Source organism: Enhydra lutris, unplaced genomic scaffold (genome assembly GCF_002288905.1).
Source record: "Enhydra lutris kenyoni isolate GAN:26980312 unplaced genomic scaffold, ASM228890v2 scaffoldscaffold14, whole genome shotgun sequence".
Classification (NCBI taxonomy): Eukaryota; Metazoa; Chordata; class Mammalia; order Carnivora; family Mustelidae; genus Enhydra; species Enhydra lutris.
In genome coordinates, this window is record NW_019154098.1 from 34,915,530 (window position 1) to 34,987,618 (window position 72,089).

Here is a 72,089-nt window from a genome sequence, read left to right on the forward strand (position 1 = left end):
TCCTTCTCAACGTTATCTTGGGACTTTGAATTTCCAAGAGACTCCACCCAGCCCTGCCATACTGGGCAACTGTGCCAACTCCCCCCTTCCCTTTGGGTTGACTCTGCCCCATGAGTTAGCTTCGATATTCCTGGAAGTCATTCATTCACTCATTTAACATTTATGGGGCACCTGCTGTGAGTCAGGATCCAGTGCTAGACACTGGGAATAAAAATAAGAGAAAAGCACAGTTTCTGTCCTCAAGGAGAAGGAGCTCTGAGTCTGATGAGAAAGGCAGATTTCTAAAAACGAATTTCTAAACATACAAATGCAGAACAGGATGATGAATGCCATGGTAGGGGTGAGCACAGGTTGCCTGAGATGGGGGCAGGGAAGAGGAAGAGGCACTGCCATGGAAGGCTTCCTGGAGGAGGTGATGTCTGGACAGCCCACCCATAGCCCTGACAGCAGCTGAGCATACCTGCTGTGATGACACACAAGTATATTTTTCTCAGAAAAGAAAAGATGATGCCCACTGGTCCAGGTGAGAGGTGACAGGGCGCCAAACTTGCAAACTGATAGTGATTGATCAGTCCTGGGGGGTGGTGTGAGAGAGTGAGAAGCCCACGGTGAACTCCTCCCTTGCCAGATTTCTAGCTTGGGTGACAATTCACAGACTGGGATTCCACCAAGTGGAATGTCAGCGCAGCCAAAGAAACAGTGTTCAGGGAGCACAGAGGAAAGACCATGAAGCGCACAGCCAGAAGGAGGCCATCTGCAAGCCAAGGAGAGAAGCCTCAGGAGAAATGCAACCTGCTGACACCCTGATCTCAGACTTCCGTCCTTCAGGGGGGTGGGAAGATAAATGACTGTTGTTTAAGCCCCTCGGCCTCTGATATCTTGTTATGGTAACCCTAGCCAGCCAAGACAGGTCCATAACCCAGAACCAGAGCCACTACCTCTCAACACTTGCATTCAGAAGCCTTGGGCATGTGCTTCCACTCTGGGGAAACGGTGGCAGCGAGATGTATTAGAGCAGTGGCTCACAGGCTGCGGTGATCACGAGCATCGCCTGGAGCCCCACCTCCACATCTTCTGAGTCTGCAAGGTCTGGGGCGGGCCCCGAGACTCTGCATTTCTAACAAGCTCAGCAGTGGTGGTGGTGGGGGGGGGCGGGTGGCATGCATTAAAAATTGAAATAGAGGGGCGCCTGGGTGGCTCAGTCCTTAGCATTTGCCTTCAGCTCAGGTCATGATCCCCAGGTCCTGGAATCAGGCTTCCTGCTTGGCGGGAAGCCTGCTTCTCCCTCCTCCAGTCCCCCTGCTTGTGTTCCCTCTCTAGCTATGTCTCTCTCTGTCAAATAAATACATAAAATCTTTTTTAAAAAATGGAACTAGAAAGCTAAAAAATACTTTCAAAAATTCATTTTAAAATAACAATAGTTAGCTCCATTGTATGTTAGAATAAATAGTCTTTTAATGAAAAATAGCTGTATTTTCTAAAACAAAAAGTTAACAAGGGGAACAGCATTATTTTGAATGTTTTGCAACTCCCTCTGCAGCCGGATTCCCCTCTTTACATCTGCATTCGATCTGTGGCCATATCACACATCACGTGGTCTCTGGAAAACTCCGCTGTGCACACGTGACAGAATGAGAGTGGAAAAGACAAATAATATCTTATTATTATGAACATAGTTTCGATGTCACGTTTTCCCTGAAAATGTCTCAAGCGCCCCCAAGGGTCTCTGGACCCCGCTTTGAGAAGAGATGATTTGTGGGTTGGGCAGAAGAGAGCCCCCAAAGAAGAGGTCATAGAAATAGGAGCAAATCCAAGAGAGGCTCGGCAGCGGGAGCAGAACCGTGGTGTGCACTGTGACGGGAGCCCAGCCAGCTGGGCCGGAACCGGTCCTGCTCTGACCACATGCTCACTGCTGAGCACATGTGTGCCTGTGCTGTGGGGAAATTAAAATCATGGCAGAGCGCTGACATCCCTGGTATAAGATTAGCAGTTTCATCCCATTCAAGCACGTGTTGGGCTTCCAGATTCTCTGACTTTAGGTTCTGCTCTTCAGCCCACGACCCTGGCACTGTATCCTCGTCTGACTCTTTGCGGACCTCCTGGGCTTTGGAGTTTGCAGATTTTCTTGGAACCCCGGCGCTGTTCTTCTCCTTCCTATCTCCTTGCTGTTAGCCTTTGTCCACAGCGTGCATTTCCTTCTCCCCGACCTCTCCACCAAGCTGGGCCTTCAGAACTGCTTAGCCGGAAAACCAGCCCTTAGTTCTTCTGGGCCATTTATTTCCTTACATTTACACTCTATTTTTTTAAGTACAGGACTTTATTGTAATATACCTTTGAAACTCACCTATAATCTTATTTTATTTATTTTCCTGAAACTCACCTATAATTTTAAAACCACCCCTTTCCAGTTCAAGAACAGGTAGACTTTAGATTTCAAGACACAGGCTGGGCCATAAATATTTATGAAATGAATAAAGGAATAAATATATATTAGCATTCTTCCAGAGGCAGAAACATGAAATGACCCTGTGATGTGTCCCTTTTCAGGGGTGAGAAAATTCTTTCCAGAGTCCTTCTGGCACATTCCCTTCCTGACTTACTGGCCAGGATTGGTGCACATGCCTGTTGCCTAAAACAAATCACTTGGCAAGAGACATTCGCCTCACGGGGCTAGAAAAAGACTATGCCTTCCCCGAAAGACGTGGCTGCTTGGAGGACCGTGAACAACATTTGGGTTCTATTAGCAGGGAAGAAGGGCAAGTGGCCGGCGCAGTGACTCACTATCGGGTAGACAACTGAGAGTATCTGCCAGCGGATGGTCTTCCTCATAGTGATAATCTTACTATTTCCTCACTCCTGTCATCAACAGGAAAGCCCTTTCTTTGTTTATGCAACCTACTGCCAGCTCTGGGTACCTTTTGGAAATAGGAGACCTCTGGGAAACAGGCTTAGGATAAAACGTCAGGAAAAGTAAGCCTCCAAGTCCGAAGGACATGTCACCCAGTTCCATTTATGGATATTAACGACTCTCTTCTTGCACCGTAGTTTTTCTAGTATGCAAAGGCTAATCAGAGAACTCAGGTCTGTTTTTTAGGGAGGTAGTGGAATGTTCCTCAAAGGAACCATTTTCATGACTGTTTTATGCAAAGACCTGGGAGTTTCCACAAATTTCTGGCTGACTCAGTGTCTTGCCTATAACATTTGCTTACTGCTTCCCCAGGGATCTAATCTCCATGGAATGTGCTTCCCCCCTCCCCCCCACCCCCTGCCTCCTGGGGTGAGCATTCCTGGGGCCCCACTTACTGAAGAGTCTTGTGTAAGCCTGGGAGCTCTCGCTGAGAAGCCAGTTTTTCAGGTTGGTCGTTTTACCACAGGCCTTTTGTTATCTCTTGATTAATTCCTCGAATGAAATTGAGGCTCTCTCATAATGCCTGCATTATTTCCTAGACTCATTACAGTCTTTGGGTTCCTGAAGGATCGGTCCATTGGCAGAAACTGAGCTGTCAGGCATTTGTTTTCAAATTGCTGCTAATGATCGCCACAGTATCCCTGTTAGGATGCTTGTTGCTATACTTGAGCTCATTGGTTGGTTTCCACACTGGTCATTATTTCCATGGGTGTGGTCTTTCTACGCTAAAGAAAACAGTATGAATCCTTGTGATAAATTTCTTCCTTTACAGAGTTCTCCCGTAAATTGATTTATTTAAAAGAAGTGTATGGGTGTGCCTAGGTGGCTCAGTGGGTTACAGCCTCTGCCTTTGGCTCAGGTCATGATCCCAGGGTCCTGGGATTGAGCCCCGCATCGGGTCTCTGCTCAGTGGGAAGACTGCTTCCCCCTCTCTCTCTGCCTGCCTCTCTGCCTACTTGTGATCTCTCTCTCTCTTTCTGTCAAATAAATAAATAAAATCTTAAAAAAAAATTCCCTATGCTTTAAAAAAAAAATAAGTGTATGACGATTGTTCCATTCCCTCTTCTATTCTGCCTCCTGTTCTTCAGTGCACCAGTAGAAATAAAATGTATATGTGGCTTATAAGTTTACAGATTAATGGTTCTCAGTAAAATACCTGCCCAATTGATTGTCCCCTTTCGTAAAATAACTTTTAAATATATGTATTTAGAAAATTTGAGTTTTAATTAGATGAAAGAGTTTCATCTTTTGAAACTTCGTTTCATGGGAGGGGATACCACTCATTTAGCCATTAATTTGTTTCCATCGCCATATTTTTGGTTTCCCCGAAGATTGGCAAGGTGGCAAGAAATTTGACATTTCTTTGTATCTTCCGCAATACCTAAAACAATGTGCTGCGCACAGAACATAACGATGTTAAGTAATGCATATTGCATTGAACTGAGATTCTAGGCTTGCCTTCCTATGAGTTTCAGAGAACAGATGGATAGAATCCGGTTGGGAAAAGGATCAATCCCTTTTAAAATCTGTCAACAAAATGAAGTTAAAAATTTGGCTTGACAGAAAACAAACAATCTGACTTAAAAAATGGGCCAGAGACCAGAAGATACACAGATAGCAAATAAGCAAATGAAAAGGTGCTCCACATCTTTTGTCATTAAGGAATTATAAATTAAAACAACACGAAATGCTGAGGCTTACCTATTAGAATGGCCAAAATCCAGAATACTGACAACACCAAATGCTGATTAGGATGTGGAGCAACAGGAACTCTCAGTCATTTTTGGTGGGAATGCCAATGCCATAGCTGCTTGGGAAGAAAGTTGACCATTTCTTACAAAACTAAACATACTCGGGTGCCTGGGTGGCTCAGTTGGTTGAGCCACTGCCTTTGGCTCAGGTCATGATCCCAGACCTCCAGGATCGAGTCCGGCATTGGGCTCCCAGCTCCTTGGGGAGTCTGCTTCTCCCTCTGACCTTCTCCTCTCTCATGCTCTCTCCCACTCATTCTCTGTCAAATAAATAAAAAAAATCTTTAAAAAAAAAAAAACTAAACATACTCTTACTATTTGACTCTGCTATTACACTTTTTAGTATTTGCATGAGTTGAAATGAGTTGAAAATTTATGTCTACACAAAAACCTGTTTATAGCAGCTTTACTTATAATTGACAAAACTTAGAACTAACCAACATGTCCTTTAGTTGGTGGATGGATAAAAAAAACTGGGCTACATCAAGGCGATGGGATATTATTCATTGCTAAAAAGAAATGAGCTATCAACCTATGGAAAGACACAGAAGGAAATTAAATGCATGTTAGTAAGTGAAAGAAGCCAGTTGAAAAGGCCACATATTATAGTATGATTCCAACTACATGACATTCTGGAAAAGGCAAAACTATGGAGACAGTAAAAAGATTACTGGTTGCCAGGGGCTGTGGGGGAGGGATGAATCAGCAAAACGCAGAGAGTTTTCAGGGCGGTGAAACTATTCTGTATGAAACTATAATGGTGGATACATGTCATTACACATTTGTCATCCCAGAGAATGTGCAACAGCAAGAGTAAATTACAGTATAAATTATAGACTTTGGGTGATAATGAAGGGTCAATGTAGTTCATCAACTGTAACCAGTGTATCACCCCAGTGAGTGATGGTGATCTTGGGGGAGGCTATGCATGTGTAGGATAGGAGGTACATGGAAAAGCTCTGTACCTTCCATTTGGTTTTGCTGTGAACTTAAAACTGCTCCCAAAATAAAGTCTGTTTAAAATGATGAGTATGATTGGGTGGAACAGTACAGTGTTGATGAAGGTCCCCATTAAGTCATGGCTCTGCATCATTGTTTGAACAAAGTCTTCCTAGAACTGCCATCATTGCCATTATAAAACTCGCTTTGGCTATGGCAATATACAAAGCAAATCTGCAGGTGACATTTCTCGAAGTACAAAAGAGTACAGAAACTCAGGGCATAACCAAAAACTTTAAACCTTTTGTTCTAGAGGCTCAGTATCTAATTCATTTTCCTTTACCAGAATTCGGATTGGGAAAAGCTTTCAGCTTATCATTACCCTGTGCTGCCATCATTCCTCTATGTTTATAGCAGAATTTTCAAGGATTTCATATTGAAGGCTGAAGTCCCTGTAGGCATAAATCACATTTTTCCAGTCAGATGGTTACTGCTGTGTTCCCCACTAACTCTTGACCAATAGTGAGTTCCAGATGTGCTCACTCCACATACATTCTCCAATGTCCTCCTACTTTGCTACTCATTTTGCAGTATAAAGAAGCTCAAATTTAGTCTTGTCTGGGTGGAATAATGCAACTCTAGTTGAGGTCATCGAAGGGTCTGAGATACACATTCCTATGATATTTCAACAAACGTTTATTGAGCATCTTTTATGTGACAGACACGGTACTGACAGCTATGTGTCACCCTCAAGGAGTGGACTATTGTATCAGTTAAGATGCTTTCAGCAGAAAGTAACGGAAAATTCAACTTATTGGGGCTTAAATAAGGACATTTATCTAACATGAAATTCAGAGGGAGGGCTGCTCCACAGTTGGTTAATTCTTTGACTCAACCATATCATCAAGGATTCAGATGTTTTCAACTTTTATGTTCTGCCACTCTTAGGATTTGGGTTTTCTCCCCATGTCATCATCCCCATTGGGGTGACAATTTTCCCAGGTGTCCCTGCTAAATGCAGCAATGTCTAGAAGAGAAGAGGTCCAGTTCTTGAAGTATCTCCTGGTTGAGAGGAAGAGCCTCTATCCCAGTAGCCCCCACCCTTGCACATCTCATTGGCCAGAAGGGGGTCACCTACCCAACCCTAAAATACTTCTCAACCAGGAGAAGGAGATGACCATAATAGCAAATTAAGCAAATGAAGAAGAAACTCCATGTAGAAGGAGGGGGCTCAGACTCTAGTAGGATTCTCCTGGGGGCTCCTGAGGATTCCCTAAGAAGGCAAGGAAGTGCTGATTTCCCTCACCTTATAACTCGTTACCAGGACTCCTGTTGCTCTTCTTGGACTTTGCATCAGAAGCAAGAATTCAAGTTATACTATGGGCAGCTACAAAGATATTTTCCCCCTTCTGCCTGACAGAGTCTTGGAAAACAGAAGGCAGAGGGAGACGGGGAGGTTCCCCTCCTGTCTGAGCCCATCAGGGTGCATTATTAGCAAACTCTTGGCTTTGAAGTTAGGAGTCAAGTCCAGTATATCTAATTCAATTCCAATTTTCTGTTGGAGTTATGGTAATCCTAGACCTCAGCTCATCCAGAACTATGAGCTAAACATTTAATTCCTCAGTATATTTAACTCATGTGGTTATGAGTCATTGTTAATACGTTCAACAGATACGCTGGTTTCCAAGCTGCATATCCAAAGTCAGGGTTTTAATTGTTTTTCTTAGTGATTTGCTCATGTCTGCATACCAGCAGTCAGGCTTGGCTGACCAAAGCCATCTTGAAATATTTAACTTAGAATTCAGTACGGGACTAAACATGTTAAATATTTCCAAGGTCTCTATCCAGAGACACAGATCCTTCATCAAAGTTAAGGTCCAAACCAAGTTACAGTAGGAGGTAAAAACAACTATGTATTTTATAGATGAGTACCATCTATGGGATGAATGAAATTTTAAATGTCATGTAAACATTTTTTTTTTGCATGTAAGAATAAGCTTATTGTGTCTTTTACAAAATTGGGGGCAAAAGGAAAAACATCTGGTGAGCAATAATTTTGGAAAATTCTAGAATAATATTGATAATAACAAAATTCATAAAGCTGCTTATCTTCATATTGATGTATATCTTGAACTGCAATATGTCTTCATTTAGCTGCAGTATAAAAGAAAACAAGTAATAGGAGTTTGCAAAACAGGCTGTTATTTTTCTCACCACTTTGAGCATGCCCCATGGCACCCAATTTTGGAGGTGGGTGGCAGCATATACTCATTTTGAAATCAAACAATATAGAAGTGTATAAATCTGAAAGTGAAAGGTTTCCTTGTTATTAACCCTCACCATGATCTCACTCCTTGAAAAGAGCTATTGTACATAGCTTAGTACATTTCTAGTTGTTTTTTTTTTTAAGATTTTGTTTATTTATTTATTTGCCGAGAGAGAGAGAGAGAGAGGGAGAACACAAGCAGGCAGAGTGGCAGGCAGAGGCAGAGAGAGAAGCAGGCTCCCTGCTGAGCAAGGAGACCCATGTGGGACTCCATCCCAGGCCCCTGGGATCATGACCTGAGCCGAAGGCAGCGGCTTAACCAACTGAGCCACCCAGGCGTCCCATGTTTCTAGTTATTAAACATATATATGAGATAGTGTTTGAATATAAGTTAAATGGGATTATTGTATACATATGTGACATTGTGACATAAGAAGAAATATATATTTGATATTTGTTCCCATTTCTGGCACAGGGCTTCCAAAACCCTTGGAATTTCTGAAGTGATAAGGGTGTTAAATGTGTCTTGATATTCATAACATTCATAAATGTGTCTTTCAACTTCACCTGAGTTTATGTTAATGAACTTTGGACTTTTAGAAAATACCTAAGGACGGATACTGGTTGCTGGGGAACCAACCACGTGATTAGGGTATTGGCCCTTTCAGTCCTACCCTGTGACCTCCAAGGAGAGGAGAGGTACTGAGGGTGAATCAGTCACCAATGGCCAATGATTTAATCAATCCTTGTAACAAAGCCTCCATAAAAAAACCCCAAAAATGGGGTATGGAGAGCTTCCAGGCTGGTGAACTCGGGGACGTGCTGCAAGGTTGCTCAGAGACCATGGAAGCTTAATCCCCATTTACCCAAACCTTGCCCTATGGACCTCTTCATCTGACTGTTCATCTGTATCCTTTATACTATCCTTTACCCTAAACTAGTAAACATAAGGAAAGGTTTCTCTGACTTCTGTGAGCAGCTCTAGCAAATGAATTGAACCTGTGGAGGGAGTTGTGAGACTCTCCAACTGTAGCAATGGGTCAAAAGCAATGGGGACAGCCTGGACTTGCGTCTGAAGTTGGGGGCAGTCTTCTAGGACTGAACCCTTACAGTGGGATCTTCAAGCAGACAGTGTCAGAACTGAGTTAAGTTCTGGATGATGTTGAAAAAAAACGCACACAGGAAGAAATCCTACTATAACCTGCTTTTCTCACTAACAATACTTCCTGGACATCTCTCCCTGTGACCATCTATAGTTCCTCCTTTCCTTTATAACATTTCATAGCATTCAAATGAGTGGAATATGTTATATAACCAGTTGCATACTCAGAGATACTTAAGTTTCAGGTTCTTTTTTTTTTTTAAGATTTATTTATTTGAGAGAGAGAGAGAGAGAGAAGGGGGAAGGGCACAGGGAGAGGGGGAGAGAGAGAGAATCTCAAGCAGACTCCCCACTGAGTGCGGAGTCAGACATGGGTCTGGATCTCACAACCCTGAAATCATGACCGGAGTCGAAACCAAAAGTTGGAACTAACCGACTGTGTCACCCAGGCGCCCAAGTGTCAGTTTCAAATGATGCTTCAATTAATATCACCGAAAAATATTCTAGCATAATGCTAATCGCCATCTGAATTTATCTCGTTTGTCTATTTACTTACTTGCTCATTGTCTGACACCCCCTGGAGTATAAGCTCTGTGAATACAGGTGCTTGTCCCTTGTTCCCGATTATATCCTTAGCAGCTGGGACAGTACCTGACAGTATCAGCTGTTGTTATTACTGGGCGCACATAGGTATTTCTAGGTCTTTTCGATGATCCAAGGGCAACCTGGGGTGAGGTGGCTACTTCAGGCCCTCTCCCTAACTAGTCCTTGGCTTGGCGGGTTACAACTCCTTTCTGCCTAAGTAGTGCCTTTGAGCAGATTCTACGTCTCTAAAACCTTGAAATATTCACAGTTTGAAAATTAGGAACCAGTTTAGATCTCAGGAATTCCAGCCCCACCGTGGCTCCCTTCCTCTTGGCGACTTACCTAACTATATGTGGTAGGTGGGGAACCAGGACACATTCCCCGTCACTCACATCCTTTGACACTTTTGCTCTTGGTAAAATCCAGTGGCTCATTTACCATCCATCTGATTTCTTCTTTGGTGAGGTATCTGTTAAGGTCTTTTGCCCATTTTTCAGTTTGGGTTGTCTGTTTTCTTATTGTTGAATTTTAAGAGCTCTTTTTATATTTTGGAAAGCAGTCCTTTCTCAGATGCATCTTTGCAAAGATTTTCTATGGCTTGTTTTCTAATACACTTGACATTGTCCTTCACAGAACAGAAGTTTGTAATTTTGTCTTATATTTTTTTAAGATTTCATTTATTTATTTGAGAGATAGTGAAAAAGAGAGAGAGATCACAAGTAGGGGGGAGGGGTAGAGAGAGAAAGAGTTTTCCTGCTGAGCAAGGAGCCTGATGTGGGACTTGATCCCAGGACCCCAGTATCATGACCTGAGCCAAAGGCAAACACTCAACTGACTGAACCACCCACGCTTCCCAGAAGTTTGTAATTTTAATGAAATCTAGCTTATCAATTGTTTCTTTCATGGATCGTGGCTTTGGTATTGTATCTAAAAAGTCATCATCAAACCCAAGTTGTGTTTTATATTTAAGTGTATGATCCATTTTGAGTTAATTTTTTTGAAGGATGTAAGGTCTTGTGTAGACTCATTTTTTTTTTTTGCATGTAAATGTCCAGTTGTTCCAGCATCATTTGTTGCTGTATGAGAGTTTTCCAGTCTTTACTTTTACCCAACTAACTGCGATTAGCCACAGAGCGCTGAGAAGGAAGCACCACCTGTCTTTTCCACTTGAGTTATTAATAGATTTACCAAAAATCTCTATGGTTTGTCTGAGTAGTTCCTTGTTTAGTTTTACCTCCTCTGATTTTTCAGACTGTATGCTAGTTTTTGTGTATGAGGGTCCTGAATGAATGATACCTACATCTGAAAATGCTCAAGAAGTTGACCCGAGTCAGGCCCGTGAAGATAACAATCCCACTTTTGTTAATGTTAAGCCTGCTGCTGGAGAACGTGACTTGTGAGCCAAACGGGCTTTCCTCTGCTCCTTGCCTCCTAACCCTCCTGAGTTTAGACCTTAGAACACGCCACCTAAGGGAAAACAGCTTACACCCACTACCCTCCCAAACACACATGTTGAATAATTTACCCTCCCAAAAACACATATCTTGAATACTTATTGATTTTAAAACCTAGAATGCTAAATGTACCCTTCAGTTTGTTTTACTAAAAGGCCTTTATCACCAGGAAATGGCCTTGTTTCCAAATCCAAAGCACTTTGAAATAGGAATCTCAGTAAAATATAAAAATAGATTTAAGGTGGTATTGTTGTTGAGGGCCCTTGCTCTTTTTTTTTCTTTTTAAGATTTTATTTTATTTATTTGCCAGAGACACAGCGAGCGAGCACAAGCAGGGGGACCATGGCAGGCAGAGGGAGAAGCAGACTCCCCACTGAGCAGGGAGCCCCATGCAGGACTCCATCCCAAGACTCTGGGACCATGACCTGAGACGAAGGCAGACACTTAACTGAGCCACCCAGGAGCCCGGTGGACCTGTGTCTTTTATAGGAGATACATGATTTTAACTCTTTGGTATACCTGGCCTGCAGCTGGAAGTACAAACAGTTGGTCTTAACACCCCCATTCCAGGGAAATGACAAGGAGGGACGGCAGCATGTGCCCTCGCTCACAGGAGGAACACAATCCAATATGGACACCGGCCTCTCGTTCTGCAGACACCGTAAAACCAAAGTATACAGATGAAATACCTACTGGGAGTCCCTGAGTTCAGGATCTATTGCCAAGATATAACTCACGGGTTCTCCTTGGCCGTGTTCTAGAGGTGAGCGGTACATCCGGTAGCGAGAGAGGGATCCCTCGGAAAGCTCCAGTAGTTTCTAGAACACAGCAGGGCCTCATCTTTGGCCGATGTATACAGCATTTTATCCCCTTGATTAAAAATAACAAATCTCTGGCTCAGGTATCAGGTGGGTAGGAACGTTATTTTTGCTCTTGGCAAACTCCTAAAGAGGCAAAGTTGACTCACCTGCTCTGGAGGGAAGGGACGAGGGCATTTTCTGAAAGCAAGAGCTCAGCTTGTAGCAGTCCAGACAGCCGGCAGGGACAGACGAGAAACGTATGACCGTCCACGACCGTCACAGTTCTGCCGAGGTCTGGAACTACCCCGCCAGCTGGGAGCTGCTGCTCAAAACGGGGTGGTCCCCAAGAACACCTCACTGGGGCTCCTAGAACAGCCAGTTAGAAACGACCAACATCCCTCTCACTCGCCCCGTCGGAGCTCCGGAGCCCGGGCGACCGGCACTGCTCGCAGGGGTGGGCGATTGCACTGGGAAGGGAGGGGGAGGTCTCTAGAGAAGGACCGGGGTCTTCCTTCTGCCGAAAGCTGCCAACACCTTAGCCTCTCCCTGACCTTCAGCCCTCAGACTGCTGCCTTGACTTTTGAAGTTGGTGAGTATGAATTATCCGCTCCTGGGGACACTTAGACGGTGGTGGTCTGTTTGTGTTGGGGGGGATGGGAAGGGTGGCTGGAAAGAATTTGCCATCGTGGGTTTTCTGAGGACTTCAGCCTTCCCTTGTGTTCCCCTATATCTCATCCTGAGGGGTTGGTCCTCTGGCCTCCTGGGTCTCCCAGTGCTGGGATCGAGTAAGCTGGTCTAAGATTTATTCATGGATAGGAGTAGAGTCTTGGGTAGGGACACAAGAGGTTCTCAAAACACCTGTGGGAGGGTGCCTGGGTGGCTCAGTGGGTTAAAGCCTCTGCCTTCGGCTCAGGTCATGGTCTCGGGGTCCTGGGATCGAGCCCCGCATCTGGCTCTCTGCTCTGCTCAGCGGGGAGCCTGCTTCCTCCTCTCTCTCTGCCTGCCTCTCTGCCTAGTTGTGATCTCTGTTTGTCAAATAAATAAATAAAATCCTTAAAAATAAAAAACAAAAAAAACACCTGTGGGATTGCCAACAGAAGAAAAACTAGCTTCAGGGACAGAGAGAAGCACAGCATGGAGGAAGCAAAGGAACTTTGAACTAGAGGAACTGGGGGCCTTCAGGGTCTCAGTGGGGTCTGTTGCCCCTCCCTGCCCTGCGCTAGCGGCTCACAGCAGGGAGGCCTTGACTGCCCGCAGACTCCCCTCTCCCCACCACACAACATGGACAGGACCCACTGTGGCAGCATCAGCTAGATCCCGGCTCAATAATTGTTCTTTAAAAAAAAAAATTAATTTGTAATTACACTACCTGATATATGAGCAGATTCTCTTTATAAAAATTTAAACACTAGGGACCAGGTTCAAGTCATGCATTTACATTTATGTGTCTGTATAACATACCCAGGGTCATTGCGTGTGGTGAGGGGTTGCTTGCCAGCACGGTATCATCACCACTTAGACACGTGTCTATGTAACGAGAGAAAACACAGAACTGTTCTGTGGGGGAGAGTTTACATACATGGTATTACTCTGTAAATATAGTTTTGAGACTTGCTTTTTGGTGCCTAAAATGCATTGGAAGCCTTCCACGTCCGCGCATTAGGATTTCATTCCTCCTAACTGTGAATTCTTTAGGTGTTCTTCCCTCTCCCACACGTGTGTTCATTCTCCTCTGGCTTGGTGGGTAGAGAGGACAGGATTTTATATTGTTTAGATACAAATATTTTATATTGTTTCAATCTCTCCCGAGTGTCCCGACCTTGCCCTGCCCCTGGGGTCCGCGAGGCTGCCTGCGCCTGGTTTTGGAGGTGTCATTCACCCCTTTCCTGGTCTTTGCTTCATCAGGAAAGCGCTGGAACCTCTCCGTGTCTGCACGGCAGGCCTGGAAAGCCCTGGCCGGAGTCTGCGGACCGGGGACAAAGAGGCAGTGATGACTGTCAGTTGAGGAAACACAGTCCCCCTGTTTTGTTTTCCTGTACTTTTTACTTGCCCGCAGCCTGCCAACCAGGTCAGCTCTAGAAACACAGCGTGCCATTCTCCTCCCTTGGAGCCCGCACGGAGAGTGGTGGCAGCAAGTGCCAGCAAGGGTTTTGCCAGTGGTCAACTTTGTTTACCGGCTCTGGAGGTTTCTGTTTTATGAAGGTTTGCATGGGGGCCTCTGGACTGGCCGTTTGAAAGGATGAAAACCGCTTGGGAGCTTATACTTGTGAATTTTTTCAGATAAAGTTTAAAATCTCTGTATTCAGCCTTATATACTTTCTGATCGTAAAACGAATTAGATCCTAGAAGGGGCCCCCAAGAAAATAAACCCACAAACTTGCCAGTTTTACTGTAGTTAGTACCTTGGAAAATAAGATGGAGAAAATACTAAGATTTTTTTTTTCTTTGGGGGTTAGGAAAAACTTAATCTTTGCTGATTTGGGGGCTTCTTCTCTCAATATATTTAAAATGTAATAATATGTACATTTATAAACCTATGAATTAAGCATCAAGTTGAAAGACTCTTTGTACTTGAGTATGTCAAAACCCAGTATACATGCCAAATAAGTAGAAAATATTTGTAATAATGTAAATAAAGGTGAGCTATGGCATGAGCTTGGAGAAAATGGCTTATTTGAAAACTTTAAGATGTTTCTGTTGAAACTTAACTAGATTCTCTCTCTCTCTCCCCTCTCGTTTTGTGGCGGATATACTTAGAAGTCTTTTCTAGTTTTCTCCTTTTTCCTTCTAGGGATGGAAAATAAAAGCCTTGGATTTGGTTAGTAAAATTAATTCATCTTAGCAGTACTTTTTTCATGTATTTTCATTTCTAACTAGTGTTTACCACTTTTGGTCCTTCCTTCTTTTCCTCTTCCCTACTTTTTCCGTATGGCTCCCTTTGCTTCCCCTCCTAGAGGGGAAGTGTCCACAACAGACTTTCTGAGGCTGTTGACTCACTGAGCAGTGAGCAGTGAGAGTGTCTGCTCTCTCTGTTGATGCAAAGGAGTTAATGAAAGTTTGGTTCTTCCTCACGTACAAATCACAGTGGCCACTGTTAAAAACTTTCAGCATCTGGAATTTTCAGTCTTTGGTGCTGGGGGCAGTGAGATATTAAAGATGATGCTTTCCGTGCAGAAGAGTTATAGCAAGGTTTCTTGTGATTATTTAAAATTATATCTTTCCTTTCTTGAGAGTACCAGTGCCTGCCTTGGCAATATTAAAACTTTCCAGCAGTCATAACTGAAGAGCCCACCAGTGGCATATTTCTGAGAAATCAGGAAACACTAAAGTGGTGAGTTTGATGATGGGTGGTAATTACAAGCTGTTTTTGGTCTAGTTTTTCGAGGAAAGTCTAGGAAAGATTCCTTCACTACCATAAATAGCCTAGCAGATGGATCCTAATGGATGTGCTGTCTTTTTGAAAGATGGTATTCTGTAAAATTCTGTTGAGGATTTGTGGCTGATTTTCAAGGTGTAATGCTGCCTGATCATTTCTTCTCTCTGTGGAGTTGAGTGGCACGTTGTTCATGCCAATGTTGTTATTGTAAATGTACGTATGTAATTTAGGCCCACTTTCCTGGTCAAAAAATGCTCTGTAATTCTTATAAAAATTAATATCACCACTCCTGGAACAGTAGGCTCTTTTTGCGTCATAGACTCTGGGTTCATGAAAAAGAGAAACTGCTGTTTTCTTTTGAATTAGATAGTATTGAAGTTGGCTATTAGAAATAGAATATTTTTAAAAATTTAGGCTTACTGATTACAAAGGCTATGTTCCTGGTTGAGGAATCACTTAGAATACAAGTAGGTATGGATGGACATTTTTTTTTAAGATTTTATTTATTTATTTGACAGAAAGAGAGATCACAAGTAGGCAGAGAGGCAGGCAGAGAGAGAGGGGGAAGCAGGCTCCTTGCTGTGCAGAGAGCCCGATGTGGGCCTCGATCCCAGGACCCTGAGATCATGACCTGAGCCGAAGGCAGAGGCTTACCCACTGAGCCACCCAGGCGCCCTGGATGGACATTTTTATCTTAAATAAATTGCTAATGAATCAAATCCGGCACGATATTAGATGATATACCATGACCACTTGGGTTACTCAAAGAATGAAAGAATGGCATTGTATTAGAAAATGTAACTTACTACATTAGATTTGTAGATTGCAACATTGCTGGCCAATGACTAAGACGTTTCCTCCTCCTTCCCAGGCACAGAGCTAGACTGCATTTCCCAGCCTGCCCTGCAATTAGGTGTGATTCTGTGTCTGGCTTCTGGTAAATGGAATGTAGCTGGGAATGATGTGTGCCACTTCCCACTCTGACCCATGACATTTTTCTGTGCAATCATTTACTCTCTCTTCCTCCATCTGCTGGCTGGGTACAGAGAATCCTGCAGAGAATCTGCAGCTCTAAGGGATGGCTGTGGATGGCTGCATCAGAAGATGGAAGTGGTGAGTCCTTGAAGAATCAGTTGGAACCTCAGGAACATTTGTTCCTGTTCCATCAGCTGCTAAGATTTGAGGACTGTTTGTTACAGCAGTTAGCCTACCTCGACTAATACAACAAACAGGCATTCAGTAAAATTTAGCACCCACTGCTAATTTGAAAAAATTGTCAAAATAGGATTCATTACTAACTTATTAAAAAAGATCTATCTTCTATCAAATACCAGTGTTCTTAATGATGAAATACTAGAGACATTCTCATTAAAATAAACAAGACCAGGATGCCTTCCACTACCACTATTAGCAATGAGAGGTTCCCAATTTGAGCAAATAGATGAGAAATAAAATGACCATTACTTGAGATGAAAAGGTCATCTACATTGAAAGTTCAGGAAAAATCAACTATAAAATTATTAGTGACTAGGAGACTTTCATAAAGTCACCCATTACAAAATAAATATTAAAAATCCATGTTTTCTACATGATATTTAAAAAGCAACTTACGTTATCTGGAAATATGCCTAAAAGAATCATGAAACAGGAAGATACTATTTAAAATAACAGGAATAGGGGCACCTGGGTGGCTCAGTGGGTTAAAGCCTCTGCCTTCAGCTCAGGTCATGATCCCAGGGTCTTGGGATCGAGCCCCTCATTGGGCTCTCTGCTCAGCAGGGAGCCTGCTTTCCCCCGCCCCCGCCTGCCTCTCTGCCTACTTGTGATCTCTGTCAAATAAATAAAATATTTAAAAAAAAAAAAGAATAAAAATGCTCTGTGAAATTAAAAATATGAGAGCCCAAATGAAAATTCAGTAGAAATTTAGAAGATAAGTTTCAGAAATTTTCTTAGAGAACCAAAATTCAAAATTCAAGGAGATGGACAGAGAGGAAAGCTGAGAAAATTGGAAGATCCACCTAGGATGTCCAGAATAGGATTAAAAGGGATTCCAGTAGAAAAGGAAGCAGAAGGGAGGAAATTCTCTTTCTCTCTCTCTCTCTCTCTCTCTCTCACACACACACACACACAAAGGACATTTCATTGCATTGAATGTCTAAATTAAAGCCCATATTTTATTCAGATTTGCTTAGTTTTTATCTACCGTACTTCTTTTCTAGGATAGCACATTACATTTGGTCACCATGTTTCCCTAGGCATCTCTTGGCTGGGACAGTTTCTGACTTTACTTTTGGTGATCGTGATAGCTTTGAGTGCTGGTCAGGTATTTTGTAAAATGTCTATTGAGATTTGTCTGCTTTTTTCACAACTAGACTGAGGTTATGGATTCGGGGGAGGAAGATCGCTGAGGTCAAGGGCCATTCTCATCAGGTCATAGGAAGCGCACCTACTCTCGACATGCCCTCTACTGATGCTGACTCTGCCACCTGCCTCAGGTAGGGTTTTGTCAAGTTTCTCTAGCATGAAAGTTATTCTCCCCACCACCCCATTCCCTACCGTGTTCTTTGGAAGGAAGCCGCTGACTATGGGCTGACCATGGCCAGACTTGAGTGAGGAGTTCTACTGCACCTCAAGGGTGAAATATTTACATCAGTCAGCTCAGGAACTACTTCGGAGCATGACTGCTGGATCGCATGGGAAGACCAAGTCTGGCTGCGTTGAGAAACTGCCTGTTTTTGAGAGTGTCTATACCGTTTTGCATTTGCATTAGCCGTGGATGAGAGTTCCTGTTGCTCAGCATCCGTACCAGAAATTGATATTGTCAGTTGTTTTTTGGCTCGTAACCATTCTGATAGGCGTAGTGGTATCTCATTTTTCCTTTTGTGATATTTTTAAGTTACATGAGTTTAAGAAATCCGTGCCTCATCACTGAGGTGTACCTCTGGCTCTTTCCCCCATTAATGTTAGTGCTGATTCTTACTCATACACTGTTTTTGCATGCTTGTCTCTGTTTGACTATATGATGAACATCATATTTGAAAAAGTATTTGTAGAGTACAGAGAATGACATTTTCTTCCTCCAGACAAGATTTCCATTTGCTTCTGCCTATGACTAATCCAGAACTACCTTATTCTAATTCCAGAGTAAGAGATTTTTCTAGACCATGCAGATAACTTGAAGCAAGGCTGCTGTCCCTACACTTCACACTTCCTTCTGGGATACATCCTTTTGAGGTCACAACTCTAAGTGCAGTGTGGTGTGTGGACACTCTTTCCCTTGAACCCCAGCCCTTGGACGCTGGCAATAACTGTTCAACCGCTCAGCCACCTTTTCCCAATCACTAAATGCTCCCTGGGCTAAAGAAGCCCCAGTTGTTGGGTTGGCAGGGTGAATTTCTTTCTTCTCCCAGGTCTTAGCCGGCAATTCCTCACTATCCTATTTGTTTTTTAAAATGTTTTAATTTAGTATTGTTTTATTTCCCACTGCTTTACCTCATCCTTCAGGTCTCCCACTGGCTTTAAAAAGTATGATAAATGCGGCTGTATCATGTATACTCTGGGAAAAACTGTAACTGAAAAATTAGAGTCCCAACTTCTCCTTTTCCAGTTTAAAGCTTTTGGCTAATTAGTCATGGAGCCACTGATCTGAAAAATTCTACCACTTCCTGGGTCAGGAGCACTAAAAATAAACACAATACTCCACAATCTCTTACACAGAGAAAACTTTATTACTGGAAAGATCATATAATTTGTATGCAAAGTTAAAAAATGTGGAAAAGTTAATATTTACATTTTCCATACAGTACATGATAATCTTTTTATGCTTAATAGAATGCTAAATAGAGGAAAAAACCAAAAGCATCAGAAAATGTTGTTCAAGGCAGAACACTTACTTGGAAATAAAATTAAGAAAATTCTTCAATATTTTAAAGTATGTTATATAAAGTACATTTTATCAGGACTACATTTTTTCCCCCATTTGATTGACACTAATAGTGCTAACACATTTTTTTTTAAGCACACTTTTAAATGTTTAGCAAAATCCTATTTCAGTACAGGAATGAATTCTACATAATGTCTGATGAAGGTACTGTACAAGCTTTAGTATTCTAAACGTTAAAAAAAGTTAAAAGTACAAGCAACTAAAAAAAAGTACAAGCAAGTATAAATGGTCATAAAAATACAATCTTGAGTGGTCATAAAACTTTTTTTTTAAAAAGGAAATCAATTGCACTTGGCTTAATTTCTAAAAGAGTAATAACATTTCATCTAATCCTTCAAGACATATCATTTAAAAATGTAGAAGGATCAGAGAGCAGCATAATACAATCAACATTGGACATTAAGCACCTCATTTTAGTGGCATAATAGATGTATGAAATTTCTAAAACAATAAGACTATAAAATTCACACAGGGAAGATGATAAAGTGGAATAAGTGGGTTTTTAAAGGTGAATTCCCATTATAAAACCTTCTGGTGTGTCAAATATTTTTCATACTATAAATGTACTATTTTTCAATTTTCTTAGAAACTCAGTGTAAAAGCTACCAAAGTAGTGCTAAAATATCAGAATAACATGACAAAAATATTTGAATAGCTTTTCCAGGATTCCTAAAAAATAGTTCAAATACATAGAAACTTATTTTCAAATGTATAAAAAAAAGACACAAAGATAAGTTTTAAATACTTTAGCAAAGTAATATCTTGATTTTAGACCATAAAAGTGAAAAGAGCATATAGTACATTTTAAAATACTTTTAACAAGAGTAGAATCTTCATAAATAGAAAAGGAAGATTCCTCTCACTCCCTCCTCCCACACAACTTAAAAAAATATTATTAACCTGCACACTTCTGTTTCCTGGGTATACGGTCATCACGAACCTCTGTGCGAAATGAATCCTATTATACTCGGAATCTACTGTTTCCAGTGTAACAAGCGACGGTGTAGCTCTCAGTGCAGAAGAACGGGACAGTAATGTCGCGAAGATAGCACGCCGTCCCCGCCAGTGTAGCACAAACTCACACTCACGTCTCAGCAACGGGCAGGCAACCCCGCCCCTCACGTATCCGAGTGACTGCCGGGGCCCTGCGCTTTCCTGCCCCCGGAAGCCGAGTGAACGAGCAGGGACGCAGAGCCTCGTGGGCTGCCCGGCTCGGAGGAACCTGCGGCCTGTGGGCTGCTGTTCTGCACTGGGCCAGGCTCAGGGACGTCACTTTTTGGAGAGAGCCTAGGTAAAAAGACGAAAGGTGACATATTACAGACCAAAGCGCAGATGTGATGCCAAATGTCCTTACAGCTGCCATCCACTCTTCATGAGTTTTTTGCATAATTAACAAACTCTTTATATGAACCCTGACACCTCAAAGTACAAATACTTTTTCAAATACAGTTTTGCTAACTTCACAAATTGCATTAAGCACCACCCATGCGTGGGCTGAGCACACTGTAGCATGGGGAATACATTAATAAGACAGAATTCTGGCCCTTGCTTTAGCAAATATTTTATTCATTTCCCACCAAGGATGAGACATTTTAATTCCAACACAATGATGAATCAGACCTCAGCTCTGCCTTTGAGGGTTTACAAATCTAGTGGAGGGGTTTTTTTAAATTAATTTTTTAATTAACATATAATGTATTATTAGCCCCAGGGGTACAGGTCTGTGAATCGCCAGGTTTACACACTTCATAGCACTCAACATAGCACATACCCTCCCCAATGTCCATAACCCCACCACCCTCTCCCTACCCCCCTCCCCCCAGCAACCCTCAGTTTGTTCTGTGAGATTAAGAGTCTCTTATGGTTTGTCTCCTTCCCGATCCCATTTTAAAGGCACATATCTAATTAGAAACAGCAAAAGCTGTTACGGGAACACAAAAGAAGGTGCATCTGATTTAGTTTGGTACGAGGAAGATGAGACAACTTGAGACCTAAAAGTACTTAGCTATCAGCATTCTGGTTAATTCGATGTTTACCTGTGTCTGGATCACCTATGACCATTTAGAAAAATTCATTAAAGATAATGTCAGTATCCTTTCATGTTCAGAAAGTAAAAAACATAATCATCTTCATATAAAATGACAAATACCTTTTAGTACTATGATACAGTAGCAATTACAACTTAATAGCCTGTATCTCAAAAGGCTCCTAAACATTTACCAAATATACATGCAACACTTAACAACGGCACGGAAACGAACATCACACTCCTATGCGAACAACATTCATGAAGGCTCTTTTCCAAGCTAAGAACTGAACTACCAAATAGCATATTTACAGGCTGGACCCAAACTTCTTATACCCAAACTTCCTTGGATTAAATGTATGGACACATGTCATCTCCTAGCACATTTTCTTTCCAGATGTGCTATGCTTTAATAAAAAATGCATAATGCAGTATTCAAAGCAGTCCCGATTTAACAGAACAAAATCTGAGCTCACCTTCCTTCACTCCGCGTACTTTCAGATACGCTGATCCTATCTGTCCCGTTGCCTGCCCGGCCCTTCCTGTCGGCCTGTTCCCCACAGAGTTTGGAGCTGGATGCTGCTGGGGAGGCCGGCTCCCCACAGTCGTGTTCTCTGGATCCGGGGGTGCTCACTCCGTCTGCTCTCACCTCTCTCACTGATGTTTCTGGGGAGGTTGGTATTTCTGTCAAAGTTTCTTGTCCTAAGTAATCGTGGTTAGTGATTGCCACCGAGGAAGTGCCGTGATTGGCGGTAGCGCCTGTGCTGGTTCCCATGGATTTGGAAATGACCTTCAGCTTATGCGAACTGGGCTTGTAGTGCTTCTTTTTGTGTTTGACTTTAGAATTGTGCTTTAAGAAGAACTCACATGACTCCTGTAGAACTCTTCGACTTTCACTGATTGGACTGTAAGAGAAACCAAGGAGAGGGCTTACTAGGTAAATGTTAAGTGCTATCGAGAAGCCAAAAAGCAGGGGGGCAAAAAAGAAAGAAAAAAAAAAAAGAAGCCAAAAAGCATATCATATATTTTATACTTATACTAAAATCTTTAGTTGATCAGGTTAAAAGTTCTAAATGACTTATAGTTATGAAATCTGGGATTACAGATACTATGAGCTATAAGTAGATTGCCATGAAGTGAAATCTTTTTTGCATACACTGTTAGCTGCCTTTGTCAGCGTAAGTAGATTGGTAAGAAATTAGAGAGGCTAAACCAAAGGAGGAGGACAAGGAAACTCAAAGCAGCATACCGTAGGGGACAATCTGTTTATCCCATGTGAATACATCAAATATAAAAGTAAACCAGAAAAGAAAGGACGTAGAATGGTTGTTGTTAAATTTAATTGTTTGCTTTCTAACATTAAAGTTAGCAAATTATACTAAACCATGATGTATATAAATATGGAGTAGATATGTAATAATTGCAAAAAATTAAAGTCCAGTTAAATGCAATTCTTCAGTCAGGCTCCCTGCTCAGTGGGGAACCTGTGTCTCCCTCTGCCTCTCCCCCTGCTTGTGTGCTCTCTCCCTCTCTCTGTCAAATAAATAAGTAAAATCTTAAAAAAAAATGCAATTCTTCAGACTTCAAAAACTTAGAAAAGATCTATAGTTCTGAACTTTTACCACAAAAAAGTATTAATCAAACCAATGGGGAATAGTTTAAAAACCTATACTACACTGTTGGCTGTATAGAGAACAAAATGTATATAATTAACCAAAATGAACTATTTACTTGTAAATCTATATTGTTATAAAATACTACATAAGTTTAAAATTTTACCATCTTAAGGCAAATAAGTGACATTTTAAGCAGCACTATGCGTAATAAAACTTAAAGGTAGTAAACAATCATACAATATATTTGAATCATACTCTATAATTTTCCTTACATATATTTGATCCCATTTAATCTTTTATCACTGATAAAATAATTAAAATTTAAAATGCTGCACCCAAACTACTGAATACAGTGATAGCAGTAATAATATTAAATATAAGCTATGTAAAGAAAATGCACACTTGACAAATCTTTCTTTCATATTTCAATAGAATAGTATAGGTCAAAGACTGTCTAATGAATACCAAACAGAATAAAGTATATTTCTCCAGGAAAAAGATTTCCAAATTTGACATAACAGTTGACATAATGAAACTCTGGCACAATAATGACTTGGCTAGTTCCTTGGTATTTGTTCTATTTAATGTAAAACAACATCAGATAATTCAGTAGCTTCTTACTCTCTCTTACGATTTCGTTTAAAAAACCCAGCCCATTCCGTGCACGTCTTTTTGCTTCCAACCCAGAAGACAGCAGAGATGCCAACAATTAATGTCATCAGATATTTTATCATAAATAAAGCCAATTCTGGTCGAGTTTCTGTTTTTGCCTACAAAAAAAAAGTGAATAATAAAAATTTCAGTGATACATTTTAAGTGGAAAGAAGTCTATACCGTCAATGTAAAACTTGAACAGAAAGTATAAATCTTGAGTCTGTTGTATTATAAAATGTTTGACATAGCACAATATAATGAACAGTGCTGCTTTAAGTATATTCTTTACTAAAGTTCCGAAAGAAGAACTCATCTGTGTATCAAAATATAGAGCTAGAAAAGGAAAACACTTCAATATATTTAGGAAGAATATCCTAAATCTTGACTTGATTTCCCAGCATCTTTTCCCTGTAAGTATAGCAGCCTCTTATAATTGCCAAAATATCTGGCTTTGAGTATTCATCTATTTGCCTTCTACTAAAATCTACCAAAAAATTACATTTCAATTCATTGGAACAACATAGTATTTTAGAGTCTTTATGCATTGTTGTTTATGTTTTAAAAAATGTGGTTGGTCAGGGTGAAATAAGTATCAGTTCCATATAGTAAAATAAGTTCTGTTTTTAGAAGCATATATGAAACAAAAACATAAGATGACACGATCAAATTAAATAAACCCAAATAAGGTTCCCCCCCCACTAACTGAAGAATTCAAAACGACTCCCACTTCAGAAGTTGACAGACCTCTTCTTGTGTTTCTGTTCCTCATTATTATTTATTTGCCTTTGCAACCAAATTTAATTTTTATTAAAATAGCTAATAGAGGCACTTTAACTATTGTAACCAAAGTCTAAACTTGAGGCAAGAACTCTTGAGGCCTGACCTCAGCTTCAGCTGATGCCCAAGCAATCTTTCCCTCTACCTACTGGATTTTCTTATGGAAAATCTAATGTTATGTTTATGACTAACTCAAGTGTATGTCCAGGGAATGTACTCTATGTTAAAGTTAAATAATGAACTAATACAGGGTTCCCTGGGTGGCTCAGTTGGTTAAGCATTTGCCTTCAGCTCAGGTGATGATCTCAGGGTTCTGGGATTGAGCCCCGTGTCGAGTTCTCTGCTCAATCTGCTTCTCCCTCTCCATTTCCCCATCCCCACAGGCTCAGATACTTTCTCTCTCAAATAAATAAAATCTTTAAAAAGGATAGCAAACTAATACAAATGCTCTTTACCTGATAAGGACACGGGATGTGGTACTGACGACAGTGGTCGGAGACCCAAGTTATCTCCCAGGTGATCCTGTTCACTTGCTCATAGACGTAACACCCCAGAAGTGTCACGAGGGGCACAAGATACAGGCCACTAAAGACTCCAATTCGAATCATAAATTTCTTTAGTTTCTCCTGGTTCCGGCCATCATGTTGTATAACTTGCCGAACGTGATTTAAGGAAATAATGCCAGCTAGAAGAAGAGACAGCCCGACAAACACACAAAGGCACAGTGGCAGGAGCACGAAGTAGCGAGAAGCATCCAGGTCATAAAGGCCGACGAAGCAAACACCACTAATGTTGTCTCCTTCAACTTTGTTCATAGCAAGAAGCATAACAGTCAGAAAACCCGGTATCCCCCACGCCACGGCATGAAACCACACCGCTTTTTGTTCAATGGCTTCACAACTCCATTTTCGTCCTGCCGCTAGGAACCACGTAATGGTAAGAATCACCCACCACACCGTGCCGGCCATCGTGAAAAAATACAAAAACATAAACAGAACAGTGCAAGCCTTATTCTGAGAGCCCAGAACTACCGTGTCCCCGAGTTCTAGCTTCTCATCTGCCTTGTTGCAGGCTGTGCGGTCGCCTAACAAGAATCCGATGAAGTACATCAGGGACACGATGCTGTAGCAGACAGAGTAATATATAATTGGTCTTTCTGGGTATCTGAATCTTTTAACATCAATTAAGAAAGTAAGGAATGTGAACAGAGTTGCACAGAGACAAAATATTGAAACTATCCCGATAAAACTTTTTGCAAACTCTAGCTCATCACTTTTAAAATACATGTTAGGGCATGGAGGTGCGCACTGGTCAATTCCCAGAAACTTATAGCCTTGTCCCCCAGAAGTCTTCAGATGCCTGGGACACCAAAATCCAATGTCTCTTTGAACTTCCTCTGTTTTCTTCTGAGGACCAAGAAACTGTGTATGTGGATCAAAAGTTGCAGGAACGGTGTCATCACAGTACTGCAATCTGTAGAGATTATAAAAATTGAAGGCAAAATTTTTACTGATTCACTATTTTAATGCTATGCTTTCCAGCTATAAAGTACTACATTATGCATTCATAATTGATGGGAAGACATACAACCTGGATAGATTAAAGGTTAGAGCTTTGAAATTAACTGAACACTAGTAGTTGTTAGTGAGGCCCCAATATGCTAACATATATTTAATACAAGGCAAGTGAATATGAACATTTCCTTACTCAGAAAATGATCAATGAATAATTTTTATTTTGTAAATTTTTGAAGTAAACTTTATACCCTAGGTGGGGCTTGAACTCAGGATCATGCTCCACTGCCTGAGCCAGCCAGGTGCCCCAATTAATAATATTTAAATAATTTCTGCTTCCAAGACTAAATATTTAAGAAAGAATTTATCCTAAAAAAAAAAAGAAAGAAAAAGAATTTTTCTTAATTAGTAGTCTCCAGACAAAAAAGTGTTGGCTTGTCTGTTTACAGCATCAGAAATATAAGTCTTGGGGAAGTTCACTTGTATTCTAATGCCCACAAGCAAAGTAGCTCAACCATATGACAAGGTTTTGACAGTTAAAATTGGCTGAAATGACACCCTTCCCCTCCCTGGATTGAGTTCAGGTGATCTCTACATTCTTTTTTTTTTTTTTTTTTTTTTAAGATTTTATTTATTTATTTGACAGAGAGAAATCACAAGCAGGCAGAGAGGCAGGCAGAGAGAGAGGAGGAAGCAGGCTCCCCGCTGAGCAGAAAGCCCGATGTGGGGCTTGAACCCAGGACCTGGGATCATGACCTGAGCCGAAGGCAGCGGCTTAACCCACTGAGCCACCCAGGCGCCCCATGATCTCTACATTCTTAAAGGCAAGAAGATCACCAAGAAGTAGACTGGGGACCAGCTTAATTAATCACTATCCTGTTTCAGTTTGGCTGGGTCTTTTTAATTGAGGTAGAGTTGACATACAATATTATATGAGTTTTAGGTGCACAACATAGTGATTTGACATTTATATACATTGAGAAAAGGTCACCATAGTAAATCTAATCACCATCTGTCACAAAATTAATACAATGTTATTGGCTATATTCCCCATGCTGTACATTATATCCCAATGACACATTTATTTTGGAATAAATATTTGGAAGTCTGTACTCCTTGTCTCCCTTGTTTATGGTAGACTGGAGTGAGGTACACAGATACATTTTCTATTTTGTGAAAAATTTTATTACTCAGTTGAGTTTCTACACACCAGTGTTAATTTGGAGGATCTATATGGTTTAAAAATTAGTGGGAGTTTTGGGGCACCTGGGTGGCTCAGTTGGTTAAATGTTTGATTTTGGCTCAGGTCATGATCTTGGGGTCCTGGGACTGAGACCCACATTGGGCTCTCTGCTCATGTGGTAGTCTGCTTGTCCCTCTCCCTCTTCCTCTATCCCTCCCACTTGTACTCTCTCTCTCAAATAAAATCTTTAAAAAAGTAAAAATAAGGGGCGCCTGGGTGGCTCAGTGGGTTAAAGCCTCTGCCTTCGGCTCAAGTCATGATCTCAAGGTCCTGGGATTGAGCCCCACATCGGGCTCTCTGCTCAGCAGGGAGCCTGCTTCCACCTCTCTCTCTCTCTCTCTGCCTACTTGTGATCTCTGCCTGTCAAATAAATAATAAATAAAATCTTTAAAAAAAAAGTAAAAATAAATTAGTGGGAGTGTCTAAGAAGAAAACTACTTATTTATTTATAAGATTTTATTTTTAAGTAATCTCTACACATCCAGTGTGGGACCTGAACTTAAAACCCCAAGATCAAGAGTCTCATGATCTACTAACTGAGCCGGCCAAACACCAGCCAAACAACAAGAAACATTTAAAATATGCTTTAGATATAGATAAGAGTAGCAAATAATAAAATTTATGCCTATAAAAAGAACACTATGTATCTACCACTATTTTTAAAAACTTATGTCAGTTTTGCTTTATATCTTTTAAAATAAAACAATATAACAGTAGAGATCAGTTGGGACCCCTTTCTGGTCCTATTCTCTTTTCTCTCTCCCCCAAAATACTCATTACCACAAATTCAGTTTTTATTCTCCTTCTGCATTTGAAAAAATTTTTACTATGTGATTTTTCTAACCATAATGTTATATAATATTGTTTTATAGGTTTTGAATTTTATATAAATGACATCATACTATATATTATCCTGTAGCATCCTTTTTTTACATAACACTATAATTTTTAGATTTATCCATGTGTACAATGCGGATCAACTACATTAATTTTATCTACTGTATCACAGTATTCTACTGTATAAGTACATCACAATTTACTAGTCATTCTTCTACAATGGAGTTTCACATTTCCCCTTTTTTAAAAAAAATTTAGGAATAATGTGGCAATCAGTATTCTCATGTGTGATTCCTTATTTGTGTAAAAGCTCCTGTAGAAGGGTATCACCTAGAATGTAAGGTATGGGTATCCTCAGCTTTATTATATGTTATCAGTTGTTCCTGGAAACCATTATCCACTGGAAGTATTTGACTTCCACAAACCTTCTATACTCTAGTCTACAGATAAAGACACAAAAAGATAGATACAGCATCTTCCCAGCTTTATCATGTGAAGTCTCATTATATTAGTAGACTGTTTCAAATTACAATCCCCCAATGTCTAGAGCATAGGAGACAAAAGTAATGAGTCAAGGTCAATGTGCAAAAGGGCAGTGAATTGATAAGTTCATTTCCTCCCAGTTTGGGTCACAAAGGCACCCTGACATCTTCTCAGAGAACTTTGTACTTCTCCTTTGTTGTCTCTAGCATGGTTATAATTTTACATTTATTATTGTAATTATTTTATTACTATCTGTTCCTCCCACCCCACGGTAAATTCCTACTGTAAATCTGTTTTAGCTCACCATTGTGCCTAAAACACTGCACCACAGTGGCTGGCAAATGTTAAGTGTGCAATAAACATTTGTTGAATTAAATAATGAAAGCCTGTCACAAACATTCTGGAAAACTAATACCAACATTAAAAGATCACTGGTAGCTTTCAGTTGAAAACATAATTTACCTGTCACATTCAAGTTCCTCAGGCCATCGCATACCAAAAGTATCAATTAATTTTTTGCAATCAGAATATACTTTCTCACAAAAGTTACGACAAGGTGGAACCACATTAATTTGTTCCGTGCAGGCTGGTACAAAAGCTTTGCAAAGGAAAGTTTCGATGTTTGGTGAACATTCCAAATTTGCCAGAGGAAGAAAAGGCTATTAAGAAAAACAGCAAGATAAGGTTAGAAAACATTTTAATAACAAATGAATGGAACTTATTTACTATTTAAAGTATAAATAGTAATACTCTAAAAGAATATCTCGTCAATACAGTCAAAATTTTTTTCACTTTTATTAATTTATTATTTTTAAACTAATCTCTATGCACAACATGGAGTTTGAATTCATGACCCTGAGATCGAGTAATTTGCTCTATTGACTGAGCCAGCCAGGTGCCCCTCAATACAATCAAATTTTAAGGAGATAATTTCAGTTAGTCTGTTAGACTTATGAACCCTTCATATGTAATAGAATATTATTATTTTATTCAATTACACATTTTTAAAGAAGACATGCTAAATCAAATCAAAAGCATGAGTTGATTGCTAGGTAAAATAAATTATGCAAATATTCAATTTATAAGTATATAATGGAATACCCTAACATTGTACTGAGCATTCTAGAGAATGAAGGAATGTCTGAGGCAGAGGAACAGCATGAAAAAGGCATGAGGATCACTAAGACCTTATCCATGCAGGGCAAGCTTAGTGTGGCTTGAATATAAGGTCAAAGAGGTGGTGTTAAGGGCAGAGTAGAGAGAGCTGAGATTGGCGAGGTATGCTAGGCCTGATCCTGGAGAACAGGAATGGCATGCTAAGTTGTTTGGATTTTGGAAATCAAGGAATGGATACTACTGGAGAGTTTTAAAAGCAGGAAGTATCTCTAGAGTCTGACAGCTGAGCTGGAATGTTAGTCCCCAGCTTCCTGGCTGTGTAACTTTGTCAAGTTAACTTTTCTGTGCCATAGTTTCTTCATCTGTAAGACGGCAATGATAATAGTACCTGTTGCATAAAATTGTTATGAGTATGGAGTTAATAAATGTAAAGCTCTTCAAACAGAGTCTGGCATGTAGCAGGCACTCAATAAACATTATTGTGATGATTATACTTCAGAAAATGCCATGGGTTCCGGATAAACCTGGCACATTAACCACATATATTTACCCCCTTTCCTCTTATAATAAAGAAAAAAAGCCACTAACCAATTATAAGTGAACAGAAGAGACTACATTAGCATATATGACTTTTCCAATGATAAAAACAACAAAAAAGAAAGCCCCAGCCTTTTCAAGATGGAGAGCCATTAGAGGAGTGGAAAGTGACTTAATGGGACATGAGGTGTACTTTCAAGCAGGAGTGGAGGAATTCAGATGACAATGAGCTCATGTGCTCTAAATAATCCAAGAGTCTCAGTTCGTTGAGGTACTAAGTAGCACAAAAGTCTATCCTCACCCCTACTCCAGTCCAGATGACTACTGCATTCTACCATCATTGTTTCTGGGAGAAACGGTGCTGGAAATGTTCTGCACTTGGGGCATCAAGCACAGGGCAGAGATAATGCACAAACTGAAAAGAGGGGGGCTATAACAGTCTACCTACAGAAATATGAAGCCCTCATCTTCCTGTTCCTCTTCTGTTCAGGCATATACCTACCATCCCCATTCTTTGAAAAAACTCACCAGTCTTGAAGAGCTCTACACACTGACAGTGAAAAAGACAGTTGACCTTGAGCTAATCCTACTATGAAGCCCACCAGTAACAAGCCCCATTCTTGCACACAGAGCTTTTTAGTGCCCCACACAAATAAAAATGGGCAGCCAAGGATCATCAGACATCTGAAGAAAGCCTCCCACATCAAAGAGAGAAAAAATGTTTCATGATGAGGGCAGGATCCACTGTGTAAAATGTTATTAAGAATTTAGTAGGATGAGAGACCAAAACAAGCAAGCAGATAATTGAATATTTGGAGGAAACAGATTATGCAGGGAACAAAAGAAAATGAATCACAGAACAAATAAAAACCTTAATATCTTAAATTGCATTCATTTAAAAGGAATAGCTGCTATGGAAAATTGAAATAGTAAGATGGCTTAAATTAAAAAAAAAAAAAACACTCTATAGAAGGATTAGAAGATAAAGCTGAGGGAAGAGATGGACAGTTAGAGAGACAATCCTCCCAATCAGAAGATCAGTCCAAGTGTCCAACACATGACTAAAGGAGTTCCAGAAATTAGAGGGAAAATGGGGTATGGATGATAATCGAATAAAGAATATAAGAACATTTTTCAGAACAGAAAGGTACTAGTTTATAAACTGAAAACCTGGTATCACACTGCAATCTTATTACTAAAACATTTCTGGGCTTAAACTTTAGTCAATTTTCCTTTCTTTTCTAAGATTTATTTATTTATTCGAGAGAATGTGAGGAGGGGGAAAGGCAGAGGGACAGAGAGAGTCTGAAGCAGACTCCATGCTGAGCACGGAGCCAAATGTGGGGCTCAGTCTCATGGCTCTGGGATCATGACCTGAGCTGAAATCAAGAGTTGGATGCTTAACCAACTGTGCCACCTAGGTGCCTCCAGTCAATTTTATTTCACAGAGATCTCTCTCATATTCTCCTCTCTTCCAACCCCCCAGTTCCAAACCCTATGCTACAGTGATTATCCCATCAGACAAACTTGTTCTATTATCTCCCACCATAAACAAAACAAAACAAAACAAAACAATATCTTTCCTTGACTTTACATCCCAATCCCCATCCAGCCATTATTCCATTTTTCTGTTCCCCTTTAGAGAAAAACTCCTCAAAACAGTTGTCTTTACTTTCTTTAATTCTGCTCTGCCCACTCCCTCTTGAGCCTTCCTTCAATCGTCCTCATACTTCAGTAAAACTGCTTGTCAGAGCCACCAATAAACTCCACATTGTCAAATCCAGTAAGTCAGTTCTAAGTCCTCATCCTACTAAATTCTTTTTTTTTTTTTAAGATTTTATTTAACAGAGAGAGAGAGATCACAAGTAGGCAGAGAGGCAGGCAGAAAGAGAGGAGGAAGCAGGCTTCCCGCCGAACAGAAAGCCCGATGTGGGGCTCGATCCCAGGACCCCGAGATCATGACCTGAGCCGAAGGCAGAGGCTTAACCCACTGAGCCACCTAGGCGCCCCAACATCCTACTAAATTCTTAATAACATTTTACACAGTGGATCCTGCCCTCCTCATGAAACTTTTTTTTTTTTTCAATTGGCTTATAGAATATGAATTCTCCTGGATTTCTACCTATTTCATTGCTGTTCTTTTTTTGATTCTCTTCTACTTCCCAATTCTATATATTGGAGTACTCAAGAGTTCCATCCTCAGATTTCTACCTTATCTATACTCACTCCCAGGAGAAACTCATCCAGAACCATGGTATTAAATACCAACTGTACACAAAGATTCCTAAAGTTATCTCCAGCCCCATCTCTCCTGTGAACCCTCTACTTGATGACCACCTGCCCCTGGAGAATTCCAATAAGCTGTCAACATGCATCTCAAACCCAGTATGTTCAAAACACAACTCAATCCCACAGCATCCTATCTCCCAAACAATCTCTCAGTCTTCCCCATCTCAGGTGGTGCCACCATTCACCAAGTTGCTCTGACCAAGAATCCAAAGATTCATCTTTTACTCCTCTCTGTCTCTCATCCCATATGTGATCCAGCAGCAAATCCTATTGGTTCCCCTGTAAGATATATTTCAAATCTGACCATTTCTCACTATTACTAAGTTACTATGCCTAAGCCACTAAATCTTTCACCTAGACTACTGAAATAGCTTCCTAATGGTCTCACTACTTAACATTCTTGCAAATCTGACGGTCCATTTCCATTCAGTCCACCTTCCAACCAATGTGATTCTTTAAGAATGTAAGCTTGTCCTTGTTAAAAAGACTCCATTAGAATAAATTCTAGAGTTCTTATCAAGTCCTATGAGGCCTTAAATTTCCTGGCCCCTGGCCACTTTCCTACCTTTTCCTCATTTCCTACCATGCTTTCTCTTATTCACTCCAATGCCACTAAATTGGCATTTTGCTTCTCATAATTCCATGTGTATTTCTGCTTCAGAATCTTTGTATTTGCTGTTCCCTTTACCCAGAACATTCTTCCTCCACATAGTCACAGGGCTTGTGTCCTCATTCATTTGGGTCTCTGCATAACTGTCACTTCAGAGAAACATTCCCTGCCCACCCTATGTAAAAAATTGTCTTTCCATTCTCTGTTCCATTATTCTGCTTTGTGTTTCTTTCTAGTCCTTACCACCATGTATCTAGTCCAGAAAGCAATCAGGGCATATATACAAGGACAGATAGCTGAAGGAGGAATGTCTCAAGGGAATGGCAATGGGGGACTGGAACTGATAGATTATATGGTATTTTAAGCATCTGGAAAAATTGCTGTTAGATGTCTAAAAGTCTATTGGGACATAAAAAAAAAATTAGCTATAGGTACATAAAAAACAAGCAGATAAGGGAAAATGCAGTTATTGTATTAACCAAGAGGGAAGGTATTAAAGAAACACATTCAATCAAAGCAAACTACTCGACTCAGTAATGTATTTAATGTTCCTAGTAATGCTAGCACTGGTGATTGATTTAACCAAGAATTATGTTAGAACACTGGGAAGAGAAGTAAAAGTGGTAGAGTAAGACAAATCAATTATCAACTACCATAATAGGAGAGAATAAACAGAGAGACTGCCAGAAGTTCTAAATGGACGAATCAATAAGCAACAGACTAAGCGTATTAGAACATGGCCTGTGTATCGGAAGAGCCCTGAAGGAGTTCAAAGTGTCTGTCTTTGGGGAGGAGGATAGGGATGGGGATAGAGAAGAGTGGGCAGGAACTGCCGTTTTTCCGTTAAAAGCCTTTAATAGTGCGGGTTTTCTTCCAGCTTTATTTAGGTATAATTGGCATACAATAAATTGAACATGTATAAAGTGTAAACTTTGATGGGTTTTGAAACCATTACCAGAATCAATGAAATAAATATATCCATTACCACAAAAAGTATTCTCTTGCCTCTTTGTAATCCCTCCCTCCTATCTCCCCTCTCACTCCCTACCACAAGCCAAAAAACCTCCCCTGGCAATCACTGATACACTTTCTGTCATTACAGAGTGGTATTTTCTAGGTTTTACATAAATGGAATCATACAGCATATATTCTTTTTTGTCTGGCTTCTTTCACTTGGCATCATTATTTTGAAATTCATCCATGTTGTTCCATGCCTCAACAGTTCTTTCTTTTTAATTGCTAAGTAGTATTCCATTGTGTGGTTACACCATAATTAGTTTATCGATTCACCTGTTGATGGGCGGTTTGAAGTGCCCATAGGACATGTGAGTGTGGATATCTACTAGCAGACAGTTAAATAAATAGGGCTCTGCAAGTGAGAGACTTTAGGTAAAGGACATGGATTTGGAAGCCGTCATTATAAAAATGGTAACTGAAATATGTGAATCAAAATTCCCAATGAGAATATATAGAGTAAAAGAAGATGAAAATTCTGATTCAAGAGGAATGCACTGAACTTCATATTATCATCCTCTTCTTCTCCAAATGCCATTGAAATGGGAAAAAAGGCCTAAGGATAAAAAAGAAAATCTATAGCTCTACAAAAAACTAGGAAAAGATCTTATCAATGAACTATAAACATTGAGACATTTCTGAAAGATAAAAAGGAATTGAGGGGCACCTGGGTAGCTCAGTGGGTTAAAGCCTCTGCTTTCAGCTCAGGTCGTGGTCTCAGGGTCCTGGGATGGAGCCCCGCATCGGGCTCTCTGCTCAGTGGGGAGCCTGCTTCCTCCTCTCTCTGCCTGCCTCTCTGCCTACTTGTGATCTCTGTCTATCAAATAAATAAATAAAATCTTAAAAAAAAAAAAGGAATTGAGGTGGAGCATCTGGTAAGATGGCGGAAAGCTCACCTTGGCCCACAGATACAACTAGGTAATGTTCATATCAGTGTAAAAAAACACAGAACAACCCAAAGACTGGTGAAACCAACTCCACAACTAAAGGTAGAGAAGAGGCCACACTGAAGAGGTTAGGAAGGATAGACATGTGTTCAGAGCCAAATGAACCCTGGCAGTCCTTGGAAAGGAGGGAGCCATGGATGTGGAGAGGGGAGAGAAAGACAATCACACAGGAGAGGCTGAATGGGGAAGATGAAGTGCCGTAACATTTGGCTTTGAAAACTAGAGGGGCTGAATTTTGTGAGTTCTCACAATAATCAGTGGAACTTAAAGTCTCAGATTTTAAAAATCAGCAGGATGATTTCTGGAAGAGCCAACTGAATCCCCACCCTTAAAGACAGCACTACAAAAAATCTGTAGGGATACAGCATGGACATAGTAGCCTGGGCATACAGGGGATTTATTTACTAATTTCAGAGTGTGTCCCTAAGGGATAGAGATCCCTGGGAGACTCACCCAGGAACAAAGGAGCTGGCAGGCACCATTTTCCTTTCCCAACCGTAGCACAAACATATGGCCACCTTTCAGAACTAGCCCAGAGCTGACACTTACTACCTAACTTCTTCATACCACCACCTGCCCTCTTAGGGGATCTGCCCCGTCTAGCCAAGCTTGCTTCAGTCCCAGCACTGAGGGTTTCCTCCCCAGAACACTGGCATACCTTGCCAACACCTTGGCTCCCAACTCCTGGGCTTTGTGAAGCCTCAATCCTCCAGTGGTGGTTGGTCCCACTGAAGACCACCATGCCTTGTGAAAACTGCAGGCCCATACCAGTGGCTGCACCAGACACACCCTGCACTGGCAGCACAAACCTTGTGGACACTGTGGGCCCTGCCCCTTCCAACAGCTATTGGTTGGCGCCTATTCAAACCGGAGCCACAAGCCAGGTAGTGTGCAAGCAGCTATGACACGGGCCAGCACCACTCCAAAGGGACTCCTGCCCTTGGGTGAGGGAAGGCTAACCACACACTCCAGTCGGACAGTCCCAGCAGTGGGCTGCGGGCAGACAGCTTGGTCAGATTGCAGGCCCACCAACCAATAATAGTTTCTCAGGGGACAACACAGGGAAAGCACCCTTCAGTTTGGTGCTATAGCATCTCAGGCAAATGCCTGGTCTGACTAAACTCAAGCCCAAGGTGGCCCCAGACTGGCCCACTAACAACACGGGGACCAAGCACTGCCCACAACAGGCAAAGAAAGCCATTGCAGAAGACTGGACTAAAGGCAAAAGTGGCCAACACACAGCAGTAGGGCATGTGTGATACATATAGGCGACAACCCTGAAGCACCAGATTCTGGGGAACAGGGCACAATGCACTGCAGGGCACTACAGGACCTTTTATTCATAAGGCCATTACTTTCAAGAGCAGAGATGTAGCTGACTTTCGTAACACTTAGACAAAGAGAGTTAGCCAAAATGAGAAGATAGAGGATTATGTACCAAATAAAAGAGGAGGAGAAAACCACAAGAGACCTAAGCACAACAGAGATAAGTAATGTGTCTGATAGAAAAATTAAAGTAATGATCATAAAGATACTCACTGGACTTAAGTAAAGAGTGGTGGACATTAATGAGACTCTTTAAAAAAAAAGATCAAAAGAGCCAATGAAAGATGAAGAACACAATAAATGAAATTAAAAATACACTAGAGGGAGAGTTGCCTGAGTGACTCAGTCAGTTACCAACTTTTGATTTCAGCTGAGGTTTCCAGCTTGGGACCATGAGTTCAAATCACGCATTGGGCTTCTGGCTGGGCATGGAGCCCGATTAAAAATACAGTAGATAGAACAGATAGCAAGCTAAAGGAAGCAAAAAGATGAATTAGTGACCTGGAGGACAGAGTAATGGAAAGTAATCAAGTTGGGCAGGTGAGAGAAAAAAAAAAATTATGCAAAATGAAAACAGGAAACTCAGCAACTTCATCAAGCATAACATTCTCAGAGGAAGAAAAGGCAAAGTTTATTTGAATAAATAACAGTTGAAAACCTCCCTAATCTGCAGAAGGAAATAAATAACCATATCCAGGAGGCACAGAAATCCCCCAACAAGATCAACCCTAGGAAGCCAAACCAACACACACAGTAATCAAATTGGCAAAAAAACAGTAATAAGGAGAAAAAAATTTAAAGCATCAAGAAAAAAAGAAGACAGTTACATACAAAGGGAAGACCCAAGGGCACCTGGGTGGCTCAGTCGGTTAAGCGACTGCCTTCAGCTCAGGTCATGATCCCAGAGTCCCAGGATCGAGTCCCATGTTGGGCTCTTAGCTCCATGGGGAGTCTGCTTCTCCCTCTGACTTTCTCCCCTCTCATGCTTTCTCTCACTCTCTCTCTCTCAAATAAATAAAGAAAATCTTTAAAAATAAAACAAAACAAAAAACAAAGTGAAGACCCATAAGGTTGTCAGCAGACTTTTCAGCAGAAACTTTGCAGGCAGAAGAAAGGGGCATGACATATTCAAATTGCTGGAAGGAAAAAAAAAATCTGCAGCCAAGAATAATCTATCCATCAAGGTTATCATCCAGAATAGAAGAAGAGATAAAGAGTTTCCCAGACAACAAAAGTTAAGGGAGTTCATGACTACTATAACAACCCAACAACGAATGGTAAAGGGACTCTTCTGAATGGAAAGGAAAGACGATAAGTAAGAATAAGAGAAAGTAGGAAACACAAAAGCAGTAAAATTTAAGTATATCCATAAAAATCGGTCAAGGGACTCACAAATTAAAAGACTATAAAGTATGACTCCATATATGTAAAATACAGCAGGGGAGAGAGTAAAGAAGATGCAAACTTAGGTGACCATCAACTTAATATAGACTGATATATACAGAAGATGTTATATACAAACATGATGGTAACCACAACCAAAAAACAGCAATAGACATACAAAAAATAAAGAAAAGTAATCCAAGTATATTACTAAAGAAAGCCAATAAACCACGAGAGCAAAAGAAGAAAGGAACAGAGAACTATAAAAATAACCACAGAACAAGTAAAATCACAATAAATACGTAACTATCATTAATTACTTTGAATGTAGATGGACTAAACACTCCAATCAAAAGACATAGGGTGATGGAAAGGATAAACAACCAAGACCCATCTATATGCTACCTAGAAGAGACTCATTTCTGACCTAAAGAAACAGGCAGATTGAAACTGAAGGGATGGAAGAGCATATATCATGCAAATAGATGTGAAAAGAAAGCTGTGGCATAACATATTTGGCAAAAAAGACTTTAAAACAAAGACTGTAACAAGAGACAAAGAAGGACACTATATTATCATAAAGGGGGTAATCCAACAAGAAGATATATCAATTGTAATACTGTTACAATATTACAATATACTATGTTACCCAACATGGGAGCAATCAAATACATAAAACACTTAATAGCAAACATAAAGGAACTACAGATAGTAATACAATAACAGTAGCAGACTTTAACATGCTACTTACATCAATGGACAGATCACCCAAACAGAAAATCAACAAGGAAACAGTGACTTTGAATGACATGGATATAATCAGAACATTCCTTCCTAAGATAGCAGAATATATATTCAAGTGCAAATGAAACATTCTCCAGAACAGATCACATATTAGGCCACAAAACAAGTATCAACCAATTCAAAATAATCAAAGTCTTACTAAGCTTCTTTTCTGACCACAAAGCTATGAAACTAGAAATCAATCACAAGAAAAAATCTGGAAAGAACATATACACATTGAGGTTAAATAACATCCTACTAAACAATAAGTGGATCAACCAAGAAATCAAAGAAGAAATAAAAAATTACATGGACAGAAATGAAATGAAAACACAATGGTCCAAAATCTTTAAGATGCAGCAAAAGTGGTTCTAAGAGGGAATTTTATAGCAATACAGGCCTACCTCAAGAAGCAAGAAAAATCTCAAATAAACATCCTAACCTTACACCTAAAGGAACTAGAAAAGGAACAACAAATAAAACCCAAAACCAACAGAGAAAGAAAATAATAAAAATTAGAGCAGAAACAGATGACACAGAAATAGAATATATCAATGAAACCAGGAGCTGGTTCTTTGAAAAGATCAATGGAAAACAAACAAACAAAAAAGTGAGAGAGAGAGAGGACTCAAATAACCAAATCAGAAATGAAAGAGAAGAAATAACAACCAACATCATAGAACTACAAAGGATTGTATGAGAATATGAAAAATTACATGTTAAAAAATTGTACAACCTAGAAGAAATGGATAAATTTCTAGAAACACATAACCTCCCAATATTACATCAGGAAGAAACAGAAAATTTGAATAGACCAATCATTAGCAATGAAATTGAATGGGTAATCAAAAAACTCCCAACAAACAGAAGTCCAGGACCACACAGCTTCACAGATGAATTCTAACAACATTTAAAGAAGAGTTAATGCCTATTCTTCTCAAACTTTTCTAAAAGAATAGAAGATAAAGGAAAACTTCCAAATTCATTCTATGAGGTCAACATCCCTGATACTAAAGACAGCACCAAAAAAAAAAAAAAAAAAAAAGAAAGAAAGGAAAAAAGAACTACAGACCAATATTTTTGATGAACATAGACACAAAAATTCTCAACAAAATATTAGTAAATCGAATCCAACAATACATTAAAAAGATCATTCACCAATCAAGTAGGATTTATTCCTAGATGCAAGGGTGGTTCAATATTTACAAATCAACCAACATGATGTATCACATCAATAAGAGAAATGATAAAAATCATATGATCATTTCAATAGATGGAGAAAAAGCATTTGACAAAATACAACATCCATTCATGATACAAACCTTCAACAAAGTAGGTTTAGAGGGAACATACATCAACACAATAAAGATCTTATATCAAAAACTCATAGCTAATATCATTCTCAATGGGGAAAAACTGAGAACTTTTTTCCTAAGGTCACGAACAAGACAAGGATTTTCACTCTCAGCACTTTTATTAAACATAGTACCGGAAATCCTAGCCACAGTACTCAGACAACAAAAAGAAATTCAACCTGGGGCGCCTGGGTGGCTCAGTGGATTAGGCCGCTGCCTTTGGATCAGGTCATGATCTCAGTGTCCTGGGATCGAGCCCCGCGTTGGGCTCTTTGCTCAGCAGGGAGCCTGCTTCTCTCTCTCTCTCTGCCGGACTCTCTGCCTACTTGTGATCTCTCTCTCTCTGTCAAATAAATAAATAAAATCTTAAAAAAAAAAAAAAAAAAAAAGAAATTCAACCTGGTAAGGAAGAAGTAAAATTTTCACTATTTGTAGATGATATGACATTATGTATAAGAAACCCTAAACACTCCACCAAAAAACTACTAGAACTGATAAATGAATTTAGCAAGGTCTCATGACATAAAATCAGTGTAGAGAAATTCATTGAGCTTCTATACAATAATAATGAAGCAGCAGAAAGAGAAATTAAGAAAATAATCCCATTTGTAATTTCACCAAAAATAATAAAATATCTAGGAATAAACTTAGCTAAAGAGATGAAAGACCTGTACTCTGAAAACCGTAAAACACTGATGAAAGAAAATGAAGGGGCGCCTGGGTGGCTCAGTGGGTTAAAGCCTCTGCCTTCAGCTCAGGTCATGATCCCGGGGTCCTGGGATCGAGCCCCACATCAGGCTCTCTGCTCAGCAGGGAGCCTGCTTCCTCCTCTCTCTCTCTGCCTGCCTCTCAACCTACTTGTGATCTCTGTCAAATAAATAAACAAAATCTTAAAAAAAAAGAAGAACAAAAAAATAATTCTATTTGCAAGAATTTATTAAAAAAAAAAGAAAGAAATTGAAGATGACAGAGACAAATGGAAAGATATTCCATGTTTGTGGACTGGAAGAACAAATATTGTTAAAATGTCTATACTACCTAAAGCAATCTACACATTCAATGCAATCGCTATCAAACAATACTTTTCACATTCTTAAAACAAACAATTCTAAAATTTGTATGGAACCACAAAAGACCTTGAATAGCCAAAGTAATCTTGAAAAACAGAAACAAAACTGAAGGTATCAGAATTCCAGGCTTCAAGAGATATTACAAAGCTATAGTAATTAATCAAAGCAGTATGGTACTACATGCATACAAGTTTAAAATTGTAAAAAAAAAAAACAACAAAACAGTATGGTACTGGCACAAAAATAGACACACAGATCAATGGAACAGAAAAGGAAGTCCAGAAATAAACCCATAATTATATGCTCAACTAATCTTTACCAAGGAGGCAAGAATACACAATGGGGAAAAGACAGTCTCTTCAACAAATGGTATTAGCAAAACTGGACAGCTACATGCAAAAGAATGAAATTGAACAACTTTTTTATACCAAACACAAAAATAAAGTTAAAATGGATGAAAAACTAAATGTGAGAATTGAAACCATAAAAATCCTAGCAGAGAGCACAGGCAGTAATTTCTCTGACATCAGCCATAACAGCATCTTTCTAGATATGTCTCCCAAGGCAAAAGAAATAAAAGCAAAGAAACTATTGGGACTACATCAAAATAAAAAGCTTCTACACAGTAAAGGAAATAATCAACAAAACTAAAAGATAACCTACTGAGTGGGAGAATGTATTTACAAATGATGTATCCAATAAAGGGTTAATATCCAAAATATATAAAGAGCAGATACAACTCAACACCAAAAAAACAAATAATCCAAGTAAGAAATGGGCAGAAGACATGAACAGACATTTCTCCAAAGAAGACACACAGATGGCCAACAGACACATGAAAAGATGCTCAACATCACTCATCATCAGGGAAATGCAAGTCAAAGCCACAATGACATATCAATTTATACCTGTCAGAATGGCTAAAATCAAAAACTCAGGAAAGAGCAAGTGCTGGTGATGATATGGAGAAAATGGAACCCTATTGCACTGTTGGTGGGAATGCAAATTGGTTCAGTCACGGTGGAAGACATTGTGGCGGTTGCTAAAAAAAAAATAAAGAATGGAACTACACTATGATCCAGTAATTGCACCACTGGGTATTTATCCAGAGAATACAAAAACATGAATTTGAAGGGATATAGGCACCCCTCTGTTTACTGCAACATTATTTACAATAGCCAAATTATGGAAACAGCCTAAGTATCCATCGATAGATGAATGGATAAAGAAGATATGGTAGACATATAATAGAATATTATTCAGCCATAAAATATAAACGAAATCTGGCCATTTGCAACAACATGGGTGGAGCTAGAGAGTATTATGCTAAACGAAATAAGCCAGTCAATGAAAGACAAATACCTATGATTTCACTCATATGTGGAATTTAAGAAACAAAGGAACAAAGAAACAAAGAAACAAAGAAACAAAGGAACGAAGGAAAGAAAAAACAACCCCTCCCCCCAAAAAACAGACTCTTAACTATAGAGAACAAACATGTTTATTAGAAGGGAGGTGGGCTGGGGCTGGGTGAAATGGGTGATGAGGATTAAAGAGTGCACTGATCTTGATGAGCGCTGAGTAATGTACTGCATTGCGCAATCACTGTATTGTACACATGAGACCAATACAGCACTATAGGATAACTACACTGGAACTGAGATTCATTTTTTTTTTAAAGATTTTATTTATTTATTTGACAGACAAAGATCACAAGTAGGTAGAAAGGCAGGCAGAGAGAGAGAGGAGGAAGCAGGCTCCCCACTGAGCAGAAAGCCCGATGCAGGGCTCGATCCCAGGACCCTGGGATCATGACCTGAGCCGAAGGTAGAGGCTTTAACCCACTGAGCCACCCAGGCACCCCTGGAACTGAGATTTAAAAAACAAAATAAAAATGTGACACAGTACCAAGCAACTGAGGGAATAAAAGTAATGAAAGAAAAAAGAATGAGGTCAGATTCTGGATAAATTACAACAGATCTACTTTAAAATGCATTGCTGAGCACTGTATATACCTAATAAAATAGCATAAAACATAAAAAAAGCAACGAAACTGCAAGGAGAAATGGAGAATTCCATGACCTTAATGAGAATTTTCAGTGCATATTTCCTGCTAAATGAAAGGGCAAACGCAGAAAAAATTAATAAGTAAATATGAGATGTGATTACAACACTACAATTAACAAGTCTGACTTAAAGAGCACATACGGAATCACACCCAACAATTACAGAGCAAGAGCCGCAAAGGACGTTGGAGCTGTGGAGAGTTCACCCCGTGCTGATGCGGCAAAGTGACTGGGCAAAGACGGGCCCTCCAACGGGTGGCAGACCGTATTGCCCTGATACAGACGATGCTGAAACCAACGCTTTGCTGCCTCACAGGAGCTTGTTAAAGAACAAACAGCAGAGTACTTCTCTCAGTTTTCTCTACCCCAAGGGGGAGAATGCCCAGACCGTGCAATTATCCGTTCAGGAGCTGAAGTAGAAGGAGAAGCATAAACAACGAGTAACATTTATTTCCTTACTTACTGTCCAAATAAGCCTTGTTCCTAACATTTTTGAGTGTCTGTTAATCAGACTCTATAGTGGAAAGAATGAAAATACACTGTGTGTAATTCTAACTCAGAAGTCATTCTGTAATAACTAGGGTAAGTTGATGGTCAGCATTTAAGATCTATTTACTGTCCAGTTTAAGGGCAGGCAAAATGAAAGTGACACCTGTCCTTTTGCTATGTTAAAATAATTTCTTTACAGGGCCAATATGACAAGTCCCATCTTTTGCTTAATAATTCTAGAACGCCAGTACTGGTTAATCCAATAATGTTGAGGTTCATGCAATGAGCAGACAATAAATCAGATGTTGAACCTTCAATACCTTCACAGGCCAGGCAGGTAAATTCAGAGGGTAGAAGATAGCAGTAGAAGCTGGGGGCGGCTGCCATTCAACACCCAGCCGACTGCTATTTAAAAATGGGGGCACAGACTTGTCAGATTTATCAACTTTTCAGATGAAAACAGAATCTAGATTTTTATATAAAATCTCCAAATTTTTGGTACTTTAATATAAACATTTAAAATGCTGTACAGGAAAAATAAAACATGTCTTCGGGTCACATCCAGTGTGGACTGCTTTCACCTTCTGCAAACTAATGGACATGAAGAATTTTAGACTTGGAAGGGACTTGAGTGGACTTTTAATTCTATTATTTTCTAAATGTGTGTGTGTGTATTTTGCCAAGGAAGATTTTTCTTTAAATAAGAGATTACAAAGAAGCCTGCTATATTAAATAAATAAAAGCACAGCTGCTCCAGCTGAAAAGGAAGCCCTCCCTCTGAGAGCCCTCTCACTGCTCCCCTTCTCTGCCAGTGACCTCAAAGCACTGCCAGAGATCACAGTCTGAAAACCACTGACCTAATCCAGACCTCAGGTTAAAAGTGAGAAAAAAGAATCCAACTGCTTATTGAAGTCGTTACTGAAATCCCCAAATCTAACCTGAATTAGAATTTCAGTGCCCTTCCTCCTAATGCTACTTTTACCAACACTATAGCTACTGATAATAAGTCAGAGTTGCACTTGCCATAAACCAGGCCCTGCGGTTTTCCATATGCCAATTCTCGTACGACAGTCCCATGCAAGAGATGTTCTTAGCTCCACCTTGCAGATAAGGAAACCGAGGCGCTCTACGAGCAACTTTCATTGAGTGTCCTAAGTAGTAAGAGGCAACCAGGATGTCAACGTGGGTCCATATGACTCTAGAGTATGTCCTCTTTAACCCTGACACTACGCTACCACCCAGCTCTCCCCAAAAACTACCCTTCCACAAACCACAAGATGGGCAAGAAGGCCAATAAGATGAAGGGGAAAACAGATATCAAAAGAAGGCTGGGGGGCACCTGGGTGGCTCAGTGGGTTAAGCCTCTGCTCGGCTCAGGTCATGGTCCCAGGGTCCTGGGATCAAGCCCTGCATCAGGCTCTCTGCTCAGCATGGAGCCTGCTTCCTCCTCTCTCCCTGCCTGCCTCTCTGCCTACTTGTGATCTCTCTCTCTCTCTGTCAAATAAATAAATAAAATCTTAAAAAAAAAAAGGCTGGTAAACTTCTACATGAAACAAAAGTCTCCAGTTTGAAAAATAAATGTTCACAGGACACATAATCAAAGAGTATAAAACCTCAAACTGTTTATCACATTTCAGATGACGCATGTACCTCCTCATGCAGGTAGTTTTTTTAAACAAATAATTAGAGAACAAATAAGAGCACTTCAAATAATGGGTAGTCAGCCCGTTATTGAACTCATCTCAGTCGGGTGAAGACAGAACAAACAGAATGAGCGTATTTCCCCGATCATTTGAACTTAAAAAACTTAACAGGAATTGTTTATGGTTTTCCACGAAATGTCCTGCATTTCTCAGAAACCACACCCTAAGATGGAAAAACTACTAACTTGGCCCATTGTGACATTTCTTATGTCCAGAATCTTACACTCTGAATTCCATCATATTATTAAACTAGTATTTCTTAAAGATTTTATTTCATTTATTTATTTGACAGACAGAGATCACAAGTAGGCAGAGAGGCAGGCAGAGAGAGAGGGGGAAGCAGGCTCCCTGCCGAGCAGAGAGCCCGATGCGGGGCTCGATCCCAGGACCCTGGGATCATGACCTGAGCCAAAGGCAGAGGCGTAACCCACTGAGCCACCCAGGCGCCCCTCAACTAGTATTTCTATTTAGCAGGACAAGTGCAATGTAAATACATGCACTGAGCAAAGATTCAAACTCCCTAGTCTGGTCCACACCCTTTCTTCTCCCTTAGTGACATACCTCCTTCAAGTCTCTCAGCAAGTAACCTTCATAGTGTCACTCGTGAATGTTTCCTTTTCAAATTTCATTCGCAAAGAAGGCTCAGAAACTTATTCAGTAACCAACCACAACATAAAATATCAATGCGTTCGAAATTCTACTATTCAACAGTAACTAAAATAGTCCAGCTGGAATGCCTGGATGGCTCAGTCGTTTAGGCGTCTGCCTTTGGCTCAGGTCACAGTCCCAGAGCCCTGGGGTGGAGTCTGGCATCTGGCTCCCGGCTCTGTGGGGAGCCTGCTTCTCCCTCTGCCTGCAGCTCCCCCTGCTTGTGCTCTCACTCTCTCTGACAAATAAATAAATAAAATCTTTAAAAAATAAGTCCAGCTGACTGTAGTTTTAACATGCAGAGAAATAAAAGGCAGCTTCCTTTAAGGAAATGGTTAGAACCTGGCAGAAATCTTGGGGTAGTTACTATTAGTACTAGCAGTGATGAGGAAGAAGGCGGCAATTAAGGAGGTAACTGATGCCTCCCTTCTCAAATGAACCAGAGGCAATCTATGATAAATATGCAAAGTATTTTACGTAACCCTTTGTTGGAAAAACTGCCAGCATTCTAACTGCAGCTCCAGCCACTCCACTAACCAACTACTACTGGCACCTTTAGCAGATGGTTTTTTTTTTTTTTAAGATTTTATTTATTTATTTATTTTACAGAGATCCCAAGTAGGCAGAGAGGCAGGCAGAGAGAGAGGAGGAAGCAGGCTCCCAGCTGAGCAGAGAGCCCGATGCGGGGCTCTATCCCCGGACCCTGGGATCATGACCTGAGCCGAAGGCAGAGGCTTTAACCCACTGAGCCACCCAGGCGGCCCGGGCTGATGGTTTTCTGTGTTGGAGTCTCAGACCACCCATCACTAAAACCAGAGTGATAAAATGCCAGATAATCGCTAAGGACAGTTCATGACTCAAAAAGTTTACGAAGCAGGTAACAAAGACTTGAGTAGCATCTGGATATAAATTGGATATAAATTTCAAAACAACTGTAGGTCCTACAATGAAATCTCCTTCTTGATAAGTAATCGTGCCTTACACTGAGCTCTGGAGTGAACACTAATCATTTCCATGTGCGCAGCAGCCCTATTTTGGGAATCCCAAAGTAGGTGAGATGCTACAGATGCTTAAGGACCGATGCAGGGGTACAACCTGACAATAAACACGTAGGCATGTCATCTAAGTGTGGCCATGTGGGTGCTCCAAGGACGGTGATTCTTGGGGAGAGGGCTGTGCCAAAGAACAGATCCAGTCCGATCATTTAAGGCATCAATAAGGCCCACAGTGCCAAAATAAGTGTCCAGGGACAATGGTCTAGAAGCGTCCAATGGCCTTTGCACTGGTGATATAATGATCCTATGGCATGATTTTAGCTGTGTCCTGGTTCCCTTTGCTCCTCTCTCTATTCTGAACCTGGTTGTCCAGGCTCCCCAGTGATTCAAGAAGCTATCCAATATCCCTCCATTTTCTGCTTAAGTTAGTCAAAGTTGGTTCCTATTGTTTGCAACCAGGAAGACTGACTGGTACAGCAATGATACAAAGAAGGGGTTGGAAGTGGCCTCAGGGAAACAGGAATCCTAGAACCGGTGTTCGGGCCTCATAGGGGCCAAGAGCAATGAACTCTTGCCAGCATTTGGAGATGGAAATTTGCCAACCCATGGTATATAGTAGAAAACCAGCTCACTGCATTTTCCTTGTAATCACTTAGATTCCCAGAATGTCTTAGAATGATGTGCCAGTAAAGGTAAGGCTGAGCGGCTGCTACCAGAGAAGCCAAAAATTGAATGGAAAGCACGAGGTATTTAAGGACTGTGGGCTGAGATGAGTGCTTCTAGGGGTGCTGTTTAGCTTAGGAAAAGAGTGACAGGGGCGCCTGGGTGGCTCAGTGGATTAAGCCTCTGCCTTCGGCTCAGGTCGTGATCCCAGGGTCCTGGGATCGAGCCCCACATCGGGTTCTCTGCTCAGGGGGAAGCCTGCTTTCCCCTCTCTCTCTGCCTGCCTCTCCACCTACTTGTGATCTCTGTCAAATAAATAAATAAAATCTTAAAAAAAAAAAAAAAAAAGAGGGGCACCAGGTGGCTCAGTGGGTTAAAGCCTCTGACTTTGGCTCAGGTCACGATCACAGGGTCCTGGGATGGAGCCCCACATCGGGCTCTCTGCTCAGCAGAGCCTGCTTCCTCCTCTCTCTCTGCCTGCTTCTCTGCCTACTTGTGATCTCCATATGTCAAATAAATAAATAAAATCTTAATAAAAAAAAAAAGAGTGACAAATTGGCATCCCTCAATTCTTGGTTCAAGGAGTGGAATGAAATACAAGGATTAAAAGGATTTAAGGTTTAAGAAGTTGAAAATCAGATGCACAGTTTGACACTGCAGGTTGTCAAATTATACTTTGGCTAAATTTGCTTCCCTTTCACATAAGATATGGAGGGATATTGTGATCTGGAAGCAGTGGGACCCCCAGATCTGAAGTGGGGATACAAGACAAGGTTCAGAGTACTCACACAGAGCTCTCTGAACCTGAAGACCTCAAAGCAGACTTTCACCCTTTGTTGGGGCAGGTGCTCCTCATCTGAAAGATTTGCTTTGTAAGAAGAAAATAAATAGCCTTATACCACATCCCAACCACTCTACAAGTCTCAACCTGTAAGTAGAGTTCTACCCCAGCATGCTGTGGGATGGTCAAGTCAAAATCACATCTGGAAAAAGGGAGTATACATTACTTGTAAGACACTGTTCACTTACATCGGTTTCTGAGTGTGCTGAATTAAGGAGGAAAGAACAGAATTTTAGACAAGGCTAAGATACACGGATATGGGTGTATTCATTCTAGATTCAATGTGCTAGTTTCAGAAACTGGGCTTCTGGAGGTCAGAGGATACATGGGCTCATGATAGGGCTTGGTGGGACCCTAAACCCAACCCCCTGTAATTTCGAAGTCCATGCCTGCATACTTCAAACAGCTGTATTTAGCAACAGTACAATCCCCATACGGGCTTCCGGGATAAACATTATTATGGTAGAAGGGGCCAAGTGAAACCATGAGAGATCTCCCGCTACCAAGGTAGAAAATCAAGAGCGATATTACAAGCTGGGGGCAGGGGAGGGAGCAATTTCAGAGACAAATACACCACTGAAAACATATTTTGGGGTGTAATTCTTAGCACCTGTCCACTTTAACGCTCCAGCACAACCAAATATGACATTAATAGATTGTCTCAAGCAACCTCAATCAAATGGCTAAGATGCTTTCCCAGATGATATCTATATTGGAGCAAATCGATGGCAGCTTTGGCCCCTTACATGGAGGCCAGTGTTAATCTGGCCAATGATTTTTGCTTCCAAAAGCCGTCCACTTTCACCTAGAAAGGACGGCAACACAAGTTTCCTAACTTGACTTCAAGCAGTGGTTCTCAGAGTGGCCCCTGAGCAAGCAGCAGCAGCGTCCTGAGGGAACTTGTGAGCAATGCAAATTCTCCATCCCGCCCCAGCCTACGGGTTCAGGAGTTCTCTGGTGGGGGCAGTGGTCTGTGTTCTAACAGGCCCTTCAGGTGGTTCTCATGCACACCAAGGTTTGAGAAGCACTGCTTTAAAGTAACATCAGATTTTCAGATCTGTGACTCGATGTCATCATCAGAGACCCTACCCATATTCTGCTTCATACAACATCACTCTGGCCCACTGTATTTAGGACAGAAAGCTGCTAAGGGCACAGATATATTCCAATGAGGAGATGAACCCTAAATAAATAAAAGGATCTTCCACCTTGGTTTGCTAATAGTTCCTGATAGTGTCAAGACTAGACACAACTGGGGCGCCTGGGTGGCTCAGTGGGTTTAAGCCTCTGCCTTAGGCTCAGGTCATGATCCCAGGGTCCTGGGATCGAGCCCCCGCATCGGGCTCTCTGCTTGGCTGGGAGCCTGCTTCCCTTCCTCTCTCTCTGCCTCTCTCTCTGCCTGTCTTTCTGCCCACCTGTGATCTCTGTCTGTCAAATAAATAAATAAAAATTTAAAAAAAAAAAAAAAAAAAAAAGACTAGACACAACTAAGGGACATCTACACAGAACCACCTGAAGCCACCTCTCACGAACTGGGTATTACCTAACTCACCCTCATGACGTCAGGCCTACCCAATAGCATTCCATCTTCAAGTGGCCTGAGCAGATATTAAGACGGGAGAGCAGCGTGAGTAAACTGCTACACTCTCAGAATGCCGGCTTCTGCCATATTACCATCTTTTTCCTTAAAACACACATGCTATGACTTGACAATGGAAGGAATCATAATGTAAGCCTGGAGTCGGTGGCACTGTAGGATCCTGCAGAGAAAGTCTGGGTTAGAATTCCACTAGAGAGCGATCAGAAGAAGAGAGATATTTTGATTTTTAAAAAATATGTAAAGCTACCCCTAAGCAGAGTGGTCCTGTGCCAGTATCTTAGCTATGCCCTGACTCCCTTAGTACTAAACTAAAAGACGGAGGATATATAAGCGTTTGTCGCTTTGCTGAAACATGGATCGCACGTGGAAGTAAGGGAGCAAGCCACTTTCTCCTGAATAAGACCGAGTGCCGCGACACATCTGATTCTCCGCTCAGGATATGTGCTTTCTACTCACGGAGACATACTCAGTAATTCTCAAGAAGTGCTAAGAGCTTTATTCCTTATTTTAAAAAAAGCACCAAAACAAAATCAACTTCTAGTGATGGTAATGAAAACTGAGGGAAAGTGAAGAAGTCTAAAAAATGATTGAGAAAAAAACAAAAGTGATAGGTCTTAGCTAGATGGAGAGTCACTTAAGATCTAAAGGGGTCCTTATTTATTTTTTTAAAAGATTTTATTTATTTGAGAGAGAGAGAGAGAGAGAGTGACAGCACGAGCATGAGAGAGAGCACAAGTGGCGGAGAGGGAGAAGCAGACTGCCCACGGTGCAGGGAGCCTGATGTGGGGCTTGATCCCAGGACCCCAGGATCATGACCTGAGCTGAAGGCAGACTCTTAACCGACTGAGCCACCCAGGCACATGTAAAGGGGGTCCTTATATGTTTATCCCTCAGAGAGTAAAGACTGTTAATGTGGCTACAGAGATCGCAAATAAATTCTATGAGAGTGTTAACAGACAACTATACAAGAAAGTGATGGAAACTTTGTCACTTATTTTCATGAATGAGACCAATATCAGGCAAGTGAGTTTCTTTAAATAATACAAAGCAGGGCCTGGAATACAAGAGAAGAAAAAGCAGGAATTTGCATTATTTCCACGATGGAATACTTGTTATTTTTTTTTAAATGGTTCTTAGCAGGGAGCATTATAAATTTTAAATTATTTCTTCAAAAGACTGTTTATTTTGGAAATTTGGCAAATATACGCAATAACTGGTTGACACTACAAAAGAATTTGTTCAGGGAAGAGTCAACTCTTTAATTTAAAACTTGTGAGTTGGGGGGCGCCTGGGTGGCTCAGTGGGTTAAGCCTCTGCCTTCCGCTCAGGTCATGATCTCAGAGTCCTGGGATCGAGCCCCGCATTGGGCTCTCTGCTCAGCAGGGAGCCTGCTTCCTCCTCTCTCTCTCTCTCTGCCTGCCTCTCTGCCTACTTGTGATCTCTCTGTCTGTCAAATAAATAAATAAAATCTTTAAAAAAAAAAACAAACTTGTGAGTTGGAAAAATTCTAATTCCAGGGAAACTACACATTCAGGTAGTTTCGGTAAATATTAATGAAAGTCTACACGACAGATACACAAACCAGAGCCATAAGCCTTCGCTACCCACATGTCGCATTCTCAAGGAAAGGAAATAACCACAGCACAGCAGTCTTCTCACAGTCTGGAAGAACCATGACACTTCGTGGACAGACAGGCTCTCCTGAAGGCATAACTAGTCACATCCCAGACTGTGGAATATCAAGGGAGAGCCCTATAGGGACCTTGTGCCCATCAACAGAGCCTCCCCGGAGAAGTGCTGTTCTCTGCTCACATACACATCTAACCCTGATTCTGAAGATGATGATACAGTCACGGTACTTTCTTACTACTGATGTGGGAAACAAAGGTAAAAGAGAAATTAAATTTCCGTAGTACTTACAGCCCGCTGACAAGTCCTGAAACAGGCAGAGCGACGTTCCTCTAGGAACTCCACTGCCTCGATATTAACACTTTGCTAAGGGCAAAAGGCAGTCTTAACTTGACCCCCAGGATCCTGTTAAGTCTACTGTAACATATAAAAATTTCTTTGGAGGGGCACCTGGGTGGCTCAGTGGGTTAAAGCCTCTGCCTTCGGCTCGGGTCATGATCCCAGCGTCCTGGGATCGAGCCCCGCATCGGGCTCTCTGCTCGGTGGGGAGCCTGCTTCCTCCTCTCTCTCTCTGCCTGCCTCTCTGCCTGCTTGTGATCTGTCAAATAAATAAAAAAAAATCTTTAATTAAAAAAAAAAATTTCTTTGGAAACTTCCTTCTCTCTCTGCAGCGCCCCCCCCCAACAAGATACATTTTGGCAATCATCCTCCAAAGGGTATGACCCGCTTATATATATCTGAAGAGTCTCCTGACTGAGTTTTTACTAAAGGGTAATAAGTGACCTTTTCCTAACAATAGCTAGCCCCCTCAGGATGCTGGAAACCTCATTTCCAAAATACCTGGGAGGCTTAGGCTCTCCCTAAACCCCTCCCAACTTGGAAGTATAAAATGGGCTACTCCTGCCCACGGATCCTGTCCTCGTGCTTTTTTTTTTTTTTTTTTTTTTAAAGATTTTTTATTTGACAGAGATCACAAGTAGGTAGAGAGGCAGGCAGAGAGAGAGGGGGAAGCAGGCTCCTCGCTGAGCAGAGAGCCCGATGCGGGGCTGGATCCCAGGACCCTGGGATCATGACCTGAGCCGAAGGCAGAGGCTTTAACCCACTGAGCCACCCAAGGTGCCCCCTGTCCTCATGCTTTAATAAAACAATCTTTTTCCATCAAAAACGTCTCCAGAATTCTTTTTTGGTCCTTGGCTCTGAACCCTAACAACTGTCCTGCATCACTACTGTTACACAGTATCACAAAGGAAGTTAAGTTTATGAGTTGTACATTTAAAACACAAAGGTAGCCACCATACACACTCTGACTTGGAACACATTTCAGTATCTGTTTGATTTTGAATGACTCAACAACTTACTTTCAGAATAGTTACAGCTATTTTCAGAAAGTCTTTCCTGAAAAACAAGAGTTAGTGACACTAAACATTTTCTTTCCTTCCATGTGGGGATATAAGGCTAGAGAATAAGGAGGAAATGAAGGGGTCCACTAGACTCCTTTAAAAGCAGGAAAGTGAAAACACTTAAAAATCACTGTCCAGCAGAAATGGTTTTTTTCCTTAGAAGTTTGTTTATACAGTCTTCCTCCACTCCTTTATTTTTAATTGGATAGAGAGAAGTTTCAGTGCTGCGTATTAACAGGTGGAAAGGAAAGGGGGTTTTTTGGCTTACTTCCCTTTAGACTATTTGAAAGTACAATGACCGCATGCTGTTCCAAACACAATACATGACTTTGCTTTTACCTAGACCTCAATGAAGGCAATTCAAAAAGAAAAATACAATATTCCTGTTTCCATTTTCCCTAGATCAATCTCAGCTCTTTCTGGACGAAATCAGTCTCTCAAGGGACATCAGCCTCACAATTTGGGAAACAATGCTCTAGATACCAAACGAAAAGGAACACAATGGAAAACCAGCAGCCACTTGTTTTTCTACTTGGGAGAGTTGGGCTGTACAACATCCTTTTCATTACCAAGCCAAGTTACTATTCAGAATTGTAAATTAACTCTTTGAAATACAAATGACTTCAGCTTCAGACATTAAAAGAAAAAACTGAAGTCCCTCATTTCAAGCAATCTCTGAAACAAAACCGAAGAACCAGAATATCCCAGTCAGTGGTCTGTGATAAATTTGGCCTAAGAAAAATTTATGTGGAAAGTAAGTAACATAAAGCTCAAGTAACATGTTAACAAGAATGAACAATCGTGTTTACTTAATACATACTCGGTGTGTAATATCCTTAGGAACACTTTCAAATACCTTAAACCAGGTCCCACAAACTAGCCTGTGGGCCAAAAAATGGTGCACTGCCTGTTTCTGTAAATACAGTTTTATTGAAAACACATCTACACTCATTTGTTTACAAACTGTTTATGGCTGTTTTGCTACAGGTGCAGAGTTGAATAGCTGTGACAGAGCCTGTATGGTTTGCAGAGCCAAAAATTCTTATTATTTGGTCCTTTACAGAAAGTTTGCATTCCTTGCTCTAAACCAATGAGTCTCAAACATTAATGTTCATGAGAAACACTCAGACAGCTTGTTAAAACACAGCCTCCTGAGCCCTGACTTCACAGATCATGATTCAGTAGGTTGGAATGGGGTCCATGAACCTATATTTCTAAAAAGCCCACAAGCTGCTGGTCTATGAACTGAACCCTGACAACCACTGCTCTAACCCATCTCCTGTAATCACAGAGAAGCTTTGACAACAGGTGCTATGAATTCTATGGCTATAAAACAGGATAACCCTCAGACAAAATGAAAACTAAGGTGTAAAAGAGGACTGGGATAGATCCGTTGACATATGGAATTCTTGGTAGTTGAGAAAGGACAACGAGTTGCTTGCCGAGTTGCTTGCCGTAATCAGCTGATGATTCTTCAGCCCCTTATTCTAACGTTAATTCATAGTGAACACTGGGAACTCAGTAGGGACCAGCAGGAACCAAAGACATTGGGGTTGGAAGTATAAAACCTCATCATTTCTTTAGAGACATTATAAAACGTTTTTTGTGTTTTGTGTGTGTGTGTGTGTGTGTGTGTGCGTGTGTGTGTGTGTGTGTGTGTGTATGTTTTAGTAACAGCCAGGCTCTACACAGTTATGATTTAGTATTTGACTAGACTATAGCACAATGTTTGTAAAAAAACTGAGACATGTGGTTTATAATACAAAACGCCAATCAAAAGGCGAATTCTTGGGATGCCTAGGTGGCTCAGTCGGCTGGGCTGCTGCCTTTGGCTCAGGTCATGATCCCAGGGTCCTGGGATCAAATCCCACATCGGGCTCCTTGCTCAGTGAGGAGCCTCCTTCTCTCTCTGCCTCTGCCTGCTTGTGCTCTCTCTCTCTCTGACAAATAAATAAAATACAATCTTTAAAAAAGAAAAAAAAAAGATGAATTCTTTCACTCCATATAAATATTAATGGTTAAAGAAAAAAATATTCTGTTTAAGATTTATTTATTTATTTAAGAGAAAGCAAGCACACGCAAGAGACCGTCCGAGTGTGAGCAGGGGGAGGGGCAGAGAGAGAGGGAGACAAGTAGACTCCCTGCTGAGCAGGAAGCCCTGTGTGGGGCTAGATTTCAGGGCCCTGGGATCATGACCTGAGTTGAAACCAAGAGTCGGATGCTTAACCGACTGAGCCACCCAGAGGCCCCCAAAATAAGATTCTTTAAATTCTAAGAAACAAGTATCGTGTTAATAGGGGAAAGAGCACACAGGATGTCAGCTAATACGCTTCATTAGACCCAGGCTCAGGTAGAACCCAAGTGGGTGATTTGCGAACCACCTAAAAGTATCAGAATTTCCTTCACTTGAACACTGCAGATGACAGAGGTGGAAAGTGACGATTTGGAGGTAAAATTCTCTTTGCTGATTTATTAGAACAGGAAACACCACTGGCTTCTTTATTCAGCTTTTACTAGGCATCTACCATGCTCCGAGGCACTGTACTAGGCATTGGGAAAAGGTGAATAAACACCATCCTCTCTCTCCACACATTCGCAATCTAATGAGAGCTACATGTATAACTGCGATACTGAGTAATAAATATAAGAACCGTTATATATTTAGGCACTATCCGAGTACAGAAAGTGAGATTACATATGCTTGGGAGGTGAAAGAAGGCTTCCCTGAGCACAGAGACCTGCATAAACTGAGCAGGTGAAGGACAGTTACAGAGTCTAGGACACAATGGATACAATGTGTAAAAGGCACAGAAGTGAGAGAGAGCAATATGGAGCAAAGTGTGTAACGTCTGAAGGGACAAGATGGGAAGGAAGCCGGCCAGGAAGGCAGGATCCCCTATGAAGGTCTCCTATTTCTAGGGAAATGGTGAAGAATGTTACCCCCAGAGTGGGCCGTGAGGATTTGTTTTCATAAAATCACTTTGACACAACCAGAGAGGAGCAACTGGTGAAAACTGTGAGAAGACTTAGTATTTAAGGCACAGATGAGAAGAAGAAAGAGAGGTAGGTCTGAAGAGAGGTTAAAAAAAAAAAAAAATTCCCAGTTTAATTTTTATAGAAATGAAATTTGCAAAGAAGCACCAAAGACTGAAATTAACCCATCATATTCTGAGTCTTGGGAAATATTTTCTTTTTTATTGAATAAGATCAAAGGCTAAAAACAAACAGACAAACAAACAAAACCACTTAGAGATGACATTATGGTCTGTGTGGACAGAGAAGAGTTTGTCAGAACCTAGCGCTCAGACCTTGGACAAATTGTAACTTCTCTGAGCTTCGGTTCCTACATGATGGAGGGCTCAGGGGTTCTTAACCAGGGCTATAAAGAGATGTGTATTTCAACATAATTGGTTTCCTTTGTCATGCACCTCATCTTAATTCAATTTTAAAACATTCTTTTATTCTAGATGGGGTCAGTGGCACAAAAGAGATTAGGAAGCTCTACCTGTCATTTAGTGTCACAACCCTCAAATTATAGGATTTGGGGTATTCGTTACAGGAACTAAAAGAGAACGTCACTGGCTAAGGACAAGTAAAGATGGGGCAACAGTAAAAGCACAATATCATGGCCAAAAAAAAAAAAAAGAATACACAAGGATTTACAGTCTGACAAAGGTTGATATTACTTAGCCTTTCCGTTTCCCTTTCTTCTTTTGCAGGTTAATATTATATTAAACAACTGTTTGATGACTTCCTTCTCTTATATCCTTAAACTTACTGAAGTATGATTGATAGAAAAAACTTAACAGTAAAGTCTATGAAAAAGTTTAGCATATGGGGAATATTATATAATGAGGTTGCTAACGTTAGCAATCAAATAAAGGTGGTGAGAACAAAAATGCCTTCTTGATAATGTCCAGACATGAAACCACTTGGGAAAGAAAAGCAGCTAGATAAATAAAAAAACAACCTTTTTCTTTTAATCAGAGACAACCGGTTTTAAAAAGACATGTGGGAAAAAAAAGACACATGGAACAAAAAGTAGTTCCTATCATCTTGAAATTACAGCATTTAATAGCAGGGATGCATCTCTCCCCTCTCTCTACAATGGTACTCTAGGATAATGAACTCCAAATGATGTGACTTTATAAGGTCAGTGTTACTGTTCAAATGTATGTAGCTATTATGCAGAAAGGAAATCGGATTTAAGAATAAAAATATTTTTTAAGAACTTTATAAGACATGAGTTATAAAACTATAAGAAAACATGAATGAAGCAATTATTCCTTGAAGGCACTCCTATTACATACTTTATTTTGATCAGATTAAGCTATCAAAATGGTCCTGATTAATGAATGAAAGTATCACTGCATCATTTGCTCAGTGTTCAAAATGATATTTTGCATTGGTTTGAAAAACCACTGAAAGATTACCAAAAATGTAATCTGTAGTATCTTTTTCAAGTACGTCTACTTAGTATTTAAAAGCTCTGCTATTTTAGACCTGAATCTACGAATGAGGTAGTCGAAAAACTATAAACTAAACAACAGTGAATGCATAAATCTAATCACTTTTTAAATTAGTGTCTATATTAAGGTTGTAGGAGTTTCATCTCTTAGCAACGTTCTGAGGGGAAAAAGCCTTTACCATCCCTGGACGCTTCTTGTGGAGAAAGACTACAAAAATATTTGTCTTTTTCCCTTCTTGAGACTTATCAACCTGAGAGATCTGTATGGGAGGGCAGGTTCCCATCTCTACAGGTAACTCTTTCTTCCCACGCATCCCGGCAATCTGCATTATCTCCAAACTGGAGGCAGGTAACTGAGGTACCTAAGGCAATCTTTAGTGTCACTCTGCTCCTCCCTAGACCTGTGGTTTCTTTTAACAGGTATCTTACAAAGAGTACTTAAGTGCCACGCTTTAAAAAAAAAAAAAAAAAAAAAAAAAAGCCACTTTTTAGCCGAACAATTCAGCCCTCACATCTTCCAGTAATTGATTTATTTCAGAAAAACTGGGCCAGGTGAACATTTACAACTACTTATGAAAATACAGGGGTGTAGTTCAAGCACAATATAGGATATATGTTCAATGAAATAGGAAAAATTCAGAATTCACATTTCCAGAGGAACTACCATAATTGATTAAGGGAAGCAAAACATTTGCCAGGTGCACGACATTTCAAAATCATCACTACACCTCATATAAAATAAACCCTCCCTTGAGTAAATGCACTAACAAGGGCCACAAAACTACACAAAACAGAAGTTAGCAGGGGAAATTAATTTTCAAAAGGATGTATTCAGTATATGAAGTTGTTCACAACCTAAAGGAATCCCTTACTGTGTTAAAAGAAAAAAAAAAAAGTCACATTTATAGTTTATTCCAGAGCAGAACATCAACTACTTCTCTATAAATGTATGAAGAAATACTCACCTCCATTTTCACAGCAGCTGTACTCTGGTCATAATGCCTCATCAAATTAGGGAAAAATGTCATGTTGTAGGCCATTTTCATACATCTGGGGACAGTAATTGGTTCACAGGTGAAAAGACTGTGCCCTTTTATGAAGGGTGGAAAGACACATATCCACAAAAATGCCAACATTTCCATTTTCTTCAGATTCCTGGTTTTACCACATGGCTGGGATTAATCGCTCTTTTCATCCTCAGATTGTCATCCAGAAAGAAAATGTTCAAATTGCTCTTTCATTATTTTGCCATTTTGCCATTTTGAAGGAAGCTCTTTTCCTGAAATGAGTTCTGGGTCAATTACTGTAAAAACAACCAAGAGAGGGCATGTGCGACATCTGTCATAAACTCAAAGGCGGACATCAAAGTGCAGAGGTTAAGATTTTCACCCTGGGTAACTAACGCTGGGAAAACGACGGAAAATTCCGTCCTTTCGAGATACTCTTCATCTGCTCTGGCACAGAATACAGAATTGGCCAAGGAAGTCTCATTCTCTAGGGAACCCATGATAGAACCTTTTTGGGGGGGGGGGGGCAAAGGATGAATGAGGTGGAAGGAAAAAAAAGTCACTCTGGGTTTGATAATACGTTAAAAAGTATTAATAGAATCGTGAACGCTAAAGGCCCTTATTGGGTATCTGATTACGCACAAGAAAACGGAGTCCCAGGGAAATTCGTTCAGGCCTAATGAGTTCCTAAAGTCTTGGAGGACTCCATAGGGCCGGTCTGTGGGGCCGTCTCCGGGAGATAGGCTTTCCCGGTTTTCAAAAGGCCAACTAGGGGGAGACGTCTAGGATTCCTCCCGGAGGAGCGAAATCAGTTCTCACGGGCTGGGGCGAGGAGTGGCCGCACCGCGAGGGCAGAGGAACAAAGCTGGACCGGGAGGGTGACGGACGTCCGCGGGAGGAAAGGCCGTGGGCCCCGAGTCGCGACCAGCCGCATCCCCCACCCCAGCACCCCTGCCCCCGCCCGGTGCCCGACTTGTAGCGCCTGGCGCGGGCCCTCGCCCCACAGCCCCGCACCTGCCCGGGGCCTGGAGCCGCGCAGCAGCGAGCGTCCCGGACCGGCTGGGCGGCGCGGGGCCCCGGCAGCGTCCCCCGGGAGCTCGCCCCGACTTCTGCGGCAACTCCGGCCTGCGCGGCCTGTCCCGCCGCCGCCGCCCGCCCCGCACCTGTGGCTCCCCGCCCGCCGCGCGCCCCCGAGGCCCGCCCGGCAGCAGCCGCAAGCCCAGCCGGCCCGAGGGGCCTCACCTCCCTCCGCTCCTCGCCCGGTCGAGCGTCCGGCCGCGGCGAGCTGAGACGGCGGCTCCGGGAAGCGTCCGGAACTCCAGCTGCCTCCGGAGCGGCCCGGGGAGCGAGGGCCGGGCGATCCCGCGAGACTGCGCCGCCAGGTCGGGCGGGCAGGTCTGGGCTCGCGGCGGCGGCGGCGGCGGACCTGGCCCTCCGCCCCGCCCCGCCTGCGCTACGGCCCGGGCGGCGCCCCGGGGACCGGGGTCGGGCTGCGGGTCCCGCTGTGCGGCCGGGGGGCGGTGGGTCTCCTCCACCTTGCGGTGGTTCTGGTACCCGCAGCACACGGCTGTGCCGCGCGTCTCGCTCCCCCGGTGCAGCGGGCTTCCGCCTAGAGGGCTTTCTTGAAGCTCTAGGCGCTCCCCTCAACAAAACTTCCTTTAAGAGAACCCACTGCATTTCGGATCTCAGGACACACAAGAATTCTTGGGGCAGATTTGCTCTATAAAGGCAATTCTCCAAGTGTCCTTAGTGGGAAAATGGGGGGGAAATCCCTTTTGTTAGTTTTGGGGGTCCGGCCACCAACTTGAGGTGCAGGTGGCAATGGGATTCCAGTCTGGCAGGTCCCACAGTTTTACTGACGCAAAACCCTGGTAGAAATAGAACTACTTTAGAAGTCAGCCTAGGGGCTAGAACCAACCATGCCACACATCATCTCGTGGGCTTCACTTATTCATCCCTCCTTTCTTCCTAAGACGCAACGACCACGGATCTTTTCCCTCTCTCCATAGTATTGTCTTTTCTAGAATGTCATATAGTTGGAATTGTATAATATGTAGGCTTTTCAGATTGGCCTCTTTCACCTAGTAATAGTCTTCAATGTCTTCTCATGGCTTGACAGCTCATTTCTTATTAGTGCTGAATAAAATCCCTTTGTCTGGCTGTACCATCCATTCACCTCCACAAGGAGGTCTTGCTTGATGCCAAGCTTTGGCGATGGTGAGTAAAAGTGCTAAACACCCGTGTGCAGTTTTTTGTGCCGATGTTAAGTTTTCAACTCTTTTGGGCAAATACCAAGGAGCCCAATTGCGGGATCACAGGGTAAGAGCATGTTTAGTTTTATAAGAAACGGCCAAACTCTTCCAAAGTGGCTGTAACATTTTGCATCACCACTAGCGAAGTCTGACAGTTCCTGTTGCTCCACAGCAACAGAATTTGGTGTTGTCTGTGATCCAGAGTTTGGCTATTCTAATAGGAGCAGAGTGGAATCACACTGTTGGTTGAACTTGCACTTCTCTGATGATACTTGATGCAAATATCTTTTCGTGCACAATTTACCGTTCATGTATCTTCTTTGATGAGGTTTCTGTGAAGGTCTTTGGCCTATTTTTTAATTGGTTTGGTTGTTTTCTTCTGGTTAGGTTTTAAGAGTCCTTTGTGTATTTTGGAGAACAATCCTTTATCAAATATATCCTTTGCAAATATTTTCTCCTTGTCTGTGGCTTATATTCCAATTCTCTTGGCATCGTCTTTCACAGAGCAGAAGTGTTGAATTTCAACGATGTCCAGCTCACTGGCTATTGCTCTCATGGATCGTGCCTTTGGAGTTGTACCTGAAAAGTCATCACCGAACCCAAGGACTTCAGGACTTTCCCCTATGTTCTCCTGTGTTTTACAGTTAGGTCTATGATCCATTCTGAGTTGATTTCTCTGAAGATGTTGTGTAAGATCTGTGGCCAGACTCATTGTTTCGCATGTGACTGTCCAGTCGTTCTAGCACTTTTGGTTGAAAAGATGCTCTTCGCTCCATGTATTGTCTTTGCTCCTTTGTCAAGGTTGAGTTGCTCCATGTATATGGGCATATTTCTGGACTCTCTATCCTGTTCATAATGAACAAAGCTGGACCAGGAGGGTGACAGAATGTCTGGGGGAGGAAGACTGTGGGCCCTGAATCACAAGTCACTGCACTATCCCACACCCACGCCCTGCTCAGGCTTCCAGCACCGGGCAGGGTGACGTGCCCCACACCCCAGCACCTGTCCCCGTGCTGGGGATGTCTATTGGTACCATTTTTGCAACAGCATTTGCTCACTTCATGTCTCTGTGCCGTAGTTTGGTAATTCTCTAATTATTTCAAGATTTTTTGTTACTATTATATCTGTAATGGTGATCTGTGATCAGTGATTATGACTCACCGAAAGCTCAGACCATGGTTAGCATTTTTTAATTAAGGTAGTGCATTGTTTCTTTAGCCATAATGCTATTGCACACTTACTAGACCACAGCATAGTGTAAACATAACTTCTATTTGCACCAGGAAACCAAAACATTTATCTGACTTGCTTTATTGCGGTATCTGCTTTATTGCAGTGGTCTGGAACCCAACCAGAGTATCTCTAAGATACGCATGTATCTGCTTACATCACCCATCTGTTTTTGCATGTTGTCTACTTTTTCCTTTAGAGCCCTTAGCATATTAATCGTAGTTATTTCAAATTCCTGGTCTGATAATTCCAACAACGTTTATGGGTATCTGGGTCCGGTTCTGGGGCTTGCTCTGTTTCTTCAGATTGTCTTTTTGCATTATAGGTATGCCCTGTAACTTTTTGTTGAAAGCCAGACATGATGTACTAGGAAAAAGGACTGCAGTAAATGAGGCTTTAGTGATGCGGTATTAAAGTGGGGGTAGGGGTCACCTAGTGGCTCAGTGGGTTAAGCGTCTGCCTTCAGCTCAGGTCATGAACCCAGGGTGCTGGGATCAAGTCCTGCATTGGGGAGCCTGCTTCTCCCTCTCCCTCTGCTGCTCCCCCTGCTTATGCGTTCTCTCACTCTCTCTCCTGCTGTCAAATAAATAAATAAAATCTTTAAAAAAAAAATAAAGGGGTGGAGTGGGGAAGCATTGTATAGATCTATGATCAGGTCTCTGTCTTTTAGGGAGCCTGTGACCTTTACAAGTGCTTATCAACTTATACTCCTCTCAGGTGGGACAATATCACCAGAGTGGCCTGAGTGGGGCTGGGTATTTTTCTTCCCCCAAGTCAGAGAGGCTCCAATAAAATCCCAATACGTTAGGCTTTGGCAAAATAATTTCCCTGGAAGTCAGGCCGTATTAAGAAGAATAGAATGGTCGGGCATATTTCAATACGGTTTCTTTCCTCTTTCCCCTGCCAGAAACATGAAGAGATATTTCTCCACTAGTCACTGTCAGAACCTGGTGGAGCTTCAGGAAATAAAATTCACAAGTGTGGGGGTTCCCTGAAGACTGGGTCCCCGTGGGGTTTTTAACTCCCAGACTTGTCCACACTGAGTCTCCCGCAAATCATCCATTATAGTTTGGGTTTTCCTGTCCCCTCCTGGTTCCTCCTGGAAGATTTCTGCTCTGGTAAGTTGTGAATCTCTGTATCTTCCTGTCTCTCCAATTTGGGGAGCAGCATTTGGCTTTATGATCTCAATTCTCTGAAAGATCTAAGAAGAGTTATTTATTTTCAGTTTATTCAGCTTTTAACTTATTTGGATGGAGAGATGGCTTCTCAGTTATTTACATGCCAGAGCAGAAACTGCAATTCTTCATCTTCTAAAATAAGTATTGCTTTAAGAAATTGATCAACGTGTCAGTTGCTATTGCCTTTGCAGAATTAAAATTAAGTTCAAACATTCCAAGAGCTATAACAACCTAGGAAAGTTATGTAATTTAGCGTCGTTGTTAATAGAACACTGATTTTATGAAAATTGTCATTATAGCAAAACTAAGTGATTTTGCTAAAATGAGAAGAAAATAAAGTTTATAGAGTAAACATATCATTTGTAAATTGCGCTAAGTTTTTATTTTGTTACTTATCCAAACATTTCCAGCCCATCACCAGGCTAAGCAGATGCACACAATAATAATTACATTTCTTGAACTTTGTAATTTGCCGACACTCATTAAAATACAGTTTTATACATTATAAATTTTTTAAATTTTATGATGAAGTTAGGGAGGCAGAACATGTTTTATTGAACAGTATTAAGCTTGATTTATGGCTTTTAAGCATGCAGACATATAATATGGTATCCTCCTTTGTACCCTTGTCTTGACCCTGCACAGGTCGTGTGGGTAGACCTCCTGGTAATCACTGACCTGATGCCCAGGCCTTAGGTGTGGAGGGAGCAAACAGCAGTAGGAGGACCCCAGCTGGAGGAGGCTGGGTGAGTGGGAGCAAAAAAGGTAACAGAAGGAGAGAGGAGCCCCCAAACTCTTGTTTGCCTAACCCCTGAAAGCTCTGCCCAAGACTGCAGTCCCTCCAAGTGACAGTTGAGCATGTGACGGCTTATTGACTTAATTTGGGGGAATCTATGAACACAAAGTGGAGGACAGCCTTTATTTAAAAACCTTCCCTTGAAGCGCATGGCCTAGTCGCCCCCTGCTCTAAAAGCTAATTGCTGCGGCGTCTCTAGCACGGCCGCGGCCGCTAACCTTTTGCTGTGGTTGAATCCATTAGGGTTGGCCAGAAGTAATACACCTTCTAATGACTACCTCCAGTATTACTGGGAAATGAAAATTCCAGCAGCAACATGACACTGCAGGAAAGAGACGCATGTTTCGATCACAGTTTGACGCATGAGATTGTGTCTTTGGAGCTCTGGTATTGTCATTTTCAAATAAAAAGATTCCTAATGCGAAAGAGAAACAGCTTCAGCCCTATGGGCACTTACAGTTACACTGAGTTTACTGTGATTGGTTTTGGTTTCAGTGGTTTCAATACCTACCATCCGGTCACCTTTAATATTTAAGATCTTATCTTTTTTTCCCTAGCAAAGCAGCGGTATAAAGTCAAATATTAGAAATGGTTATTTTCCTCTAAAGCTTATAGCATTTAGGAAAGGGCTTCGGCCTCAGATTTAGTGATACAGATAATAGCTAAATGCATTTCCTTTGATATGCAAAACCAACTTCACCCCTAATTGTGCATCATGGACCGGTAATGCCTGTATGTATTTTTTTTTATTGTCTTAAAAACAAATGGGAGAAGTATGTGTCATAGGGTGACAAATGAAGCAAAATAAAAATTAAATGTTAGAGAAAGTGGAATTAAAGAAAGACTACTATTTTTGCAGCTCCATAGAAGAATTGTGTAGAGGAGGTGGGCTTTAGGGAGCAAGGTGAATGCAAAACTATAAAGAGATCTGATGTACCGAATATGGCCTATGGGTTGGGAGACTCAGTAGATCTTGGGTGTTTTCACTTGAAGGCAGAGGCAGAGACTGGCCCTGATGTTAATGAAGCTTAAGCCTGAGGGGCCTTTCCACAGCTCTAATTCTATATTTGAAATCTTATGTTATTTTTTTTTTTAAAGAGTCCCCAAAGTTCTGTTCACTTCAAGAACCTCACCATCAGGGGCGCCTGGGTGGCTCAGTGGGTTAAAGCCTCTGCTTTCGGCTCAGGTCATGATCCCAGGGCCCCGTGTCAGGCTCTCTGCTCAGCAGGGAGCCTGCTTCCTCCTCTCCCTCTGCCTGCCTCTCTGCCTACTTGTTATCTCTGTCAAATAAATAAATAAAATCTTTAAAACAAAAAAACAAACAAAAAAAAAAACCCTCACCATCAGAATGCATTCCTCCTGAAAGGAGGAAAATACTATAGTGGAAACCAGGGAAACAGAATAACTCAGGTAGATTTTGAGGCTGTTAATTACAATGAGGAGAGTTGATTTCCACAAGCAGGGGGGAACGGTGAGAGGGGAAGCTGCTGACCTTTGTTCTCATTAATAATAAACTTTGTAGAATTAGTTAACTTTTGTTTAACAAAACTTACAACATTTATGTATGTACGTGTGGAGGCATGGAGGTGCGTATTGGAGGGAAAACGGAGCTGGGCAGTGTGTATACCCAAGTTCCTTACTTGTCTCTTACCTCTTACTTGAAGATGTTCCAGACATCTTCAAGCCAGGATAAGCCCTTCCAGTCTTTGGCCCTTGGCCCCTGCAGGCAAAGAGCAAGGGCGGGAGTGGGAAGTGGGGAGTCCCTGGGAAGAGGAAATGCTTTTCCCACAGTGCTTCCTTCTCCATTAATGATAAGAAATTTCTTTCCCTCGGGGAGTTTAGTTCATTATCTTCTCCTATGGGCCGGATTTTTTCTCACACTGCTATATCCGAAAGTGGAATCCATACTTCAGGTGGATTCAGCCTCCAAATGAAGTTGTTAATGGACAAATAAAGCCACAGTTATAATATTGTATAACTGAAACTCAATGTCGTATGCCAACTTTAGCACAAATTTGGGTCAATCTTGGTCTCTTTGTAAATACAATTTTGGAAATCACTCAATTTTTTTTAAAGATTTTATTTATTTACTTGAGAGAGAGCATGCACACACAGAGCAAGAGAGAGAAGCAGACCCCACCCTGTACAGGGAGCCCAGTGCGAAGCTCATTCTGAGGACCCTGGGATCATGACCTGAGCTGAAGGCAGACACTTGACTGACTGAGCCATCCAGGTGCCCCAGACAGTCACTTTTGTTTTAATCTTAAGACACATCTTTTACTTAAATGACTCTACTTTGTCTCAAATTGAATGGGTTATAACCTTAAGGGTAGTATTTTATTAAAAAGAGAGAAAGATTATTTAAACAGGAACTTCATGAATAGAATATTTTCATTTTAGTAAAAACTCTGGATAAAATAAATCTTACATTTTAATTTGATTAACAAATCCATTATAACAAAAATGACACTAAGAGAATAATAGGGGTGGTTCAACAACTAGAGACACCTGAGATTATAAAAGCTGTTCTCAGGGCTTATTGTATAGTTATAAGACAAATATGAAAGTTATAGAATGTTTTCCTAAATAAATTTCAGTTGGTTAAAAACAAAGACACATTTGGCAGGTCCACACTTGAGCTGGGGGAGATCAGCATTTGGGGTGGGAGGAAGGGTGTCAGAGATGGAGAGGAGAGACAAAAAGATATATATTTCCAAGGAGGTACAAGAAACTATTAACATTATGTCCCTTGTGACTGGTTGGATTGAATGTAAGTCAGAGACTGATGTACAAAGAGGACTTTACTAAGTATATATTACTTTTGTAAAAAAAAAATTTTTTTTTCTGAAGAAAAATTTCACAGTGTAGTATACATTCAACAGCAAAGGACAAAAATGAAACTAAAACACAATGGCCTGGGTGGTTCAGTTGGTTAAGCAACTGCTTTTGGCTGGGGTCATGATCCAAAGAGTTGCGGGATCGAGTTCCTCATGGGGCTCCCAGCTCTGCAGGGAGTCTGCTTCTCCCTCTGAACTTCTCTGCTCTCATGTTCTCTTTCACCTTCTCTCTCTCTCTCTCAAATAAATAAATAAATAAGTAAATCTTAACACACACACACACACACACAATGGTAAAAACAACAATTTACCACCACATACCTAGTAGAAAGGCCAAAATCCACAACACTTGTTACCAAAGTTGGGTTTTTTTTTTTTTTTTTTTTAAAGATTTTATTTATTTATTTGACACAGAGAGAGAGATCACAAGTAGGCAGAGAGGCAGGCGGAGACAGGGGGAAGCAGGCTCCCTGTTGAGCAGAGAGCCCGATGCAGGGCTCGATCCCAGGACCCTGGGATCATGACCCGACCCGAAGGCAGAGGCTTTAACCCACTGAGCCCCCCAGGTGCCCCCCCAAAGTTGGGTTCTTAGGCTGGACAAGGATGGACATAAGTCTGGACCCCAAAATCAAAGGCAAAGGCAAGGCTTTGTTAGGGCCACGGCTCAAGAGGAAGGGAGACACCACTAACAAACACTAGTTAGGCTGAGTCCTACCAACTTGAGGAGAGATCCTGCCTATGCAGAGAAAGTTGCAGCTCAGGTTCCCACCCCGGCCCAAAAAACTAGTAAGAGGAACGGGAAAAATACCTCATCCTGATTGGCTGGAAGGGCCTCAGCCCGATTGGTCAAGATTGGCAGGCAACTCAGCCAGCTTACTGGTGGGTTTTGGAGCCTGGTCCTCTGTGGGTTTGGAGCCTAAGTCTCCCTTGTATAGGGGACCGTACCCTGGTTCTGCTCTGTAAGAGAAGTGATTTAAGAATAACAGCCAACAGGGACGCCTGGGTGGCTCAGTTGGCTAAACGGCTGCCTTCGACTCAGGTCGTGATCCCAGCGTCCTGGGATCGAATCCCACATCGGGCTCCTTGCTTGGCGGGGAGCCTGCTTCTCCCTCTGCCTCTGCCTACCACTCTGTCTGCATGTGTTCACGCTCTCTCTCTCCCTCTCTCTCTCTAACAAATAAATAAATAAATAAATAAATAAAATCTTAAAAAAAAAAAAGTATAACAACCAACAGAGAGTACCCCAGGTGCACGTTGTTTTTCACTTGGGGCTTGTTCCCGTGGTCCCTAGCTGTCTCACATTGACAACATCAGGCTCTAGCAAGGACATAGAATAATGCGGACACTGATTCCTTGCTGGTAGCAATGCAAAATGGTACAGTTACAAAACTAAACATACTCTTGTGATACTATCATATAATCCAGTGATCATACTCCTTGGTATCTACCCAAATGAACTGAAAACCTGTGTCCATGAAGAAACTTGCACACTGATGTTTACAGCAACTTTATTCATAATTGTCAAGACCTGGAAGCAACGAAGGTATCCTTCAGTTTGTGTATGGACTGAATGTTTATACTGCCAAATCAGTATGTTGAGGTCCTAACCACCAAAATGATAGAGGTGGGGGTCTTTGGAAGGTAGTTGGGTTTTGGTGAGGTATGAGGGTTGAGTCCTGATAATGGGATGAGTATCCTTATAAGAGAAAGAGACAACAGAGCTTACTTTTTCCATCATGTGAGGACATAGCCAGAAGGTGGGCGCCAGCAAGCCAAGAAGCAAGCCATCACAAAGTACAAAGAACCAGATCTGCTGACACCTTGGTTTTAGACTTCTCAGCCTCCAGAGCTGTAAGGGATAAATGTTTGTTGCTTAAGTCACTCAATCTACAGTATTTTGTCATAGCACCGTAAGCTGAGACAGTGGGCGAATGAATAAATAAACTATGGTACCTCCAGACAATGAAATATTTATCATTCATCACTAAATAGAAATGAACTATCAAGACATAAAAAGAAACCTTAAAAGCATATTACTAATTAAAGAAACCCATTTGGAAAAGCTAAGTATTATAGGATGAGTCCAATTATATGATACTTAGGAAAAGGCAAAACTATGGAGATTGTAAAAAAGATCAGTGGTTGCCAGGGATTGAAGGGAAAGTGGGATGAACAGGCAGAGCACAGAGGATTTTTAGAGCAGTAAAACCATTCTGTATGAAACTATAACGGTGGACACAAGCCATTTTACATCTGTCAAAACCCATGGAATATACAACACCAAGATTGAGCCCTACCATAAAGTATGGACTCCGGGTGGGGCGCCTGGGTGGCTCAGTAAATTAGGCATCTGCCTTTGGCTCAGGTCATGATCTCAGAGTCCTGGGATTGAGCCCTGTATAGGGCTTCCTGCTCAGTGGGAGGCTGCTTCTCCCTCTCCCTCTGCCCCTCCCCCCTGCTCATGCTGGCTCTCTCTCTCTCTCAAATAAATTAATAAAATCTTTTTTAAAAAAAGTTGGACTCTGGTTGATAATGTTCTGCCAATGCAGGTTAGTCAGTTGTAACAAATGCAGCACTCTGGGGGGGATGTTGATAGTGGAGCAGACTGTGCGCTTGTGAGAACCAAGGGTATCTGGGAGCTCTCTGTACTTCCCACTCAATCTTGCTGTGACCCTAAAACTGTTCTGAAATATAAACTTCATTACAAAAGAAAAAGAAAGTGTTCCATGAAAACCTCCCCCAGCAAGACTAGCATCTTGGGTTTGAGAGCCTGTTGGTTAATTTCAAGAGTTGGGAGAAGTGAGGGGTTCCTATCACAGCCTTAAAAAGCTACAGGCAATGGTTAAGCGGCTGCCTTCGGCTCAGGTCATGATCCCAGCGTCCTGGGATCGAGTCCCGCATCGGGCTCCTTGCTCAGCAGGGAACCTGCTTCTCCCTCTGCCCCTGCCTGCCTCTCGGCCTACTTGTGATCTCTCTCTCTCTCTCTCTGACAAATAAAATCTTAAAAAAAAAAAAAAAAAAAAAGCTACAGGCAAGAAGGAGGTGAGATTATAGGAATGTTCTAAAATAATTAGACAAATGGATGAAATAAAAGGAAGGTCTATAAGCAGATAGCCAAGTATTTATACGACTCTGCCTCAAAGCAGCAGTCAAGTCCCTAAGAGTGGGATGGAGGTGAAGGGTCATAGAGGATTCCCACTGTCCCATGTCAAGTCAAGAATGATTACATCGTATTGTGTATATCTGGGGGATATACACAGGGGTAGGGTGTGTTGTACCAGGGCCCCAGGAAGTTTCAGAAAAAAAAAAAAAAATGCTAGTAGGGAAACGAGTGACACTTACTGCCTGCTCTAATGGAGAAATTAAATAAGGTAGAGGAAATTTCTAGAAAAATGTGTATGTCTTGGTCATGTTTCATCCAGGTTGGCACCTGGAATTCTCATTTAAGAAATCTTATAGCAGAGAGCTATATTACCAAACTGCAGCAAACGTTGGAATGGAGACATTCCTTGGCTTTTTTCCTGCTGGACCAGTTTAACTATGATTGAAGTGTTGGCAGTCCTTTGTATTCACAAGAAAAATAGTCATTTGAGACATTTTGTAACTATCATGAGCGGCAGAGAAACTATATCAGGGAGGAAAAAAACTGGGCACATCTTGAACATTAGGCATGATTACTAGATCTGCTTTTATCATTTTATTTAGCATTTGATTCCCTGCTGAAGCCTTTTACATAAGCCAATCTCATACATTTTTCTAAACCTAATTTATGCACACTTCTATTTCTGGGTACGATGGAAACTCTCACAATGGAAAATTGATTCTCTTTCGGGAAAGGAGTGTTTTTTTTTTTTTCTAATTGCTCCCATACTCTTGGTAATGAGCCTTTTTCAATATTTCTCTCGATCACCGTTTGAAGCTTCAAATATAACAGTGAAATTCCTTAGAAACAGGAAGTAAGAAGAACTACTTTGAGGTGGGAGAAGGCTGAAAAATGAATGAGGGGTGACATCTGGCGCTCTGTAGAGAGCCTAATGAAAGGCATTGGGGGGCTACTGACAACCATCAGGTTTTGTGAAGGTAGGTATAGTCCCTGCTGACAATCTTCCCCTTTATATTGGATAGCAAGAGGAAGTATAGGGTGGCTGATGGAAAGGGCTGTAGCTTTAGCCTTCCTGGGTTAGAAACCTGTGCTAGACCTTCACTAACTCTGTACCCTGGGTAAATGTCTTCAGTTCTCTGTAATGGCTTCTGTATCTATCTGTCAAATCAGTTCAATGATAAGAATGTATTTCTCACTGGCTGCTGTGAGACTTAAGAATTAATTTACATTAAGCATTACAGCTACTACCTGGCAAGTAGTGAGATGTCTAACTGATGTTGGCTACTAAGTCCACTGAAGACCGTTCCGGCAGGTCTTCTGGAATATAGGCAGTTGATGGTGACACGACCTATTCTGATCAGGACATCAGGCACTCCCTATCTCTTTCCATCTCAGGAGGTATTTCTGAGAATTACACAGTAAACATTTACTCTTGCCCATGAATTTACAGGTTTAACTGGGTGGGTCTTCTGGTCTCAGCTAACCTGCTTCAGGCATCTGTGGTCTGCCACTTCCTTAGACAGTCTTCTGCACTACCCAACTTAATAATTTCTTCACAGCATTTCTAGCAGGTGGTCTCATGGGACCCCTTGAAAGTTGGAGAAATCACAGTTTATAAGGCAGCTCTATGTTGGAAGTTTCTTGATTATTATGCCTCTATAAAGACACTGACTCCCACAGAATCTTTGACTCATAGGATTGAAGGTCATCCAGGCAACAAATATTTTGAAGCCAGATTCCTATACAGGAAGCCACAGGAAGTCTGCAGTTTCCACGGATTTGTCCCAGCTCTACCTTTTGGAGCAAAACAAAGCATTGTGTATTTGTTACTCATGTGTTTTTAAGAGATTCTTACCAAGGCCTACTTGGGCATTACATAACAGGTACACATTCCACTGCAGTCCTCATTCATTCATTATTTTCCTCATTCACTTATTCATGCATTCAGTATCTATTAAATAGGTTCGTGGCCAGACGCTCATCTTACCCTGAGTAAGAGCATGACGTTTCAAATCACTTAGGTTTACCTATCAGTCCCATTTTACCACCTGCCACTCTGTGACTTGGGAAGTTATTTAATTTCTCCAATTCTGAGTTTCCTCATCTGAGAAATGGGTATGTAATTATCCCCACCCCACAGGGTGGTTGTGATAATTCAAACTAAATAACAAATACAAAGGGCCTGGCCTTTAGTAGGCACTCAGTTCTTGGTAGCTATCACCATTATTATTACTCTTAAGGGGTGATCCCCACCATGGATGTTTTCTGGGATCTCACCGTCTCCTGGGGTCTCTGAGTACTCCCCGTGTCTTGGCAACAAATTATATTTTACACAGACAACATAGCATAGCACAGCAGTTCGAATAAATGGCCTTTGCAGTCGGACATATCTGGGTTTGAATCCTGGCTCGGCCAGTCACTAGCCTGTGACTTATACTCTGAAAGCTTTAGTTTATGAATCTGAGAAATTAGAATAATAA

At 41.3% G+C, this 72,089-nt stretch overlaps 1 protein-coding gene across 1 annotated transcript; it reads right to left on the reverse strand.

Moving 5' to 3' along the window:
* Positions 1 to 19,795: 19,795 nt before the first annotated feature.
* LOC111146642 (frizzled class receptor 6) lies at positions 19,796 to 58,605 on the reverse strand. The gene is made up of 6 exons (XM_022502277.1): positions 58,172 to 58,605; positions 28,737 to 28,933; positions 24,653 to 25,670; positions 23,388 to 23,536; positions 21,627 to 22,055; positions 19,796 to 20,411 (listed from the first exon to the last, which is right to left on the reverse strand). Exons 1-6 carry the CDS (start codon positions 58,346 to 58,348, stop codon positions 20,243 to 20,245), a joined length of 2,139 nt encoding a protein of 712 aa, XP_022357985.1. The 5' UTR covers positions 58,349 to 58,605; the 3' UTR covers positions 19,796 to 20,242.
* Between the last annotated feature and the right edge of the window lie 13,484 nt (positions 58,606 to 72,089).

Excerpts from the sequence above, each read along its gene's own strand:
- LOC111146642 (XM_022502277.1), bottom strand. The coding sequence starts at position 58,348 with ATGGAAATGTTGGCATTTTTGTGGATATGTGTCTTTCCACCCTTCATA. Across the intron at positions 25,671-28,736 it reads GAGGAACTTGAATGTGACAG|ATTGCAGTACTGTGATGACA; the intron begins GTAAATTATGTT and ends TAATCTCTACAG. Across the intron at positions 22,056-23,387 it reads AAACGAAATCGTAAGAGAGA|TCCAATCAGTGAAAGTCGAA; the intron begins GTAAGAAGCTAC and ends TTTCTCTTACAG.